The sequence below is a fragment of the Neovison vison genome, chromosome 8 (genome assembly GCF_020171115.1).
Source record: "Neovison vison isolate M4711 chromosome 8, ASM_NN_V1, whole genome shotgun sequence".
Lineage (NCBI taxonomy): Eukaryota > Metazoa > Chordata > Mammalia > Carnivora > Mustelidae > Neogale > Neogale vison.
Genome location: NC_058098.1, coordinates 2,639,103 through 2,709,973, shown reverse-complemented (window position 1 = coordinate 2,709,973; position 70,871 = coordinate 2,639,103).

Genomic DNA, 70,871 nt, shown 5'->3' with positions numbered 1-70,871 from the left:
CAGATGAAACGCTGCTGTTGGCATTGAAGCGCGCAGATTTATTTGGTCATCGTATTTGTCCGGTTGCTGCGGAAAAATGATCCCTCCTGATCAGCACAGCAACACATGAATCGTTTCCGGAGCTCCTGCCGCACCAGCTGTCCAGCTGCTGGTCACGTCACCCAGAAGACAACGAGGGAAAAGATCACAAGCCTGTCTGTCTCCACCCGGCGACATCTCCGCCACCCCTGCCCGTCAGCCCTGCTGTTCTTGAGCAGGAGGGGCAGGTGTTGGGCAGGTGTCGCGGAGAACGGGCCGGGCTGGAGGCAGTGGCTTGGTTTCTTTGATGACACACGTTCTCGGCTGGGTTGTGGGGCTCAGGCTGGAGTAGGAGTGGACTTACGGGACCTTTCTGTCTTGAGGACAGAACAGAAGCACTGACTGCCCAGGAACAGCGTCAGGGTGTCCAGCTCCGAGAGCGGCCCCCGTTTCCCTCTTCCAGTGCACAGAAGCCAAGTGCTCCCGTGGCCCACGAGGGGCACCTGACAGGCATCAGACACAAGCCTCCTGGGGGGACTTTGCCCCGCAGATGCCGCCCGTCGGGGCTGGAGCGGCTCCCGGGCTGAGCAGGCCGGTCCCTGGGGCAGCCGTGTTTCCACGTGTGCCTCACAGTGTGGTCCTGCTTGCCACGGCCTTGGGCGGGGGTCCTTAACCTGCGGGCCCCCCCCCGCCGGTCCCTCAGCTCCAGCTCACGGCCCCGGCACACACGCCCCCTGCAGTCTTCAGTCAAGTCTGAAGAAAATCTCAGACCACGCAGCACCGCCGTCTGCCCCGCCCCCACCTGCCCCGAGCGTCGCCCTTTGCTAACCTGTCGCCGCGCTGGTTCCCATCCCCAGACGCACCCACGGCTGTGTCTTCAGCAGCAGCTCCCGAGGCTGCAGCCCCGTCAGCCTCTCTCGGCGTCGGTCACCGTGCAGTGTCCCTGGGGCGACCAGCAAAGCACCCGGGGAATTTGGCACCTACACCCGACGAGTCAGAAAACCCCGGTGGCAGCTTCCAAGTGACAGTGGCCTGCCTCTTCCGGTTCCCTGTGTACATGGCCTGTTCCCCGTCAGAAGACAAGCGATACGTGGTTTCGTGATTCCTTGCAGACTCCAGCAGGCCGCGTGCCCGCTCCCTTTCTGCTGCTCCTTCAACCTCCGGTGCCCACCGCGGTGGCTGGTACACAGCGGCCGGCCGGTAATCGGTCACGTAGCATCGGAGTGAATGAGCAGATACAAGAACAGAGGCACTTTGGAATGGACCCTGTGTTTTACGGTCCGCGTCTGATCGTTTGTCGGTCCTTGCCACCGATGGACGGCTTCGGAACCATCCCGACCCGGTTCAGACCCGGATCCGTCGGCCCTGCCCCCAGACCACCGTGCTTGCTGTGTGTGGTTTAAGCGTGTCTCCGTGGACGATATTTTCCTGCAGGTGTCAGCTCTGGCCACGCACTGGTGTCGGCTGGGAAGCTCCTTGGGAGCCTTGTGTATGTCAGTTGTGTTGCAGATGGTGAATCCCGTACCCAAAGACTCAAATGCCACAGGTCCAAGTCAGCTCAGCGGAGTGTGGCTGCGAAACCCCCTGCCCCCTGCGCCGGGGCGACTCTGGCCTCGAGCCAAGCTGGGCCCCAGTGGCATTCAGGCCAGGACGCTGGGACAGATGAACATCTGGGGACCCCCGGGGGTCCCGGGCCTGCGATGGGGAACGTTGATTATTCTGTTTGTGGGGCGTGGGCTGCCCAGGCACCCACATCAGGTGCCACACGTCATCCTCCGTGTCTTAACCCCGTGGTTCCCAAACCTGACCGATCACCTAACAAAACGCAGAGGCTGTATGAGGGTCAGCTTTCCTCGGCCCTCGCCGTCCGCCTCCTGAATCGCTAGCCCCGAGTCGGGCATTAGAGAGCCGGATCTTTAAGAGCCTCAGACCGAGGACCTCGGCCACTATCTGAATGATTCCTATTAAAAACCGGTCAGGAGCCCAAGACGCGAGCGAACCAGCAGGTCCTGCCAGAGGGTCACGTGTGTCACATTGCGAGACTTGCTTGAGCTCAAAGTCGCAAAGCTGTTAAAAGGAGTGACAGTGTAGCTAAGGGCAGCGTGACACCCCACACGAGACACCAACCGGCGCGTGAAGCCGGCCGGCCAGGAAGGTGTGTCCTCGTGGTCCAGTGACGGAGCCGACCCTCCTCGGACGGCCGTCCGCTCGCCCGTCTAGGTGCTGCGTCCCACGCTTGTGTGAGGCCCTTGGGGTCCCAATTACACGTTCTCCCTGCCACCACCTCAGTCTCTCGGCTGCTGCCCTCCCGTCCAGCTCGTAAACACGCCCTCCCATCTGTATAAACAGAGCCCGACCCCGTTCCGCCACATCCCTCCCCGCACCAGCCACGCCCCCCCTCCCGCCCCCCTCGTGCCTCCAAGCCTGGGCGGCCTTCACTCGCTGCCGACCAGGACGTGCCCGGCCGCCACGGTCCGCCTGCGTCCCACGCCCCCTCCCCACCCAGCACCGACCCGGGCTTGCCTGCCTCCTCCTTGCCCACCTGGCTTATTCCAATGGGGACGTCCTCAAGGCTCTGTCCTTACTCTCTCTCCTTTATTTGTCTTTCTTTTATCTGTCTGACCCCTACTCTTTCTTCTTCCCTAGAGGGTCTCAACCCCTTCAGTGTTTCAAATCGCTGTTGACAGACCAAAGACTCCCAGGTGGTCCCAGCCCAGCGCTCCGTTCAGACTCTCCGTAACCCGGCTGAGCCCCGGTCTGCGCCGCCAGACCTCCGTCCGTGGTCCCGTCTGTGCCCAGCGCCGTGTCCCACCCGGACCGCCAACGCGAGCCCCCGCTGCCACAGATCTCCTTGTACCGTTTAATCTCTGCAACACCCCATGACCCCATGATTCCAAATTGTTCTTTTAAAATGCGAGACGCGATCACCTGGTCCTCCTGAGGAAAATCCATAAACGATCCTCTGTGGTCCGGGAGATAAGGAACGCAGCAGCCTCCCGGAGAGTCCTACCCTGTCTCCCCACCGCCAGCCAGCAGCCCTCCTGGCCGCGCTGGGCAGCACTTCTGGGGAGGGCGGAGAGCGCTGACTTTCCTCGGCACGTTATCACAGGTGCTGCCCTCTTACAGGCTCTGAAAACAGCCGCCGGCCACAATGAGCGCTGAATTACTGCCGTGTACAGACCAGGGTCGCTGAGAGCGGCTGACGGGGTGACGTCATGAAGATGCCACGTGGGAACCCTCGGCCCGGTGTCCGGGTCGCCGTGAGGGCAGCCGGCTGAGGACAGCAGTGAGGATGATGATGGCACCGTGTGGGGCTCGTAGTAGGCCTTGGACAAAACCCGGCTGATACTGGACGATCAGGTCATTGCCCCGAAGCCGGATCTTCCAGGGTTGGTGGCTTGGACCCTCTTCTGGCTTCCATTTCTTCTAACATGAAATGGGCAGATTCCCTGACTCTCCCCGCAAGAACCTGGGATGTGGTCGCTGAGCCCCACTGGGGCTGGCGAGGTTCGCGGCCGGGCAGTCAGGGCCTGTCAGCGCTAACTGGTTCGGAGATGCTTCTGTGCTGCGGTGTCTACTTGAAGCTCTGGAACAAAAGGCTGGTGCCTAAAAACCCGACAGGGCCACCTAAGCTGTAGGATTTGGGGGTGGGGGTGGGGCAAGATGTTTGTTTCCGTCGGAATTCTGTGCTGCGAGCAACAGAAGATCCGCCCCAAACTGGCCTCATTGTGGAAAAGATACTCACGGTTGTGGCAGTACCCGGACCCGGTCCCCGTTCTCAGCCTTTTCCTGAGCCCAGGTGCCTCCCCTCAGTGTGGAGCTTGCTGAGTGACATCCCAGGCTCAGACCTGCCCCCTAGTGAAGGCTGTGTGTCTCCTCAGGGCTCCCCTGCAGAAGGGGTGTCTCACCGCCATCCCTGGGCCAGAGCTGAGGTCCACTCTGACCGGGGGATCTCGCCCTTGGGAGTACCAGGTGATGAGTAGATCAGCCGGGGTTCTGCACCCCACATCAAGGTGGGGGACAGAACCTCCTGGGGGTGTGTGGGGTGGGGGCAGGAGAGGGCACGGCTCCTCGGAGAGAAGTCGCACGAGGATTGCCAGGAGGGTAAAGAAATGCGAGGAAGACCTGAAGGTCAACCGTTCGGGAGCTCGGGCCCTTCTAAATCCTCGGAAGAGTCTAAATTCACTCGGGCGACTCGGGCGGAAATTGCTGTTTCAGCTGCAGCTGCCAAATAAAACTTCTTCCTGACCCGCGCACGCCTCCGGACGATCTCTTGGACTCAAGAATTTAGACTCCAGGCCCGCGGCCCTTGGAAACAGCCAGCCAGCCTTCTCTTAGCTGCGGCGCGGCGAGCGGACCGCCGGAGAGGAACAAAGCCGCTGGAGCGGGGGCAGTCGGCGGGAGCCGGGGCAGTCGGCGGGAGCCGGGGGAGTCGGCGGGATTCCGGCCGTCTGGTCCTCCCTCCCCGCGGCTCGCGGCCGCTCCGCTGCTCTCGGTCTCGCAGATCTTGACAAGCGCCTTCCCCATTCAAGCAGCTCCCTCGCCGGTACGTACTTGCTGACCTAGAATATTGGGCTTTTGTGTGCCACTATATCAAACGCTTCCTTCAAGTCCGAGTAAATTATAGCCAGGCTTTCTCCTGTTGACTCTTTGTGCTGTTTCCTCAAAAAACTCTATCAGATCGGCCAAGCGTGGTTTGGCTTTGGTGAGTCCACACCGACTGCCTGCGGTTGAGCCAAGGGGAGCGCGCGCGGCCCCTGCCTGATGTGTGGGGCTGCGTGCTGCTCCGGCTCCGGCTGAAGACAAGCTGAGTCCCGAATCACCCGGAGACGCTTGTGGATCCTTCTCCAGCATCCGTCCAGGGCTCCGGGTCCTCGTCCACGCGGACGTTTCCATCAAGCCTCAACAGGAGCAGCCCCGGGACGGGGTGGGGGGGCGCTTTCCAGTGAGGAGGCGGCGGCGGCAGGTGGATTTCTGAAGTCCGGATCCAGCTCTGCCTTTGGTGGCTTTGACCTCCTGGGTGAGTCCTGGATGGTTCTCAGCCTTAGTTTCCTTATCTGTCAAGGGCAACGGCGGGGGCCCCAGGCTGCAGGGTTGTTAGCAGAGTAAATGAATCCGGGAAGTCATGGGAAGCGTCTGCCGGATGGCTCCTTCTGCAGAGTGCCTGCCTGACGGCCCGTGAGGAGTCTGGTGTCCACCCCGTGTGTGGGCAGGGGGGCCCTCCTGGCCTGGCTCTCTTCGCCTTTCCTGCTGTAAGTGTGTGCCTGTGTGCGGCTTTAAACACACCACCCACCCTCTTTAAAAAATCCCGCTTCATAGAATACGTATTCTGAGTCTTGATTCCTCCCCGGAAAGAACTCCTGAGACCGTCTGGTTTCGGGCACCAGCGTGTGTCCTCGGGGGAGCAAGGGGAAGAATCTGAGCGCTCGGCCTCGCCCCCTCTCCGTGGGGAACTTGGCTCCCTCCCGGCAGCAAGAGGGTTCCAGCCCATTCTGTTGGCTCTCAGCGTCTGCCGTGGGATCTGCCACGGGTCCCCCCCGCACCTTCACCGGAACCTAAAATTGTCTCTCCCTTGGAAGGGGGCGCGACGCTGTCCAGCAGAGCCTGGGGCCGGTTGGGCACATCCACTGCTCGGCCTTTGTGAGGACGGGGCCCGCTCCCCCTCGCCAGCCGCCGGCTCCTGCGCAGGTCTCGGCTGGTTCAGGACTCGGGGAGGAAGAGAGAGCTCACAGAGCTCCTACCCGCCGGGAACTCGCCCAGGACCCCATCTTCGCCTGCGCCCCTCAGTCAGACTCTGTGGACTCTCACCCATGACATCATCCTGAACTCGGGTGTGACACCCGCCCCCTCCGAAACCCTGAGGGGCCTCCTCCGGATGTCGCCATGACATTTGTCCACGTCTCCCGGCGCAGAGATGCGCATCCGAGTCCGCGCTCCGTCTCCGCACAGTCTAGCCCCACGCGAGCTTTGCTGGCGGGAGGCGCTGAGCGAGAATTTTTAAAATCCGTGTGGGGTTGAGGAAGTGAGCCAGCTGGCCCGGTGACGGGGAGTCGAGGTCACAGAGGCTCGCACGGCGGCGGTGTCCGGCCCCGGGCCCCGGGCCCAGGCTTCACTGGGGTCCGTTCGTGCTTCCAATCACGCCTCCTCATAGAAACGCAGTTTGTAAAAACAAATAGCTCAGACGGGGAACGGGCGTCTAGACGGGCGATTGTGGAAAATGCTGTGAGCCAGCGAAGACTTTTCCGTGGCAAGTGACGGTAACTCCGCTCCAGGCAGCTCTCTGAGCGGGAGCACGGGCTGGTTCGCGGGACGACGGGGCAGGGGGAGGAGGGAGACGCTGCATTTCAGCAGCGGGTGCAGCTGAAGAGCCAGGGGCCGACACCCTCGCCCGCATGGTTTCCCTCGGCTCCCGCTGCGTTCTTCCTCCCCGCAGACTGGCTCTTCCCAGGCGGGAGGGAACATGGCCACCAGCTGGTCTCAGAGGCCACTGTGCCGGACGTGGAGTCCCAGGAGAGAGATGACCTCTTCTCTGGTTCACGAGCCCCAGGAAGGACGCTGGCTGTCTCAGCTGCTGTCCGACACCCACTCCTCAACCAAGCACCCCTGGCCATGGGTGGGAGCTGGGGAGGAAGGGAGTGCGGGAGGGGCCAGAGAGACAGGAGCGGGTGGGTGTAGAGGAGCAGCTCCGGGGAGGGAGGCGCTGGGGGCGGGGGCGAGGGCGCCCCCACAGATGCCTTCAGTGAGAGCATTCCCTTGTCCTCGTGGCTTGTTGTTGGATGCTGGGGCGCAGGAGGCGAGGACGGCTGGGATGGAGGGACGTCAAGCTAACGAAAGACGAGCCGCTGCCCTTCGGGGGTCATGAGACCCGAGAGCATCTTAGGAATGACAGGGTACGGAGGACCGCCGACACAGCCCCCCGCTGGTGCACACGGCGCAGTCCTTACTCACTTGAGCTGCGAGCCGCCGGGGGCACGAGGCACTGACCCTACACGACGTTCCTCAGACTCTCTGGTCACTCTCTGCCCCACGTGGGCTAATACACCAGTCGCCCTTCCAGGTTCCCTGCTCTCCAGCCTCAGTTTCCCTAACACTGAAGAGGAGTGACGTCATCTGATGAGCAGGAGCTCGTGATGGTTAGAGGGGGCGGGTGTCAGGTGCCCGGGTCGCTCAGACTCCAGGAGGGGAGGCTGCCGTCCTAAGGGATGGAGACGGGTCAGGAGGCGGGTCCCACTGACACCTGTCGCTTCCACGTCACTGTCGCTGCATGATGCTGTGCTCCTTGCAAGTGGTGACAGCTTTGTGGTGGGGACTTTGTTCTGGAATGTTCTGCCTGACTGTGCACCCCTGAAAACTCCTGACCCTCCTTTCTCAACGCCTGCTGAGGTGCAGCACACTCTGAGGCTCACCTCCAAGGCTGAGGGCATGGCTCATCTCTCTCCCTGCAGATGGTCTGGGGTGCTCCCCTCCCCCCGTGCACGTGCAGCCTGTCCAAGCATCGACGAGCCCGGACGTGAGACAGCCCGGGCGTGCAGAGAACCAGCTTATCCCGATGTCGGCACGGAGTCTCTGGGTGTTGCTGGGGTCGAAGCCAACTCCTGCTCTTCCCTGGGCTTGGAGGAGCATGTGGACCTAAAGAAAGAGAAGGTACCAGAAGGTGCCAGCTTAACCCTTCTCTTGAGAGAATAAATCCTTGAGACGTTTCACTAAGTGTGAGGAGTGAAGGTGCCCAAAGGGAATGGGCCGAGCAGGGAGGAGAGCGTGGAGGCAGGAACAGGAAGGCGGCCATGAGGGCTCTGAACAGCCTGGGGCGCCCTCTGGGGCGGGCACCGAAGGAAGGGAGGCTGGGGTTGAGCTACGGCATCTCCCAGCCCCGGCCCGGACATGACACAGAGACCTGCCGCCCTGAGCTCTAGACGCCTGTTGCTCGAGACCCCCGGCCGGGTGGTAGCACAGTCCCCCCCCGCGGCCCTTCGCGGCCCTTCGCTGAATCCCGACACCAGCTTTGGAGGGAAGTTACCATCCTCGAGCCTCTGTTTCATAGATCACCCAACTTGGACTCGGCCAAGGGAGGATCTGAACCCTGACGTTCCTCTCAAGCGGCTGTGTCTTATCCTCGCCGCCTTGCATGCGGAACCTTGAGTCCCGGGGACAACGAGCATATGGACGGCGAGAACGCAGGACCCGTCCGTGCTTCGGGGCTGCCGGTGGGGTAGGCAATGGGGAGCCCTGTGACAACCAAGCCGCGTGGTGACTGCCGGGGGGAGGCGGCCAGGGCAGCATGGCAGCAATGGATGTCAGTATGAAACCAGCGGGTTTGCCTCTCCTGCATGCCTGGGCTCCTGGGCGAAGGCTCTTCCTTGCCACATGTGGCTTCTCCTGTCCATCGTTTTCCACGTGTGGCTCCCACGGCGACTAGCCCACCACTGCCATGCCCATCCGGGATGCACTTTTGTACCCCGTGGTACAGGTTGTGGTCTCCACAACCCTGAAAACACTGGTCAATAGACTCTCTAGCCAAAAGGCATTTAAAATGGGCCACACTGTGGCAAGAAAATATTTGTAAGTCATCTCCACAGTGATCGTTTTGGAAAGCGATCAATACAGCTGTTACAGAAATGCCCCCCTCGTAACACATAAAATGTGAGTTCGGCAACACACTTTGGAGGGTGCTTGATGAAGACACGTGCGGGATGAACAGAATGAGAAGCAGAGGCCTGGATCCTGTTACCGCGCTCCTCACCGGGACCACACGCACCGGGACCTTCGCATGTCCGTGTTCTTCAAATCTAGTGGAAGTCTTCATTATGTTTTACGTAACGGATTCACCCCCGAAGCAGGAGAGGCGGGTGTCCCATAAAGAAACATACGTGCTCCTTTGAAGCAGAAGGCATCTCTCTACTCAGTGTAAACAGCCCAGGAGGGAAAGGGGGGAAAGAAATGCCTCACTGTCGTTGGCGCTCAGAACACTCAGGGAAATCGGAGTCTTGTGCATGTCGTCTCCCCATTGCCGTGTGACTCGGCTGCCAGCCCTGCAACAAGGGCAGAAACAGATGATGTGTAGACGGCTGCCACCTTCACTGTCAGGAGGGAGTCCTCCTGCGTGGGGGATTAGGGCACTTCTTGTTGATTAAAGGTCCAAGACATCACCTCGGAATCATAATGGCATCAGTCAGGCTGAGCTGAACGCGTAGAGAAATTCACTTGCCATCAGGTCTGCCGCTGCAAATATTTTAAGAAAGAGCCGAATGAAGCGAACGGCACCATTTTTCATTATCTGTGCGAACTGACATGCCCTGAGCCACAGAACAAAGTCTGTGATGAGAGGATTCTCGACGAGGCACGTGGAAAGCGGCTCCTGCGTTCTCCCCAAACGTGGCTCGTGTGCCGTCCCCGCGCGGCGTTCCACGACACACAGGAGCTCGGTGTGGGGCCACGTCATCTGACCGCCGTCATCGAAACCTACAGCATGACGGATTCCGCCAGCCTAGGCCAAGGGCTCTCAACCTGGACCCCAGCGCCACTTCAGGTCAGGAAGCCTGTGTCGCAGGGACTGTCCTCAGCTCTGGAGGACGCTTTCATCATCCCTGGCCACGGCCCACTCCTGCCTGGCAGAGGAGACCACCAAAATGCCCCAGACGTGGCCGGAGAGGGTCCCTGGGGAGCAGAGTCATCTCCAGCTGGGAAGAAGTGGGCTGACCCCAGGTCCTTTCCTGTCCTGTCCTGGTGTCTTGGGGTGGCAGGTCTCGCACTGGCTGTCCCCAAGTCCACACAGAGCGAGCTCGGAGAGTAGCCGGCATGAACGCACCTCCGCTCACCGCGTGGGGACTTCTGCTTCCAAGCTGCGGGTCCTACTCAAACGAAAAGGAGCGTGGAGGCATCTGTAGGTCACGGAGGCACCTGCCCCTTCTCCCCTTGCCGCCCGGCTCTGGACGTGCTCTTCCTGCCAACAGTCTCTTGTCAGGTTGCAGGTCACACAGACTGAAGTTTTAGTAGTCATGCTGGACGGGGTCCCTCACTGTGTACCCCAGCACCAGGCGCAGAGGACACCTGGGGAAGTCCCGCTGCATCCGTGCGGTTCCCGCAGGCGGTCAGGGGCACGCGGGCTCTCCCTCCAGCTCTCCCTCCCCTGGGCCATCGGACAAGTGTTCGATTCCACTCTAAACTAGAAATCCTGAATGGAGAGACACTCACACATGTTAGGGTGCTATATTATAGGAACTATGTATCTGTGTGTAATTCAAATGATTCTAATGGAAGAAATCAAATGAAATACACATATGTTCATTACATTAGTTATGTTCCATTAGATTATAACATTGTTATTTATTATTATTTGTGAAATATTTTAATATTTTATATTAAATTATACGCATATAATTTAATGGGATGAAAGGAACACACACACACACACACACACACACACACTCACAAACATACATGAGAACCGCTGTCCCCTTCTGTGGTTTATCTCTGGGGATTTTTTTTCCATTCAAAATAGTTCTCTACCCACTTGCCTCCTCTGCCATGGTTTCTGCTCATTTCCGACTTGAGTATAGGATCTGGAGAGGATATTCAGGGAGGAAATCGAATGCTCAGTAAATGGGAAAAGATGGTTGATCCCCCATGGATGGCGCCGGGGACTTGAAGATCCAAACGGCAAGTTGGGCTCCTCATGGGGCAAATACAGAACAAAGATTGAAACCGCCTGGCGCTGGCAGAAGTCTGAGGGAAAGGCAGAACCTTCGTAAGAAGTTAAGTTGGTGGGCACTTGGGGGACAACTTGCTGACGTGCCCCAGAGCGCTCAGTGCGTGCCCACCTGAACCTGGCCACCTGACCCCGAAGGGCCTCCCGCAGGGCGCACCCGAGTGTTCTCATCGCTGTCGTCTCCTGGGAGTGGAAAGCGGATGAGAGCAGAAGCCGAAGAGCGGACGCATCTCATTCTCTGCATTTCCTCTTGTCTGGCTCTTCCACGCTGAGCATCACGTATTATTATATGAACCGAACAACAGATGAACTCACAGAGCTGGTCGATGGGCGGTTCCTGATAATTCAGAGGAAGCGCCCGTGTGCTTCTTAAGCGTACAAAATAATCTGCAACATCCCTCGTGAAAAGTGTATAAAATATTATAAACCAACATGTTTATAACACATTTATAAAATATCATTGTCTTAAATAAAAATAAGATTAGGACAGTATTATTGTCTTCAATAAAATATTATCACACCAAAAATAAGGAATAATTTTAAGGAAGTTGGCATCATTAGAGGCACCCTTAGCATTATTTATAAAAATTAAATTGGTACAATATGCCCACTGAGGCCCTTAGAAATACAAATTTAAGGGGCGCCTGGGTTAAGCCTCTGCCTTTGGCTCAGGTCATGATCTCAGGGTCCTGGGATGGAGCCCCGCATCGGGCTCTCTGCTCAGCAGAGAGCCCGCTTCTCCCTCTCCTTCTCCTGCTCTGCCTCCTTGTGCTCTCTCTGTCAAATAAATAAATAAAATGTTAAAAAAAAAAAAGGAAATACAAATTAAAATCTTTGGAAATCATGGAAAATATCGTTGTCTTTCAGCCCAGAAATTTGACTTCTAGAATTAGACACTGAACAATAATTATAGGATTATATGTACAAATACTTATATTTAAAGATGTTCCCTGCATCGTTATTTATGATCTAAGCACATGGAGACAGCGTGAGTGCTCAGGAGTGAGTGGACGGCATCGGGTTCTGGACTCCAGTACATCCTACAGCTCAGGAGAAGGCATGGCAAAGACCAAAGTATTACACTGAACACGCACACGGCATCTTGTCGGAAGGAAAAGATTACGGAGCCCTAAGTACAGGATGGTCCACGCTAGCCCAAAGGCCCCTAGGAATCTGCAGAAGATGAGATTGTCTGTGGTTTTTATTTTACTTTTTGGTGTCTGTGTGTCTAAATATTCTGTATTTCTCGGGGGGGAGTGGGGGCTCAAAACAAACCTGGAGGCGTCAGCATCAGGCACGAATCCACCTTCTCCCTCATCAAACGGCTCCCCCGGGAGGTGACACTTCTGGCTTCTCTTGCCTGTTTACCCAGGAGCCGAGCTGTGGGGCGGGACGGGGGAGGCCCCACGACAGGGTGACTCAGCCTCTGAGTCAGCCGGAGCTGGCTGCGTCCTCCTCTGCAGCGCGAATGTGGGTGTTGTTTGGGGGTGAGAACCACGGGCAGATTCAAAGTCTGACGTGTTTCAAAGTTGGATGGGCTAAAAGCAGGTCAATGAATTAGTTAAGGGGGCTGGAGAGGAAGAAAGTCAGGACTCACAGCCTCTGGGGTTTCCTGGATGCCCAGACATAAAAAGAAGGGGTCGGGCAACAAGGCGGACCAAGGGTTTGTCAAAGGACTCAGGGTCCACCGTCCTCAAGATGGTGCCCGGCAGTTGGGTTTTCGTGCCTGGAGACCCTTGGCCAGTTCCCTCCAGCCCCGCAGCTTCTCCCCGGCTTTCTGGTCTCCAGGGGGTGCTGTTCCCTTATCAGGAAGAGCAAGAGCCCAGATCTCAGCCTCTGAGGCGGGTGAGGGCACACAGGAGACCCGGGGCTGCGCCCGGCCAACCCCGCTCGGCCCCCAACTGCACAGACTCCGTCCTTCTATGTCCCCGACAGCATCGCTGGTCCTCCCCGGTGACCGCCTTCTCTCTCCGCGGCTCTTCTCCGCATCTCTCCGGCCCGGTTGGTCGCAGTCTTCTCTGCACCAGGCGTGGTGGGGCAGAAGGGAAGGCTCCGCCTCTGCCAGGCCCCCCAGCCCCAGCCCCAGCCCCAGCCCCAGCCCCGGGGTGTTAGCAAGTCAGCGAACGTCTCCTCGCCCAGAAGGTGCCGGTGCGATGGCTGCTGCGCAGGCCTGGGTTAGGAGCTAGAAACCAAGCGCCACCAGCCTAGTGGTGGGGCCAAAAGCGTCCAGTAAACGGCCCTTCGTGTCAGCGTTATTTCCAGATGCGTGTCCAGTGGGCGGCTTCACACCTGGCGAGGACAGGACAGGTCTAAGCGTTTCAGCTGCTTCAAGGCAGCGTCTCCCCGACGCGATTCCTGGAACGTGACTTTAGCTCTGGAGCCGGGGAAGGTCCTACTTCTTCTGTTTAACTTCCTGTTTAAATTCCAGTTAGCCGACACCCAAGTGACCTTAGCGTGTGTGCGAGGTAGAGACTCAGCAGGTGCGTCCGCCGCCCAGAGCCCCTCCGGACCGTGCGCTCGCTCCCAGCCCGTTTCCCCCGCCCCCAGCCCCCTCGGCGACCAGCGTGCCCGGTTCCCGGTTTGCCTCCCTCCCTCTTTTCTTTCCCTTTACTTGGTTGTTTTGTTGTGAGTGAGAGCGGATGGCGTTCCTCTTTCTCGGCCGACTTCACTCAGCTTCACACTCTCGAGTGCCACCTGCATCCCAGCAAATGGCAGGATTTCGTTCTTTCGTGGAGCTGAGTCCAGATCCGGGTGGACGCGGAGCACATCTCCTTCGCCCGGCCATCGGTTGGTGGGCACTTGGCTGCTTCTGTAATTTGGCTGTTGTCTCTACTATAAACATCGGGGAGTGAGGGGCATCTCTCCCTTTAAACTGGTGCTTTTGTATCCTTTGAGTAAATACCCAGTAGGTGCTGGGTGGGTGGTAGGATACTTCTATTTTTAACTTTTTAAAGAAGGGACAGTCATACTCTAACATTTATTTATTTATTTATTTGTTAACATATAATGTATTATTTGTCTCAGGGATACAGGTCTGTGATTCATCAGGCTTATACAATTCACAGCACATGCCCTCCCCAGTGCCCCTCACCGCACCACCCCATCCCTCCCACCCCCTCCCTTCCAGCAACCCCCAGTTTGTTTCCTGGGACCAAAAGTCTCTTAAGGTTTGTCTCACTCTCTGGTTTGTCTTGTTTCATTTTCCCCCTCCCTTCCCCTACGAGCCTCTGTCTTGTTTCTCAAATTCCTCAAATCAGTGAGGTCATACAATAATTGTCCCTCTCTGATTGAGTTATTTTGCTTAGCGTAATGCCCTCTCGTTCTAGCCATATTGTTGCAAATGGCAAGAATTCAGGGTTTTTTGATGGCTGCATAGTATTCCAACATACACACATATATAAAAATATATGGGGAGGTTTTGATGTCTGCATAATACTCCATTTTGGGTTTGTTTGTTTGTTTTTGGATGGATGGCTGCATCCATCCAAATGTGTGTGTGTGTGTGTGTGTGTGTGTGTGTGTGTACACCACATCTTCTTTATCCATTCATCTGTTGATGGACATTGGGCTCTTTCCATACTTTGGCTACTGTGGACATTGCAGCTGTGAATGTTGGGGCGCACGTGCCCTTCAGATCACTACATTTGTATCTTTGGAATAAATACCCAGTAGTGTGATTGCTGGGTCATAGAGTAGCTCTATTTTCAGCTTCTTGAGGAACCTCCATGTTGTTTTCCAGAGTGGCTGCACCAGCTTGCATTCCCACCAACAGTGTAGGAGGGTTCCCCTTTCTCCGCATCCTTGCCAACATCTGTCATTTCCTGACTTGTTAATTTTAGCCGTTCTGACTGGCTGAGGTGGTATCTCACTGTGGTTTTGATTTGGATTTCCCCGATGGTGAGTGATGTTGAGCAGTTTCTCATGTGTCTGTTGGCCCTCTGGATGTCTTCTTTGTAGAAGTGTCTGTTCATGTCTTTTGCCCATTTCTTGACTGGATATTTTGTTCTCTAATCTTCATTTTTAAGCATGCATTCTGTAGACATCTGTGTAAAGACAGCAACATCATTATCCCTATGACTCCATCATGATCTATCTTAGAAAGATAACCTAATGCTCACATCCAGGCCAGGTACTCCTCTAATGCTTCCGACATTTCCCCTTTATGTAAATCCTTCAGGACCATTGTTCCCATTTTACAGACACAGCAGCTGAGGTACAGAGATGGGCCTGGCACCCAGCTGCCAGGCTGCTGAGCTGCGATGCAGACCCAGGCGTTCTGGCTGTGAGCTGCCCCACAGCACGTGCCCAAGGCCGAGTGCTTGCCGGGGGCCCTTTGGCAGATGCTGTCTGCTGGTGGACCACTGCTCTGTGTTCCGCCTGAATATTTCCACATATATCCATGGCATTATTCAACATTTATGGTGTCTGAAATATTTATACTGCACAAATTGGTTCCCCACAGACCTATGGCTGGAGGGAGGCAGTTTTATCAAAACAAGCATGACGACAACCAGCCCAGAGACTCGTGAGGTTGTTGAACTGTAGGGAACTTTACAGCCGAGAGCTCCTAAGTGAAGCATACCCTGACCCGGTTTCTAAAATGCCAAGAGCAGATCAAAGAATAAACAAAATCCAAGGGGTGTGGGTTTTGGAGGGGCCTGATCCAAGCGCCCCCAACCGTGGGGGGAGCATAGTTTACTCTTTGTGAAAAGTGCACGCACGTCATGCACAGAGAAGCATGAACGTTCATACCCCGCTAATTAAACGAAGCACAGAACGAGATCCAGTCCTGTACCTCTTCTGGGGATGAGACCCTGCAGCACTGGTCCTGATTTTAAGCAGCTCCGTGTTGTGGAAACAGCCACTCCCCATCACGATTCTTGATATCAGGTTTTCATAACAAAAATGCACAGTGTAAAAAAAGTACATTATGTTCCTATATTTTATTCTCATTAACTTACACATAAGCAGATTTCTCTAATTTGTGTTTTGTTCTCTACTAAAGCCAAGTGACTATGAATCAAATTTTTATCACTTCTTTAAGCTATTAATTCACCTGTGAGAACTTTTTTGATGCTGTCTGCTTTAATCTAAGCCTGCATTTATATTTCATAAACTCCTCTTGGTGTCCCATCAATATATTATAATTTAAAAATGTTTCACGGTCAAGTAAGTTTAGAAAATGCTGATCTAGAACTATCTAAAAATGTTTTCTTGTCATGTAGAAAAGAGATAACATTTGTGTGTGTGTGTGTGTGGCTGGGAAGATTCCGCCATCTATTTTGATAATCTCTGATTAGCAATGGCACGAAATGGGCTATAGATACAAAGATGGTTAAGAAAAAGTCACCAAAGAGGAAATGGTGCCCTTGGGTTTTGCCCTTGGTGAGATCAGAAGCCACAGGAGCTTTTCAGCACGGGGTAGATAAGAACTAACTCACATTTTGAAAGGACTGTTCCGGCCAAGTTGAAAGAGAAAGAAGAAGGAGAGACTGGCGGCAGGAGGAAGCTTGCTGTAAGAATCAGAGATGGCTTGGCCCACGGTGGCGGTAAGGATGGTGGGAGGTGGTCAGACCCTGGACATACTCTGAAGTGTAGGACTTGCTACCGACTGGGGGACATCTCCACATCTTCGGCCCGAGAACCTAGAAAGATGGATTTTCTCTCTGCTAAGATGAAGAGGTCCATCATGGAATTTTGGGTGCTGGAACAAAAATTCAGCTGAAACATTTTAAGTGTGAGCTGCTTCTCTTTGCAGACGCTGAGGAGGAGTCTGGATCATAAGGGAGAGGGGCTCGCTAGGACTCCAGAACCAGGACTATTAGCATACAGACGGTTTGGCCATAAACAGGATGAGATCCCTTAGGAAAGGAGTTTTCAACCTTGACTGCACCTAGCAACCACCTGGGAAGCTTTGAGAACATACTGATGCCTCTGTCCCACCCAAGAGGCTCCAGTGGAATGGATCCAGGATGCAGGGAGAGTTTTCAGAACTCCCTGGGTGACTCCAACGTGCACCCAAGGTTGAGAACCACGACCTGTGGGACCTGGGGGAGGTCAGGAAGTGAACAGAATGGAGCCCCGGGCCCTAGGCAGTCCAATGCTTTGAGGGGAAAGATAGGAGGAGTCACCAGGATGGGAGAAGAGATGGGAAAGCGCAGGACCAAGAAAGCCCTTTGGCCCAGAGGCCAGGTGAAGAAGGAGAGTGTGAGACGCTGTGCTTCGGCTGCAGACACGCGGAGCGAGGGCTGAGTGACAGCCCGGGCCCCTGCGGGAGGTGGTGCGGGTCCTTCACAGAGTCGGACCCGGAGTCGAAGGGGCACAAGCTTGCTGGCCGAGATTCAGCACAAAAGGGCAAGGGAGGAACTTGGTGCAAGTGTGGACGCCTCTGCAGAGAAAACGAGTATACAGGGGCCAACGAAAGGCAGGCTGGAGGGGACACAAGATCCAGAGAGTCGGCGTGTTGGTCTGTGTCTTGGGTTTGGGCAGGAATCCTACACAAAGAGATTTCACATTATAAACACGATCCAAAGACGCGAGGGGCATGGGTGGACGACCCACAGCCGTGTCCTGGAGCGTTTCAGAGGAGAAAGGGCCAGGGCCAGGCCAGAGGGCACGACCTTGGAGGAGGGCGTGGGCACCCCACACAACCCCGGGGAGGGCAGAAGCCGTGGGGCCAGCTGCACACAGGCGGGGGCGATGGTGGCAGAGGCGGAGTCCTTCTCCGACCGTTCTCGGCCCTCGCGGAGGAGGAAGCCAGGCCTTGGGCTGCGAGTGGGGCCGGAGGAAGAGGTATCACCGTTTTGAAGAGTAGAAGGAAGCTGTAGAGTTTGGGAAGGAGGGGCGGGGAGGATGAGCCCCGAGCTCGCGCGCACCTCACGTTACAGCGGGCCGCGAGTCTCAACCCCAGTGTCTGATTTGGTGGGTGATGCGGTCGCCGCTGGCCAGGGACCCTGCTGTGGGACCCGCCGGACAAGGCAGCTGTGGCGACCTGAGGCGCTGCACCAGGCGCCCCCCTGAGGTGCTTTCCTCCAGCCGCTCTCAGCCGTCGGGGTGCGGGGGAGGCCAGCTGGCCCTGACCAGAAGGGACGTGGCCAGGTGAGCACGAGGAAGAAAGAAACACGTTCTGTCCTGGAAAGCTGCTTAGGGAGCTTGCTTTTACCGCTAATGAAAGAACTCGCTGCTGGGAAGAACGTCATCCAGGGGGGCCCAGGGACGGGCGTGCCTGCAGAGAGATGACGCGGGCCTGTGGGGGGGCGTCTGCAGGCTCCGCAGCTCTCCTTGTCCCCAGAGTCGTGCACGAGTCACATACACCCTCCAACCGACCTTCCCGAGCTTCATTTTCACGTTGATAAGGGCCCACGTTGTCCTCTTCAATGGGTTGTAACAATTTCAGATCACGAACTTTTGTTTGTGCAAGTGCATAGCGAAGTACGGGGGAGGAAGTCAGTGTGTCCTCGGGCCTTTACGTTCTCTGGTTTTGATTACGTTGTTCTCCTACCGCTTCCGTGCCTTGGGGTCTTGGCGTCCTTGCCTAGTGTATCAGAAGCGGGGAAAGTCTCCAAGGGTGTGACCCGCTCCCGTCTCTCTCGCTCAAGAAGCAGGTGGATTCTCCCAGTAAAACGGCAGGTGGGGAAGACCAGAGATTAAAAAGTGTCTGTGTGTGCACGTGTGTGTGTGCACACACACATGCATGTGTACAGGTGTAAAACCAATAAGCGGTGTCCAGCTTCTCACTGGTCACAGCATCTCCCCAGTTTCAGATGAAAAAGTGGAATCAGATTCTACCCCAAGCGTGCAGCCTCGGGAAGCAAGGAGCCTTCAAGTTAGTCCGGCTGGCGAGCCTTCGGTGGTTCCCGTATAACGTCATTAATTTTTAGACAGTATGAGCGCGAGCTGCCGCCCGACTCCTTAATGGGCCTCGCATAAGCCCGGGCTCCTCGGCTGAGGTCAGGTTGATGGCCACTAGAATGAATATCAATGCCTCCCGGAGCTCGGCACGGAACTCGATTAAGCCTACCAAATGGCCTCTTCTATATCACGCTTTCAGAAAACGGGTGCTTCAAGCCCTCATCACGGCTAACTTGAAAATCAGAGATTGTTATTACGTTCATTGTCAGTGAATCAAGGCCTGCGATCCTTGAAGATGCACTTGAGACATGGGAGAACCAATTCTTGATTATTTGTTGCTTTGAATTTACACTTTCGGGGGAAATTATTTCTCCCAAAGTCACCTCTTCAGGGGCTGTTGGTCTTGGATCTGCAGTGTTCCAGCTTGAAATACGCGGTGGCCTCCTCTCCAGCGCCCCTCAAGCTGTTTGTCCTCAAGGACTGAATGCAGGGAGCTCGCATTTTTGGACTCTGTGCGGATGGAGGGTCTTGGCTTAGTAGGGGTGTGGTTTGTACGTAGGCATTGAGAGAGCTGGGAATTCTGTGCACAAGTGATCAGAACCTTCGATACTTGGGAATTACTCTCCATTTGAGTTTTCTTTAGTTGGACAAAATGGGTCGAGGAAACAGCTGTTGAGTCAAGGAGCACATAGGGCTCCCCGTAGTCCCTCCCTGCAGAGGCGAGAGCCGCCACCCCTCCTCACGAGGCCGCCTTGTCTGATCTTCCCTAGCATTCCGTCTCAGCGACACGAGCTCATGCAAGCTCCTTGAGAAATCTGTCCTAAAGTGTGTGTCTTCTCTAGCGATGGGGTAGCCATGTCCACACAGAAGGGAAGTGTCCGTTTTATGCCAACTGTAAGTCCTACTAATAAGACTTAAGGGAAGGAGGACTGACTTAAATAAAAGTAGAGAGAGTTACCAAGATCTGATTGCACAGCCTCGGCCGCAGAGACAGGCGCTGTCGTGTGTGAACGTGGCATCACGGTTGCTGTGGGGGTTGGTGTGGTCTGTCCAGTTACTCGCTGCCCCTTCTCCCCCGTAATGTGAGTCCACTGCCCTGCCCCCCTAACACCGGGCTTGGTCACAACCTGCTCCAGCCAATAAAACGTGCTTGCGAACGGTGAATTCCATCCTCCTAACCAGGGAGGAGAGTCCCCAGTGATGCCCAGGTCCCACGTGAGGCTCCGGGACCCCCATGCTGGCCCCACCACTAACCGAGGACAGACTCCTCTAGACTCCTCCAGAGTCTGTCACCACAGAGGAAAGGAAAGAAAACTGATTAGAACATAAAAATAAACGTCCCCGCATCAGGTCTTGTTTTAAGTGCTTGTTCAGTCCTGACGGCAGCTCTGCCTTTCTCCCTGTCGTAGTGATGATGTGGCCAGGGCCGGGGAGTCTGTCGCCCCCAGTGACCAGCAATGGCACCATCACCCTGACACAGGCAGGCTCTCAGCCGCCAGCCCATCCGCTGAAGCTTCTGGAACAAACTGGATTCTCCCAGCTCGGTCCCTCCCTGTTGGAACACAAGGGATGGTCGTCTCTGAGGAGGGAACTCACCCTACTAGGGGAAGAAATGGGAAGCCCCGGGGCCCAGAGATGGCATCAGATTTGGGAATCATCTTAGAGTCTTCCTACTCATCCAGTGAGTCACAGAAAAAAAGTTAAAACTGGGAACTGTCGTGGGTTCCTTCCAACTCCCCAAACTGATGTATGAAGAACACTGCATTTCAGAATAAAATCCAACTGACGTGGGTGACCAAGAGAGTTCCCACATTATAGCTGGGTGTTTTGTTTTTTTTTCTTTTACTGATTAACTAGTTTGTAATGAAATTTTTCTTCCCAATAAAAAGAGTTCTGTTCTTTTTTTTAAAATAACCGTCTCCACAAGTAAGCAAAACCACATGATAATTGACTCTCTCTGCTTACTTATTTCACTCAGCAGAATCCCCTACGGGCCTGTCCATGTTGCTTACTTGTGGAGCATAAGGAATAACACAGAGGACATGGGGAGATGGAGAGGAGAAGGGAGTTGGGGAAATCAGAGGGGGAGACAAAGCATGAGAGACTGTGGACTCTGAGAAACAAACTGAGGCTTTTGGAGGAGAGGGAGTGGGGGATGGGTGAGCCTGGCGGTGGGTATTAAGGAGGGCACGGATCGCATGGAGCACTGGGTGGTGCATACACAGTGAATTCTGGAACACTGAAAAGAAATAAAAAATAATAATAATAACCATTTCAGGGGCACCTGGGTAGCTCAGTTGACTAGTGTCTGACTTGTGACCTCAGCTCAGGTCTTGATCTCAAGGTCATGAGTTAAGGCCCGTGTTGGGCTCTGCACTCAGCGTGGAGTCTGCTGGACGTTGCCTCTCCTTCTCCCCCTGCCCCGGGGACCTCTGTGAGTTCTACGTGTTTGCATCTGTGAGTCTGCATGTATTTGATGTCACATATACGTGAGATCATGTAGTGCTTATCTTTTGCAATTGGTTTATTTCACTTTGCATAATGCCCTCAAGGTCCATCCAGGTTGCTGCAAATGCTGGGATTTCCTTCTTTTTAAAGGCCGCATCATAAACCCCTGCGTGTATCCATTCGCCTCTCCTTTCCCGGCGCAGCCTGAGTGGATGCTTACACTGTTGCCGCGTCTTCACTGTTGTAAACAGCGCAGCGGTGACGGTGATGTGGGGGCGCAGCGGCCCCTCTGAGATCCCGGTTTCATTTCTCTCAGCTAAGTACCCAGAAGTGGGGCTGCTGGATTCCATGGTAGACGGAGATTTCATTTCCTGAGGACCCTTCCTCCTGTTCCTCCTAAGGGCTGTACCAGAGGCCATTCCCACCGCCGGTGCCGCGGGGCTCCCGGTCTCCACATCCCCAGCAGCTCTGCATCTTGTTTCTCTTAAGAACAGCGCTCCGCACCCATGGGAGGCCGAATCTCATTGTGGTTTTGCTTTGCGTCCCCCTGGCGATCGGGGACGTTGAGGACCAGTTACTGTACCTGCCGCCGTCCGTGTGTCTCTGGTGAAATGTCACGCAGGCCGTTTGCCCGCGCTCGCGCGGCGGGAGCCTGAGCCACGGCAGACGCTCACTCCCTCCCTCCCCCGCGGCTGACCGCTGGGGCCGGAGCCCTGCCACGGCCGGCGCTGTGCGGGCTCGGAGGAAAGGTGGCCCGGGTGGGGGGACGCTGGCCCTCACCCCCCTCAATGTGCCTTTCCTCATTTCTGTTCTCCACGCGGGCGCTGCGGTCTCTCACGTGGGACCCAGAGCTTTCATAAAGGTGTTTTCCTGTGGGGCTGTTGTTGACGTTGGTTTTTCCGTGAGGGGACGCAGGCTGTTCCGACAGCAGGCTGGTTTCCTCTTGATTGACTTTTTTCCGTAGCCATGAAACCACTCATGCGCCATCTGTGGAAAGCCCTCCCGGAGGCAAAGGCTTAGGTGCTTCCGTGCCTTCTGGATTTCTCGGCCCGAGCAGTAGCTTGGACCCCTGTTTAGGCAGAAATGGTACGTGGCGAGTCAAGGCCCATCAGCTGCAACGTCAACCCGCCCGACGTGCTTCTCGGCGAGCACAGTACGGGGGGTGCTGGCTGTGGCCCTCAAGTGCCTGCCCTAGAAGCCCTTCTTGTCTACCAGGCGGCTGCGGACCCTGGGCGAGCTGATGCGCTCTGGCCCGAGTGGGAAGTGCCGCCTCGAGAAGCGCGCACAGTTCCCAGCTTGCAGACCGCCGCGCTGACCAGATGGCCGACGCACAGGCCAGGGCTCCCACTCCGGGACCCAGAGCGGGAAGGTCGTTATTCCACTCCCCGCAGCGTCAAGACCGGAGCGGGGAGCCCGCCGGGGCTGCAGGTCCACGCAGCGTTCGGCAGTCCCTGAAGGACACCACAGGGTGGCGGATGGGACGGGCGAGGTCGGGGGCCGTGAGGCGGCCCCCGCGCAGCTCGGTGGGTGAGGGCGGTCGGGCCGGTAGAGGGAGGCCGCTGTATGAGGAGCTTTGGATGCGGATGAAGTGCGAGGCCTTCGTCTTCGAGCCCGGGGCACAGGGCAGGCAGGAGTCAGAGAGACTGGGTAGGAGGCTGTGAAGGCAAATATGGCCAGAGGCTCTAGGCTGGCCCAGGGCAGCGAGCTGGGCGCGGGAGAAACAGGGCAGAGCCAGCACGGGTTAGAAGAGGAAGAAGGGGTCTCGACTGCGGGAGATGGACGGTGACCGAGGACACATTTTTGCATGTGTGTTTTGTCCCAGTAGCAAACACACACACGAATACTCGCCTTTCACATAGCAGGTTGTCACCAGAGATCGTCGGTGTCTCTGTGGAACGGTCGGAGGAAACCCACCGGGGGCCACCTCGCTGGGAACCTCGCAGTGGTGAAGCTCTTGAACCTCGGAGAGGTTCCGTGGGGTGAGGTTCGGAGCCGACGGCTAAGAAAGAATTCTTAAGACGTCTTTGGTGCAAAAAGGTGGTTTGTTAGAGCACGGGGACAGGACCCGTGGGCAGACGGAGATGCTGCGCTGGGCATGTGAGGAGGGGCTGGTTATACGCACAGGAGTTGGGTAGGTGAGGACAAAGGGGTGTTCAGAAGGGCTATTGGGGTAAAGAAGACTATCAGGATATTGGAGGCCTGGTTCTATCAAGCCAAGGCCGCTTTCTCTCTAACGAGGCACTAACATAAAGACAGTTGGGAGTCTCCTGGTGGAATGTCACATTCCTGCTATCAAACGTCCTTGTTAGTGAGATTTGGGTTTAGAAGAAATTTAACTTTATTTACTTTTCCTTCTACCTCAGCCTCCTTCAGTTTTTATGGAGGGGAGGGTGACATTAGGGCTTGAGGAACTGAGTTATGTGTCTTTGGAAATTGGGCTACTGATAAGGTAACTTCTTTGTTGTAAATCTCAAGGATATTTGTAAACCAAGGGAGGGAGACTCCTGCCTTGCAGGATTGTGATCTCTGCAAGTTAACTATTTGTTTTTCTTTCAGGGCAGTCACGGGTGCCTGAGGAATGTCACAGTATTACCGAGGGGAGGGGAGCGGGTGGAGAGGGGGCGCAGGGGGCCAGCTTGTGCTCCATCCTCAGCAGCCTCCTGCTCCCTCATCAGCAGCACACACGCGGGGCCGGTCCTCCAAATCACAGTCAAAATGAAATTATGGAAGATTTAATTCTCCATTTGTTTTTTAAATGCATTTGATCTCAGAAGTCAGAAAAGGTTCAAATAATTTAAAATAGGAAGTCATTTTTCGTCCATTAATCCCTTCCAGAGAGTCTGGTTTGTGTAAGGATTTCAAAGGCTCATAAAGATAGAGGGTCCGGCTTTTAAAAAATGTAGGAAGAGAAGGACCCTCTCCCAGCCATCTTGAGCTAAATACCAGTATTATCGTATCTGAGAGCACGGAGGTACCAGAGGCTGCTCCAAGCGTCCAGCAATTTTGAGGCAAAATCCCTTTCTGTACTGATGAGCTCTCTCGACTGACAATATAGAAACGGTTTCTTTGTCTCTCTCTCTCTCTTTTTTAAAGTGAACACCTTGCACTAGTGTCTTGAAATCGTTAGGAGAAATGGGATAAAAATGCTCATTAAAGGTGATGAGGAAATTCAGATGAGACTTAAAACAGCCCCGATGAGAAAGCACGAAATCAAAGAGATCAGAGGTAGGGCAGGCCTCTCTGCGCAGTGATCCAGCTGGAGGAGGCCCGTTCAGGTAAGGGCTTAATTAGGGCTGTCAGTCACACTAATTGCCTGTAATTAAATGGCATGAGTCAGCAGGGCTGTGCGTGTGCCCAGTGACAAGCCAGGCCCCGTCGACGGAACGCAGACTCGGGGATCCGAGCCTTACCCGTGAGGGGCAAGCGGTTCTTGATGTCCATTCCCAGCTCCCTCTCTCCCGTCAGCCCCCACGCCGATCACCTGCCTTCCCAGACAGCAAGCGCCTGGTTTTTATCTTCCTCTCGTCATGTGCTGGGAGAAGCTCCCGATGGCCTTTCTTGGATCCCCTGCTTCCAAGGTGTGGCTAAGGACTGCGCTTCTTGATGAGCACCAACGCCCGAGGCGGACTGGGAACGGTCAGCCGCCTTCTACTGCTAAGAGCTGTTTCTCTCCGGGAGGTGCTCAGTGTCCTGTCTCTCGGCACCCCGGGCGGCTCCTCCGTTTCCCAGTTGCGGTCTGTGGGGAGCTACGTCTGTCTGTCTGAGCTCCCCGCTCCACCCGATTCCCCCTCCCAGACCACAGTCCGCACCTGCTGGAGGAATCCGTTCTCAACACCCCTTCTCTCATCTCCACCGCGCCCTCCTCGTTTCCAAATCTAGCCCGAGCTCCAGGGGCCTCTCCCCCTGCCCCTCCTGGTCCAGCCCCCCCGGGGGAGACGCCAGCCTGCTCTGTGCATTTCTTTCTGTCTGCGGCACTAACGCGCTGTGCCCAGGGACGTCAGAATCCCGCTGAGCGATGAGTTCCTCGAAGGCAGTTATCTCTGCCTCTCCGTGGGTGCCACGCTGTTTTCTGAAGCACTCTGTGTTCTCGAAAATATTTTAAACACAGAGTAGATGCTCGAGAAATGTTAATTGGGTCATATATTGTGGGACAGAGCCTCCAGTCCTGGGGAGGGGTCTGCGAGGGTCCCCGAATGTCTGTTTTCATCTGGTTGGCTTTGATAGGAGACCAAAGAAAGCAATAAAAATGTTCACCTCGCGAGCCCCGCCTCCTGCCTCACAGAGCCCCCAAGGGTATGACAGCAATAAAGTAGGTGGAGAAGTTAGAGGGGAAAACATAAATTAGGTCGTGAGAGGATAAAGAGACGGATTTTCAATAGGCTTCAACCTTCCGAGCTGGGAGGGTCTAAATTAAATGGATCCTACGGAATTCAATAAACAGGGATTGCAGATGGCGGATGATTTATCCCATTATAATTTGAATTAAACCCAAGCATCAATAACACCCCTGACCCAAAGGTTATTAAGAGACAGCTAATAACACGGACTGCTCCTGCACGTGGGGCACACGACTGCGGAGGATTTAGGGCTGGGGGACGACGGATTGCAGGAGAGACCCACTCCACCCTTGTGCCACAGAGCCGACCGCAGAGGGGAGACAGCGAGCAGAGTCCCCAGGCCCCCGTCTGCAACCCAGAGCCCACTCCCCTGTGGGCAAGGCAGCCAGGACATTGCCCTCAGCAAGGCAAGACGGTAGACACGTTCTTCCTGCCTGTAGGTTTCTAGCTTTCTTGTTCTTCCAGCATTTACTTTAGGAAACTCGCAATTATAAATGCTTCCTCTGCCCCTTTGAAATGTGTGCAAATTTCCTCCCAGCCTCTTGCTGTTTTACAACCCAGGAATTATCTTTCCCGAGAACCCGGGATTTACCTCTTTGAAAGGAAGTAATGCGGAGACCGTAGCCTTGTCTCCCAACCTCTGGGCGAAGGGGAGCCTCAGCTTCCTCCCAGGTGCCGATTAGCGAACACACACGGAGATCCCGTCCCGCTCCCCACGCCGCTGCTCTTCTCCTGCGGATCTGGTCTCCTAGGTGTCTCCGGGAGGTCACCCCACGCTTACACACTCTCGGGACCTGGGCCCCCCTTGCACGGGTCCAAGTAGAGTCTTGGCTCCGGCAGCTTTGCTGCACTTTGCCCTGACACCTGCCCGCGGACGGGAGAGGAGCGGCTGGCTCCCCGCCCGGATCTCAGCGCTAGAAGCACTGGGCTGTGCCGTGTGCACACGCGCGTGCCAGCCGGTGAGGCTGGGCCTGTGGTTTCCATTTGTACCAGACGATTCCGATTGTGTTCAAGCCTGAAGAACATTCCAGATCCATCACACACCTGGGCCTCGCACATCTCCAGAGAACCGGCTCGAGGACCGTTTACCTCCCAGATCGCTCCCTTCCCACACCTCTAATTCCAGCTCCGCGGCACCTGGCTGCTGTGTGTCACCTTCGTCCTTTCGTTTGATGGGATTTCTGCTTTTTGACACCATGGAGGCTTCCCATGGGCGGAGTCTGCTTACATCGTGAAGCAGGAACTCGCCAGAGGGCTTGCCTCCCTCTCCACGGCCTTGCTCCTTTCATCTCCCAGGCCCCTGGGGAATCCATTTCCCCAATGAGGAAGCCAGGCTCAGAACGACTGCGGTCTCGCCCCAGATCACCTGCATGGACACTGCCAGAGCTGCCCTCACCCCCGTCTCCGTGATGTCACGGTGGCATGTAGCAAGGATTTCCTTTGAGGAAGTAGGGGTCCCAGAGTGAGCCTAAACATGGGAGGGTACCTAGAGAGCCGGCAGGGCGCCTGGGTCAGAAACCCACTTCCTGATGGACCAGAGGGGGCTCCTGCTGGAGAGAGAGTCCTGCTGGCTGAAGCAGTGGACGGAGGGGCCGGCACAGCGTGGCCGGGGGGAGCAGGTGTTGACTGGAGGGCCGGCCGTGGATTGTGAGAGCAGGGTACTGATCCTACAAGCCGGCAGGACCCCTCTGCTGTGCCACACCAGGGGCACGGAGCCATGCACCTTCTCAGAACAGGACAGCAGTGATCCCTGGAATGGCGAAGTTACCAATGCCCCAGCAGTGGGGAGAGAAGCCGGCCACGCAAACACAGCAGTGCCCTGTGCTGTCTCTGTGGGGGCCAGTGTGAACCAGCACCGAATTGGGGGCCGGGGTGACCACCCACACACTGGACACACCTGGGTCTTCTTGGAGATGGGCTTTCCAGAGGGCCAAGGGGCTCGGAGGTCCATGAGAGCTCCTGGCTCATTGTCACTGTCTGTCCTGTTGTGTCCGCCAGCCAGAGAGGGCTGGGGAAGCATCTCTGGGCTCTCTTTATCAGCAGTTTCTCCCACTGACCACGAGTGGGATCCGCCTCCATGAATCCCAGCTGTGCCTCCTGTGGGCGAAACACACACAATTATGTCCCCTGCCACCTTCCCTGGGCACCACCTTGGTGGCACGGGGTCTGCTGATGGGAGTTGAAATCTGCCGGGAGAATTGTATGTCAGTCAGAGAAACTATTACCTGTTCATTTGCTAAGAGAAAATTAAATTATTCAGCTCCTAATAACACAAGCGCCATCCCAGCCATAATAAGGAGTAATTGTTTTACAATTAAGGCGTGCCCAGAATGTACATTACCGAGTCATTTTAATAACGTGTGCGCTGAGTCCCTTATTTTTTTTTCCAAAGAGAGGCAATTCAAATAAGTAATTTAGTGGTAGAAATAAACTATGAATTTAATTTATATGTTCATTAATTGTACAATTAAACAGAATACTAATTGACTGTAGAATTATAGCTAAATGGAACACTGCACCGGGGTAATTAGTTCTTGTTCTGTTTTTCATTGTGAACATAATTTTTGGTGGTCTCATCCTACCCAATTAGGTTTTGTTTGGCTTTATTGGAGCATAAATCATTCTTCTAGCCGAAAGATTTAATCCCGCGCAGTACAGCTGGCGTGTTAGTCCCTTGTCGCACAAGGTTGTCTCCTTAAAGGAGAGGACGATGGGGTGGAGAGGGGACAGCTGGCTGTGCCCAGCCCCTTGTCTTCAACACGGTGTTTCTGCAGGACCTGTTTGCTCCAGTCATTCGACATCGACAGGGGTGTGTCCCCAACACCCTGGGAATAGAGCAGCCAACAAGAGAGACCAGGTCCCTGCCCATGCAGCCCATGGCCATCCGCTCGGACCGTGGGCTGGAGCAAGCGTGGCCCGGGGTGAGTCCGCTCTGCCGGCCCGACTCGGCTGGAGGGGAATCCAGGAGGAGCTCCCCTCCTGCTGTCCCATGGCTGCTGCTGCGACGAGCAGCCCCCACATAGTCGGGACAACACAAACCTTACGGTTCTGGGGGTCGCGTCTCCGGCCGTCTCCTGGGGCGGGATCGAGGTGTTGGCTGGGCTGGTTCCTTCCGGAGGCTCCTAGGGAGAATCTGTTTCCGGGCCTCTCTAGCTCCTAGTGGCACCCCTGCTCCTCAGCTTGGGGGTCCTTCCTTTTCCACAACCACCGAGGGCGGCCCTCCCAACCCGGCACTGGGCCTCCAGCCCCCGCTCTCACTGAGGGACCTCATGATGAGCCTGGACCCCCCTGGGCTTCCGGGACACATCCATCTCAGGATACTGGACTTGATCGTGTCCTCAGAGCACGCGTTCCCTGCTAGCTGAGCTGCTGCTGGGATTCAGATGTGGACATTTTCTGGGGCATATTTCTTCCTACCCCCTTCCCATAGGGACCAGGAGCACAGGATTGATGCGTCTCTGACTCTGGGATAAACAGGTATTGCTTCTGGAAGGCTTGAAACCGACTTGCTGTTCACTGTCTGCTTAACCTTCCGGCCGGCTCGGGGTGGGCACTAAGTCACAACCACGAGGCTCAGGCCCGGCAAGATCGCCCCAGGGCAGCCATCCCTCCTGCTGCCTGGCGAGAGGATCGGAGTGGACACTGGGCCTCCTTTCTGTTGTATCATTCAGTCCCCGGAGGGGAGTTGACCGTGTGTGGGAGTCAGGAAACCGGCCTATGGGTGAACGTGCCACCCGGAGATGGAGCCGTGTTCCTTTGCCCTCCAGGTGTCCCTGACGCGGGCCCTTGAGCTAGAAAGTTTCTTCGGGGGCTCATTGGCATGAAGCCTGTCATTTGTGCATAAACCTTAGTCCGACAGGTGGTCGGTGTTAGTCCCCAAGTGTCAAGAACCAAACATGGAACACAGAAGAACACAGCTGTACACACGGAAACCTCTGGAATGCACACGCCCCTGAGCGCCCTCGTTACTTTCTCTCTTTATTTTGTTCCGAAGTACGTTGAACCATTTGATACGTTGCTTAGTCATTTTGCTTGTCTGCTGTCTCCCCCAGGAGATCAGGGGTCTGGGTTTTGTTCTCCATCCCAAGAACCAGAAAAATGTATCTGGTATGTCAAGGCAATTGGTAAATATTTACAGACTGACTAAGTGATTTATGTCACGTGATTGGGTATTTATTGAGCATAAGGGAAACAACCTCTCTATTATGATATCAAACCTGGGTTTTTATTACCATTTGGTGGGTAAGATTTTTTTTAATTAAGTCAAGTTGGGATACTTTAGGACTCTCCTGGGTTCCTGAACCAGGCCATGCAGTAGGGGTTTTAAATGGTGGCGGGTCAGCGTCTTTCCTTAAACTGGGTTCTCCCAAGGTCCCGTTAAGTTATTCACAAAGGCACAGAAAATCTGAGAATTTTAGATGCTCTCATAGGATGCTGGTGGGAAAGCTGAGGAGATAGGGCAAATTGGTTAATTATAGGTAAGAAACCAACAGTAAGAAGTACAGACATTTCCAAGGAAAATACCAGAATTACCAAAACAAAATTAATCATCAATGACTAACTAGAGAAAAATTGCTACAAATGTAATAAAGATATCTGAATATAGGCGACAAATGTGCCCCGTATTCCAAGGAAAATCAGTTAAAATTGGCCAAATTGAGACACATTTTAGCAAGCATTTAAAATGATAAACTAAAGATAAATGCAAAGACTATTTTTGGAAGGAGAAAATATGGTCGCCTAAAAACAAACGCAAATCTGTGTGGTCTCAGATTGGTCCCCTGCCACACTCCTGCCAGAAGGAGAGAGCACCCAGCAGCTGCCCTTAGGAAGGGGAGGGGGGAGTCCCCTTCACGAGGGGTCTCCCTGCATCTGGCGGGGGGGGGGGTTGCTCAGTCTCTAACATCCAAGAGCTCCTGAAATGTACCACCCAGCTGCGTGTTCTTGCCAGTGTTACAAAATGTCCACTTCAGCCTCCGTAAGAGATACATTTACCCATGCAAGATACCATCAGAGACTTGAAAATTGTCATTCTGTCGACACCCAACACCCAGCTGGATGCCCAGCAGCGTGCTGTGGGGGGTGGGGTGCGTTCTCAACGCCGAGGTCATCTGGGGCTTGCCCACCCCCAGAGACCAGCCAGGCCAAGAGAACAACGCCAATGGCCAAGGAACAGTTGCGAAAATCAAATAATTCAGTCATAAATTGCTCTCTCTCATCCAAAGGGAACAAAATGCCCCAGAATGTGAAGTCGGCGGCATCCCCCTTATAGAAAGCATTCCATTCTTTCTTCTCTTTTGCATTTTCCAGGTTTTTAAAAGAAAAAGTCTTTTCTGTGAAAACAACAAGAAAAGCTTCACACTGAGAGAAGAGCCAAGTTTTATGGGTCACAGTGACCTGATACCAATTCATTCTAACATTCAGTTCTAATTGGAACAGAAAACCCTGTATTTTTATCGTGCTCTTCCAAACTTCTTCAAATGAGAACTTCTAAATCCTCTCAAACTTTTCTTCTATGTCACACTTGGTCAAAGTCTTCAATAAAATGACCAAAAGTAATTATTTTGTTGTTGTTGTTGTTGTCTAAGAGACTCCTAGAAACTTTGGCAGTTAATTTGTCACTAAAACACCAACCAGAGAAACGAACTCACATTGCAGGTTTGCACCGGCTTAGCTCCGGGCCTCTCTGGTTCGGCTGCCGACTCACCTGGAGGTTCAGGGACAGGCTTCAAAGGACCCTTAGCCCCAGGTCCCTCATATTTGAAATGGAGCTGGTAATACCTACTTATTGGAGACGGATGTCAAGTAATTGGAGGACAGTCAGAGACGCTCCTTCTTGCAGTGCAGACAATGGGCAGGTATTGGTCGTAGGACAGAGATGCCTGAGAGAGCACAGTCTGTACTTTGACATCTGTGGCAGAGATGGTTCCAGAATCGTTCTGCCGTGAAGCAGGACTGCCTGTATTTTGTTCAGCTCATGTCCCAACAAACCATCAAACCAGTAACTCCGTCAGGTGACCCCCACAACATCAACAATGAAGACCATCGGCAGAATGGTAGGAGGGATTCCAGGGCTCTGGAGGACCGCTGGCTTTGGAAACAATTGCTAACGTTTCTCAGGGGGCTTTTGTATCTTAATCCAGCCAGGGCACAGTTAAAGTCTCCAACGGTCAAATCCGCTAAGTGCTGAGACTCGACACCCCAGGCTTTCCAGAACTGATGGTATAGACCAGGGTCAGCACACTGTAGCTGCTGGAAGTATTTTTGGCTTTGTGGGTCACACTGCTCAGAGCCCCTGAGGAAGGGAAGAAGCTGTTGACGGCAGGTGCACACACAGGCGTGGCCGGGTCCCAGGAAAACTTTGTAGATGCTGCATTTGGAATTTCACGTAGTTTTTTACACCTCACAAAGCATTACGTTCCTTTTGGTTTCCTGAATTAGTGAAGCACAGGGACGTGGGGGGCTGTGAAACCCTCCGTACGAAGCCATGAGGTTGGTCCATGCCAGGTGTTGGTCCAAACTACTACAACACAGAGTGTTAGGCAAGTGTGACGCTTAGGCAAGCAGGGAGTCAAGCTCACGGCTTCGTGAATATGGCTGGGGAATGGGGCAGATGTGTGGTTGGAGGCACGGTGGGCCGTGGGGCTAGGCGAGCGGAGGTATGCTGGGGACCCAGGGGGAGGTTCTGGGCATGGGAGACCCAGGCAGGAGCTTTAGGAAGAGCGAGATCTCTCTTCTTCGTGCTGTTTGTTCCAGACCTAATTTAGAAATACAAAAACAACTCAGACTTATAAAAAAGCTGAGAGCCTGGTTTCCATCACGCTGGGAGAAGCCGCTGATCAAACTTGCTGTTGGTTTAAATAGCCATATTATTCACAGTGAAAACTTGGAAAACCAGGCCTAAAGGGAGACAGAAATTTCTTCAGATACGGTTGCTACCTTTAATAAGCTGCTCACCCCCCCTTGCTTCCCGAAGACGGACCGATCAATAAAGCGTCCCTTTGAACGGGATAATAAGCACAATCCGTGCTGGCAAACACGGCCTGAGCGCCCACTGTGTGCTCCTGCCCTCCGCCGCGGCGAGAGCGTGTGGTGTGTGTGAGCCAGTGTCCGAAGCGGCCGACGGGACCTTCAAGGGAGAGAAAGAACAAGCGGCTTCATACTGACCGCCCGCGATGTTTGCTAATAGATCCTGACGCAGCCGGCGTTCTCCCCGAGGGGCCGCCCAGGGCCCGGTGGACGGCGGTCTGCAGCGGCTTCCTCGCCAGGCGGCGTGCATCCAGGGGTGAGCCGCCCTCCGCAGCACCCACTTGCCTAGATTTCCACTTCCTGCTTCCAGGATCCTCATTACGTCCGCCCTGGGCTTGCCCCGGTTCCCTAGAGACAGCCGTGACGCCGGCCGCCCACGGGACAGGTGAGAACAGAAGCCCTCGGACACCCCCCGAGGACACAGTCAGCAGGAACCGGGTCACAGCCCGAAACCCCGCTCTTGCCATCTGCATGATTGTGTCCCCTCGGGATCCAGAAGGATCGGAAACTTAATTAGTATTTCTACCCCTCCTCGTGCATTTTCTCCAAATACGTGGTCAGAACCTCACGGTGTGTGTGTTTGTACACTTCGTGGGGAATGCCCATTTCTCGCCATCTTCCAGGCAGCAGGAGTTATATTTGGTCCCATGGAGGCCTCTCCCCCGGCACCAGCCCCCACCTGCTAGCTCAGTGCTCCTCTGTGCAAATCCTTCCTTCAGAGGAAGGACAGACCCGCCTCCGAGGATGGCTGAGGGTGCGGAGCCCGGGGAGACCGTGGCATTCCACCACGCGTCCCCAGCTCTGTGATCTCAGATGTGACACTGCTAACTCCCTTGTGCCTCAGTCTCCCTGTCTGCAAAGACATTGATCTGTAAAGTATTTAGACAATGCCTGACTCCCAATGTCCCGTCAAGGAATAATCCACAGGGCGATCAGAGCTGGGAAGGCTGTTCATCTCTAGAGCTCCTTGGGGAGAGGAAAGTGGAGGAAAGAGGAAGGCAGCCAGTTCAGGCACCAAGTTCCAACGGATCTCGTTGTGGCGAACTCCAGCTGGATATCTTGGCCTCGCTGGCCATCCCTGCAGGTGCCCGAAATCACACTGCCTCCTTGTTCTGGACCTCCCCATCCCATGGCTGCTCACTGCCCTCCTGAGCACAAGGAACCTCCCCACCGAGGGGCTGGGTCTGCTTCTCACATCCCAGGGACACCCACTCATGAAAAGCCACAGCAGCTGGACACCCTAGTGGCTTGGAGCCCAAGGGCAGGTGGGAGATTCCTATAGCTGGAGGGATTTTTCGCTCCAGATCATCTGAATGTCCCAGCCTGTAGACCTGTTCCCACCCCACGGACTGGACACCAGCCCAGGGCCGCTGAGCACCCACGGTCGACAACCCTCCATCTCTCCAGCCCTCGTTCTGGTCCCAGGGGCGCTGGGTAACCTCGCCGCCCCCTGTCCCCTGAGCGTGGCACGTGCCCCTCAGCCTGCCTGCCCCCGCCGCCCCTTCTTCACCTGTGCTGTGTGCCCCCCGCTACTTCAGTGCTTGGCCCTTCCGTGACTCCAGAGTGCTCCCCACGCTGACATCAAAGGCATCTTCCCACCGTACCCGGTGGGGCGGGCAAGGGTTCCCGTGCGGCGTGGGGAGGAGACAGGCAAAGGTCACCAAGCCGGCTAATGAAGTGAACTGCCGGTGGGCTCCGAGCGGCTCCTCTCCGAGGGTCAGTGTGAGAAGCCTCCATTTGATGCTTATAACCAACGCGGCCAACGTGTTGCTACACACGTTTGCGTCCTAAGTGAGGATGGGCTCGGGGCCGCACTTCTGCGCTGCAGAGCGTCTCATGTGGTCTCCGGGAAAGCGCGCGTACGTGAGGGTCAGGGGACCTTCTCTGCGCCTCGTCTCCGCTCCTGCCGGCAATCCCAGCTTAACCTGCCGCTGTGCGGAAGGCTAAAAAAGAAGAGAGAAAGTATGGGGTTGGCTCCGCTCTTTGAACACATCACAGAGTCAAAGGAAATGTTTCCAGGCTGAACTACACACCCTGAGTGGCACGAGCGATAGGAAAACACATCAAGACCATCGGCTGCGCGTTTGAAAAGCAAATGGGACAGACGGAGTGAGCGGTGTCAGCGAGCCCCTGCCACGGAGAACGAGTCCCCTTTTAACTAAAGGTCTAGCGGAGGTCAGGCGTGGGGAGATCTTGGAGAAGGGGTATCTTCAGGTGGGAAAAAAAAAAAAAAAAAGGCAGAAGAATAATGGTTTGAATCCTGAGGCTGAATTCCGCGCAGCGGACCCGCCGGCAGACGCGGCGCAGCAGCGGGCTCGTCCTGCTTCTCCATCGGCAGCGGGAATTCTGGCTCAGACACCCCGGCTGACCGTCTGGGATGGTTCGATGAGGCGTCAGAAGGCGGCGATGCCGGGGAACTGAGAACGGAGGCCGGGGACGGATGACGTCCCGTGCAGTCCCGTCACCAGCAGGAACGACTGCCGTGGGCACGGTGACGACACGGAATCGTGTGGCACACGCCATCCCCAGCAGCTCGCTGTCGGCCATCGTGAACCTGTCTCCACGCTCTTGGTGACGGGAGGGTCGGGGTTGCCGGGTGCGTCTGAAGGGAAGGAGGAGGAACAGGCTCCGTGATAATCCTAATGACAGAAGGGCAAGACGGCGGCGGTCCGACGGTGGGGCGGGGGGGGGTCTCGGTCCTCCCACCCTGGGACCCGCTGTGCGTAGACACAGGCCTCCCTTGGATAGGATCCGGTCTTGACAAAGCCCTCGGACACTTCTGCCAGGACCTGAGTCCTCCGCGTGCTGCTTTCCCACGCGATTACTGGAGCATCAGTGGCCATAAGCCCCAGACAGGGTCACACGGACTTCACGGGCACGTTGGCTCATAGCAGGTGCTTTGTGAGAAAGTCTGGGTGAAGAGGAATAGTAAGTAAGCCGTCGGTGAAGCACGTTCTTGGGACACTGGCTGTAAATCTGCCCTCTTCTTTTATAATCAATAAATCAAGTAGAAGAAGTTGGTGACGACCTTGACTGACCTCTAACTTCTGTCCTTCCTGGGGTCCGCTGTAGTGTTTCTACCTTGTGAGTGGTTCCGACCTTTCATGAGAAGCCTCACGAAACGTGTGACCAACCCGCAGATGAACACTTGTGATCCCAGATAAGCCCTTCCTGTGCGAGATTCCGTGTCTCCGGACTCGTCGTACGGAGCTTTCCTCCCGGAAGGGTGGCCCCCAGACGGGCGGCGGGGCAGCAGCCCCCAGCATCCCAGAGAGCTTGTCAGGCATGCGGACGCGTGGGCCCTCCCACACCCCACAACCTCCCTGCATCTCCTCGGGGTCCTGGGGTGAGTCCCTGGGTCCCCCAACACGCTGACATCGTGCTCTGCTCCCCGATGTGCCCCTGGCTGGCCGGCCGTGGCGGAGGCCCTGCAGTCTTCATTCTTCCCATTCGCCGGCTCCGGGCGCGGAGCGACTTAGGGACGGGCGGGCGTTAACATTTTCATATCAAACACGCAGCTGTTTGCTTTGTGCTCCTGGTGTGTTACCCACAGACAAAAAAAGAGCAAGAGTGAGCAAGAGACAGATCTTTTTGAAAAAGGAACTCGCACTTTTATTCTTTATTGAAACGTGTAATCAAGTTCTTTAACAGCCGGAGAAACCTGTTCGTTTGTGCGGAACGGTCGCTGCGATGTTCTGCCTCTGGACGACAGAACGCTTTTCCGCCGATGGCCGGTTGCTGAACACTCGGATGCATCCGTTTCTGAAAAAGATGATCGACAGCGAGCAACAGGATTCGGGCTGCTTTGAACTGGTTCACCTGGCGGGTATTTGAGCTTTGCCTTGCGGTGCCGACGGCCACGAGGAGGGCGGCATGCCTGTCCGTTACCGGTTCGAAGAGGCAGACGTTGCGGGCTCGGTGGTAACGCCGCGGCTTCGATGTGAATTAACTTTAACGTTCCAAGATGACGGCTCGTGATTTATTTTCAAAATAGTGTATCTGTGAAAAATTAAGAGCCACAAGGATCCAATTATCTCAATGGCAGTCTAATTTATGTGGCATGAAGCACTTTAAAAAACCAGGAGGGGTGTTTCGTGAGGCTAAATCGGTGTTGCCTTGCTGGGTCACAGCTTGAAGTCGATCTGAGCGGCATGGATCGCATTAACTAGTGCCCGCTTAAACCCGCTCCGGTGGTGAGGAAGACGGTGAAGATCAGCCCGGTGGAAGCTGCTTTGTTTTAACGGCGCCTCCTCTGGGGTGTCTGACATCCACGGGCGCACGGGGTCCTGGAAGGTGAGCCGCGAAGGCGGGCGGGGCGGGGGCGTCTTTCTGCCCAGACGCCCAGGTCCCCGGCGGCTCAGCCATCGGAGGGAGGTTCAGACCATCACCGTCCGCATCCCAAAGCCTGAAGGCCTGGCCGCAGGCTCGTATTGATTTGGGGAGGAAGCTCTGAGCTCGATCGATATCTGTTGGCAGCTGAAACCTTCAGATATTTGTTAAAGAACCAGATAGTCATGTTTCTCTGGGCAGAGAGGGTGGCCGGTGCTCAGAGGTGCCTGATTAAATCAGGCCTCGTTGAGCCGTTGTTGGTCTGTGACAGGTCGGCACAGGAGCGGTGTTTACTGGGTCAAACAGGAGCACACGCGGACCTGCTCCTCCCGCACCAGCCTCAGGGGAGGAAGCCTGTCACTTGCTGGTTGGGCAGCGGTTCCTCCCTTCCGCCGCGCGCTGCAGACAGAGGGGCTCCCGAGGAACCCTGACGCAGCCGCCCCGAAGTCCCAAGCCGTTGAGGCAGGGGAGGACCCTGCCGGCGTGGGCACAGTGACTCTTCTCCAGCGTTCTCTCCACGCTCAGAAGGATGCAAGAATGAAAATGCCAAGTCATTAGGCAGCCGTGGGGCGGTCATGGCCCCGCATCCCGCAGACGCCCAGAGACTGTTCTCTCCCCCTCAGCCCGGGTTCCGGGGTGCACACGACTTCACATGTACCCCGCCAGCCTCCACCGAGTGCCACGAGGGATGCAGAGTTCACAGCGGGTGTCAACAGTATTTCCCTGGCCAGAAAGAATTCCGAAACAAGCCGCCTTGAGCTGTTTCTGTTCCGTGGACCGTCCTCGGAGACGCGCTGACATGTGTACCCCGTACGTGACCATCTCCCTGCTTGTCAGCTTGTCACCCCACTCTGGAGTGATGGGCTGCTGGCGGCCTTGCCGTCCCTGCGGTGGGGACCTGACGTAAGATTCTCTGAACACGACGAGGTCAGATTAGGAGGTGACCAAGCCAAGGTATGAAAATGTTAAGGTTCCAGAGACTCAAGATAAGACCCCCCCACCGATATCTGTGGCCGTTACCAGAATACTTAGACTTTCTGTGTAGTTTTCCCATTATTTGTTAAGCTTCTGGGTATTCTGAAACAGACGAATGAAGAGAGGAGTGTTTGGATTCTCTCCCGGGTTTGAATCACTCCCGGCCTCTTCTTGGGTAGTAAAAAGCGTGGTGTTGGACGGTGAGATTCCTGATCTGCAGAAGAACCCGAGTGCGCCCGGCTCCCAGGGCTCCCGTGCAGAGCAGATGAGAGATGGAGGCGGCGTGTAGCTAGCAGGTGCTGCTTGCCCCGGGTGGGAGACGGTGCCGTCTTCCCCTGACCGGGGTGTGTCTGTCTGTCCGTCCGCGCCCTCCCAGAACCTTGGCACTGAATGAGGTCCTGTCAGACCTGAGAACTTCTCTTCCTTCTGGTCGGGCGCTGGCTTCCTCGGCCCGAGGTCCCGTGTGGTCTTCAGCAACTCTTGGGCATCAGCTCTCAACACCAGGAGGCCCCTGATCGGGGGAAGGTGTGCGGCTCTCCCGAGAGCCCCATGAACACACCCAGCTGGTCATTCTCGCGCAGTCCAACCTGCGAGGCTGCAGGCTCTCCCCGGCCCTGGCGTCCTCCTACAAGCTCAGAGCAGACCACCAAAGTCGAGCGCAACAATTTATAAAGGCCTTCCGCGTGGGTTACTCAGCTCAGTTGCGTTTTTCCTGGGGGGCGGGGGGCGTGTCAACGACCGGCAAAGCTCACCTTTAGGACCGGCAAAAAGTCTTCCCTGTCTTCTACACCAAGGACCAAAAGTCACACGGGTCAGATGTTAAGTTCTCCGCAGGCAGCTGGGAGGAACGGCTTCCTTCGTGGAGGACGTGGGAGGCAGCGACAGGGCGCTGGGAGAGAAACAGAACCTCAAGGCATCCGCACAAGGTCGGGCTCCTTTTCCCAAGGGTTCAGCACAGCCTCCGATGGCCCCGACATCCTACAGGGGCTCCTGCATACGGTGGAGAAGAGCCATTACCATCAGGGGTGGGGGCAAATTTGGGCACCAGGAAAAACATCCGCTTATGGCATACGCGGCCTTCATCCTTAAAAAAGCCTTTCAAAGCCATGTGTATCTCGTTGGCGTAAAGAACTCGGTTTCCTTTCCTCGGACAGGCCAGGTCCCATTGCTGTCCGCTGGGCATCTAGGATGCCGAGCAGCATCTCCGGGCTCTCTTGTCAGATGACAGCAGCCCCTCCCCTGAGCTGGGACAACCAGAAACGCCCACAGATGTCGCCCAGCGAGGCTCATTTCAGATTATCTCCAGGTTCCCCAGCATAACCCACTAGCAGTGGCGCAAAGAGCCCAAACAGTGCATTTAGCGTGGCCTCGGGCCCCGTGGGACAGCTCTTCCCGCGGGCTGACTCCTGTGGGGAACGTTAGACCGGGTAGGAGATGTCTTCTCCCTCTCAAAGCTCCCAGCGTCTCAATCTATCGGTTTTCTCTTCTGGATTCGTGAACAAGAGGAGTCTTCCGGAGCGCCTCATCCTGTCCAGAGGAGGATCTCGTGAGTACAGTCTGCTGCAGACCCCACAGGTCAGGCCCAGGTCCAGCCTGGATGCAAGGAAGGGACCCGCCTGGGACATGTGACAGAAGACACGTGGCATGATCCCACATGTCCCACCGGACGGAAGAGACGGCTCAGTGGCTTGCTAGGGTGGTCTGTACAACTGTGGGGGCCACGGGGCCCTGGGAATTCACTGAACACCTTTGAACCACGCAGCTGAAACGGGCAAGTGCAAGTCAGTAAGTAACAGGTCGTGTTCGAAAGGATGCGTTCCTGAGAGCCACTCGCTTCTCACATTGTGGTTGTGTTCTGGTAAAACCCTGGATGAATGTGTCACAGGAAAAAAAAAAAAAAAAGAGCAAAATTTATTTTTACAAGAAAAGTTTCTGTTGCTTAGAACTTGGAGCTTCAGGCCCAGATGGATCCAGGCGCTCAGTGATGACATAAGGGCTTCCCTCTCCCCATTGTGCATCTTGGCTTCTGTCTATGTTGGTCTCATCCTATCCGACCTCAGGTGGCCAGGGGAGTGGGGCCCTGTCTCAGGTGGTGGTTTCCCAGCTTGGCAGCCTCCACAGAAAGAGCCAATGTCCTCAGTGACCTTGAGAGGAAGTCAGTTTGTCTGGATTCAACATGTACCCTCCTCTGAAGCCCCATGAAGGGTCGGGGAAAGGGTCCCCCACCAGCTTGCGCACAGTCAAAAGACCCCTCGGTGGCCGGGCCCGGGGATCGCACCTGACGGAGGAAGGTCCGTAGGACTTGGGGACAGGCTGGGCTCGTTCCGGAGAGCCGGGACCGTGTGGCTCCGCCAGGCCAACAGCAGAGAGGACGGAATAGTGAAAAAGCAGACGTATCACCAGTGGTCTGCGTGGCGGCTCCCGCCCACCGGTCCACGGTCCTGGAAGAACGGCGCACACGCGTCGGACTTGGACCGAGCTCCCAGGCTGGACCGGAACCCAGTCTAGACGAGCCGAGCTGCAGAGGACCTGCGTTCACATGCGTGAGGCGTGCGGGCTGCTTGTCTGAGCCCTCCAGGTTCGGGGTGCCTAGTTACACAGCACTGTCCTCGTCACATCGCAACAGCTGACCCACACACTCCCTTTGTTTGTGGAGCAAGGGATCCGTGGTTTCTCGTCAGCAGGGAGCTGCCCACAGGGAAAAGTAGCATTCGGTCCTTCACACGGTACCTGGCCGCACCGCGAACCCCAGCCCACTCGTGGGGCCATGTCCCGACGTTTCAGGCCCAGCCCCGTGGGAAGCGTAGCAAGGACAGCAGGTGCACGCTTTTGTGTCTGCACAACGGGATTCTGAGCTCACTTGAACAGACTGCCTCCCGTGCTGTCCTTCCCCAGGGTGGTGAGCGTCTGTCCTCCCCATTCCGAGGGACAGCCTCAGTGACCTGCCTGGGCCTCCAATCTTCAGTCATGCAGACCCTTGCTGCACCAAGGGCGCAGCTCCGCACGGACCACGAACGAGACGCGGAGCTCCCGGAACCACGGGAAGGCGAACCGGTCCTCCTGCGTCATTGATGTGGTTATCTGTAGATGAGATTTCAGCCGTGCCTGTGCCGTATGTCCTGGGGCACACTGACGACTTCATCACACACGAGTAAAATGGGAATAAGGAATCAAAGAGAAAGGTCAGGGGTCTGTGCGTGGAAGATACACGCTCTCGGAAATGATGTCGGGAACGCCTTGGAGCGGATTCTTTTCCCAAAGGGTGGCGAGTTTCATTTTGAGAGAATTTTAGACCTTTGGAAAAGTTGCAGAATGCATACAGAGAGTACCCTGCCTCCTTCAGGCAGCCCCCCTCATGTTCGTAACCCGCATAAGTCTTTATCAAAACCAAGAAAGTATTCTTGGCTACAATGCATGGAACTGATTTGAGTTTTGCGTCTTTCCATCAGTCCTTGTTCTGTTCTGGTCCCGTCCAGGATCCCACGTCACACTTGGCCATCACGCCTTCTTCGTCTCTTCCAGTCTGGGCACGACCTTTGTGACTGGACACTTCGGAGGGCCCTGGTCAGTTAGACCTCAGCTTGTCTGTTTGTGACGACACTGAGGTTGTGAGTTATTGGGAGGTGTACCTCAGAAGCGGTGAACCCCTCCCACTCGTCTTTTGCGGGTGCCGGGTGTTTGTTATATGACCTAAGGCCAACGTGTGTGTGCTGGGATGCACTCCTGGGAAGTTACTGTTTTTTTTCCTTTGCAAAGATTAAATATTTGGGAGAGCAAGGCAAATACCAGTTCCTGCGCTCCGGCTTGGAGTGGAGTGCAAGTAAGTGAAAGCGTTCCCATCTGTGAACTCGGGTGTCGTTCTAAGCCACAGACACCCCTTCTGCCCACTCGTCCCGCCCTTTGCTTGCTAGTGCTCTGCTTCTCGCTCCCAGCCCCCACTCCACCCGACCCCAGGCCAACACTTCCCTTTCTGTTCCCAGAAGCATGATGTGGTGTCGGTACCGCGGGGGTGAGGGGCTGGGCCTGGGCAAGCACAGGACACGGGTCCTTCAGTAGAGAAGCCCGTACTACAGTCGGGGGAGGCAACCACCAGAAGAACCAGGGTGGGCACCGTGACCTCCTGGCTTTCCAGCCTCCTTGCCCGACACCCTTAGGTGCCCAGTCTTTCACGCCCGGTCGTGGCTCCCTGGCCGGGGCCGGGAGTGGGCGGCGGGGGGAGCCTTGGTCGTGTGGCTTCCTGGCCAGGACACCCTCACCTTCCTTCTGCTGGAAGGTCATCCCATCCCTGCGGGAAGGGGGCATGAGCTTGCAGGAGGGGCATGGACTGAGAGGACCTCTGGGGCCCTGGGCTCCCTTGTGAATGTCCCAGTGCACGCGTGGGTTCCCTTGGCCAATCTGCTGTGACAGTCATGGTCCTTCTTTTCTTCCCTCCTTCTCTCTTCTTTCTTTCCTTCCTTCCTTCCTCTTTCTCTCTCCCTCTTTCCCACGGAGCATAAGTTAATGTTTCCAAACAGAGACATTGATTCAGGATTCCATTTCCTTCCTCTGCTGTTTCTGCTTTATGAGGACCCAAGTGGTTACAGTGGAAGCTTCTGACAGACCCAGCAGTCAGGCAAATTAAATCTTCCGGCCTGAGCAAATCCTGACCTGGGCCCTTTGCACCATCTGCCTGCTTTTCGGTAGGTTTGCCTGTCTGCTCCCTGATAGGGCCTCAGCTTCCCTCCCCACAGGCGCAGGTTAAATAATAAAAAGTCCAAAAACAAAACAAGCTTCTATCCCAGGAAGCCCACTGCTGCTGCTGCATTTCCACTGCAGATGAAAGAAGAGGGTCCCCGAGAAGAAAAGTCTGGGGGTGGGTGTGTGTGGAGCATAGTGGGGATGGGGAGGGACACGGGGTCTCAGGCTGGCAGCTCCGAGCCCCCCGCCAGGGCCGAGATGTGCTGTCCATGTTGCATTATGAACGGGAGAACTGGCGGGGTAGAGAGTGAGTCTCCCCTGACCCCACTGCACACTCGAACCTTCCCGGCTCCGGGCTCGCCGTGTGCTCTCTGCTCAGCCCGCAGAGCACCTCTGCGCCGCCCGCCCTCCGAAGAGAGATGGAGCAGCCACGGAAAACCAGGCTGCCCACCCTGGCCTTCTGGTGGAAGTCAAGGACCCCTTTCTACTCCTTGGCCGGGGTTGGGAGGGACCACGGCCCCTTGTAGGACCTGACACAAGAAGGTGAGAGCCAGTGTCACTGAGGGCCAGTCTGGGCTAACAGAAGCCCATCAGTTTGATTTCTCTGGTTCACGTGATGCCAGACTGTGTTTTTTTTTCTTTTTTTAATTTGTTTGAAATACTACCAAAAAAATAGGATATTTCACATGAAGCTTGGATTTCTCGTTTACCTGGGGAGACAAGCAGCCGTAGCGTCCCTGCGTGTCCGTCCCACTTGGAAGCGAAGAGCCGAGACGCGTCCGTGCCTCCTTTGACTCCGCCGGCTGCCCTCCCCACACCAAGCTCCCATGAGAGTGGCTTCTGGGCCTCTTACAGGTGTCGGCTCTGTTCCTGACTTCGCTGCCTGGTGCCCACAGACATTCGCCCCACAAACCCCCAGTGGAGAGGGCCAGGCAGGGGCTGGGCGGGGAGGGAGAGGCAGAGAGCCGTGCAGGGGGCCCCCGCCTGGTACTGCTGAGCACAAAGCAGTAAAGATGTAGTCAGTTGAAAGATGTCCTCGGGGAGAGCTGGGGGCTCTGGGCCAGACACCCGCTGCTTCTTGGGATCTGACCTCTCCGTTTACCACCTATAAACGAGGGATGGACGGAATCCGCCCCAGACTGGAGCTGGCCTCAGCTGTGTTACTCTCCTGCGGCTCTGAGACGCTTCAGGGAAGAGAGAAAGGAACGGACGGCCACAAGCCCATAGGGCATTCGTCCTCATCAGAGCTGCTGGGGAGCGAGGGACGTCCAGCCGCCATCGGTGTGTGTCTGCTTCCTAAGAAATGGGGAGCAGGAGGCTGGGGACAGCTCAGGGGTGTGCTGACTTCAGCTGGACAGCTGCCAGTGGAGAGGGCTCCATGGCGGGGACCAAGCAGGCCCTGCTTGTTCAGACCCCGAGCTTTGCCTCCCTGAATGGTCAGCAGCTCCCGGTCCTGTCTCTGCTCAAAGAGTTGTTGCCTGTGGGACGTCCCCGGGGAACTGGTCCTGCCATCCCTGGGCAGCCCTGCTTTCTATGCCTCCAGGCACACCGTTTCCCAGCAGGACACACAACACACATCACCCGATGTCACGGGATGTCTTCCCTGCTGGCCTGTGAGTCCCAAGAGACTGAGGCCATGTCTATGTCCACACTCCAAGACATGGCTGTGTCCACACTCCATGACAGGGGTGAACCCAGAGCCAAGCACAGGTCAGACACTGCAGGACTGTCCACCAAATGAGCAAACTGGGCACCCCACCAGGGACAGGCAGGTGTCCTCTGTGGGCCACTGAGCCCAGGGCATGCTGGGAGCGCCTTCATGTTATCCGAACGGACTGTCAGTGGGGACCTGAGCTCTGCTGAGCAGTCCGCACGTAGCGAGTGCCCCTCGTGACATGGGAAGACTGTCAGGTGCACAGGTCTGCGGGTCAGCGGGTCAGCGGGTCTGCATCCTGGCCGGGGGTGGGCACGTGGCTGCTATCTGTCCCATCTGTTCACTCGGCTGCAACGTGTTGGGGCTGCGTGCCACGTTCACGTCTCTGACTTGAACCTGAGCGAAGGAGTACCCGTGTTCTCTCCTGGTCCCTCACAACTCCCACGGAGTGAGACAGAGAAGGACACTCAGGGACCCTCCGGGGCGCCAGGGTCCGGCTGCTGGCAATCCCTAGATCTGAGCAAAACGCACACTCTTCCAACTTTCTGGGCCACGTCCAATCTCCCTGCCTTTCCTGTGAAAGGATACGGAGCCAGGGCTGGGAGAGTACAGCAGACGGCCCGGAAGGTGACCTATGGTGAGTCACACCCTTGGACAAACCCTTCCCATCCAATGCCAGCAGACCGGTGACTTGTTTCTGACCGGCAGAATAGGGCAAATGGGATGGGAAGTCACTGTCATGATCCCGTTATATCCTATGACAACAGTGAAGGGATTTGGGGATGCAGTTAAGGCCTCTGTTTAGTTGACTATAAAGAGAGATCAACCTGGGTGGGCCTGGCCTAACCCGGTGATGGAAAGCCCCCTTTATAAGAGGATCTCATCATCCCCTGACCTTAGAGACTCCGTGCAACAATGTGCTTGTGCCGCCTGTGGAAAGCGAACAGCCAGGCTGTGAATGGCCCATGGGGAGGGCCAGTTTCCTGGAGCAGGGGCAGCAGTCACACAGCCACAAGCCAGTAAACACACCTGGAAGGGCCCCATGGGGGGAGGGCGGCCCACGCTGCCATGAGAAACCCTGAGCAGAGGATGCAGAAAGGCCAGGCCAGGACCCTGATACACAGGTACATACGGTAATCAGTGGGTCACGCTCCAAAGTGCCGTGTTGACGAGAATCTGTTGGATGAACGTCAGGAGGAAACCCATCGAGTGTGGGGACGGATTTCAGGGGCTGGGAGGCTCCTCGACCATCCTAAATGAAAAGCCTTCTACTGTGCTGTTCACACCCTGGGCTCTGGGGCCAGGAGACCGTCAGCAGAGGGGCGAGCCCCGTGCTGACCGCCAAGGAAGGCACTTGGAATGCTGAAGAACATTCTACCCTCGCCCATTGCATTCCTGCCCAGAACCCCCGCCAGGAGGTCCCACACTTGTGCCGTCAGTCCCTGCCTCTGCCTCAAAGCTATCAAACGTGTCTCATTTCTGCTCTTTGTTCCCAAGACTCACTGTGCCTCTGTTTCCCCACTGGGCTCTCAGGGACCCCTCAGCCTTGGCTCCGCACAGACCCCCACTGCCCCGAGAACGTGCCGTCAGACAGAGGAGCCGACGAAACATCCACATTCCCTCGCTCAATTGTATTAAATTATGCATTCCCACAAAAATTTCTCCCATTGCTGCATTATTTAAGGAGAAAGAGCTAAATAAAGAAGTCCTCTATTTTTCATTCCTGATTCTCAGATAATTATAAATATACTGACTTTTTTTTTCTTAATCAGGGATTAGCTTTGACAGAGACAGTTGGTTTCCTTCTTATGGAGACGCGGTTTTGACGGAGCCCAGACCTCGCAGTCAAGGTCACGACTAGTAGGACTCCCGTTGTGACCTCGGGGCAGGCGACTCAGCCTCCCTTGTGCCTCAGTTTCCCCTTTTCCGACGGAGATGCTGACCGTGTGTGGCCCATCAGGCTGTCAGGAGGCTCAGGAGTTGATGGGTTTAGAGCCTGAGACGGCAGCTCGGCTGGGATACAGTGTTGCGTGTCCTTGTTTTGCTACTGTTACCATCGGGTTTATTTCCCTATAGTGGATTTCACCGGAATGATCACACGGCGGGGGGGTGGGGGGGTGGGGGGGGGTGGGGGGGTACTGATTCCCTCGCCCCCTCGTCCCCCACCCCTCATTCATCTGCGCTCCCGGGTGGGGAAGCTAGGCGGGGCTGGGGTCTGCAGACATTCTCTGTAGCCCTTTCCCCCTCGTGGGCAGCAGCTCAGAGCACCTCGTCTGGGCTGCGCGGACTCCCTCCTGCTGCCCACGAGCCTGTCCCTCGTGCCCTCAGAGAGACTGGAGACGCCGGTGGACTGCCGCGGGCTCTGGGTGCCCCCACGGAGAGGACGTCTCCCGGACGAGGCCGGTGGGGGAGCGCGAGCCAGACGCGCCGGTGCGGGCGTTGTGCGGACCCGGCGCGCTCCCGTCCCCGGCTCTCCGGCTGCTTCGGAAGCTCAGCAGGTCCTGGGTTTGGGGCAGTGGGGGAGCGGCTGGTTCGGGCTTAGTGCTCCCTTCTGTGCGCGGACTCAGTGTCCTCCTCCGTGCTCCCTTCTGTGCGCGGACTCAGGTGTCCGCCGAGCAGACATGTTTTCAGTGACCGACACGCATGGTCAGTTCATCCCAGGGCTACTCCAGGGGGGCCGAGACGATGGTCCCCAGAGCCCCAGGGCCGGGTGGGTCACCACCAGTGTCCATCTGAGAAAACACTGCAGCGAGAGAAAGACATGCGCAGTCCCCTGTCCCGGCCACACCCCCGATTCCCAAAACGTGACTTGGCTTCAGCCCAATATTCGTCCCTCTCCTTCCCAACTGTGGCCAAGCCTCCGTCGGAGAGAAGACACACCCGTGGAGCCCCCTCCCCGTGCGGATAATCGAATTACAGGTTTTCTTTCTTCTTTAGATTTAATCAGGGGCAACGTCTGTCTCCCCGAGATGCGGCAGACCGGCTTAGCGCTCCTCTTTAAGCGAAGGTGTCCTCTCCGGCTCGCAAAGGACGCCAGGATCACAATTAATGACCCCATCCATCCTCACCAGGCGCCCGTGGGGGTCAGAGGAGCCACAGTCGAAGGAGATAAATTAAATGGGAGGAAAGCAGAAATTTTTAAGAAGTAATTTTTAGACATTTTGATAACATCTCTTTATTGAGATAAGAATTTTTAATTAAAAACGAAACGAACCAAAACCTATCCTGGCGTTCATGCTTCTCTCCATCTAGGTTTAGTCGATGCACGCAGGTCTGAATCAGCGGGAATTTAACCCCCCCACCCCAGGAGCGTCTGACGATGCTTGGAGACATTTTTGGTTGTTGGTGTTGGCATTAGCGGGTGGAGGCCAGGGACGCTGCTCTGTGCGCCTGCACCCCGGACAGCCCCCTCGGGAGAGACCCTCTGCCCAGCGTCAGCAGGGCAAGGTTGAGCGTCCCTGTCACGAGGGGCTGGGGGGGTGTCCAGCAAGTACGTTGCTGTACAGCGGGAGAGAGCCGCTGGGAGGCTAAGTCGACACGCCGGTCCAGCCCCCCGAGGGCCACGGCACGTGTGTAAGTACGACTGTCCGCACCGTCCCACTCAAATCACTGAATGTTTTCCTTTAAGCTGTAAAGCTCCCCGAAGTCACGCAGTGATTATCCTTATTGCAAATAGAAAAGATGAAGTATCTGTTGAAGGCGGTCATCCTCGCTGCGAGGGGAGCGCGCAAGGATGGCAGACCGCACCGCAGACAGACGAGGGCAGGTGCTTTGGGCCCCCTCCTGCTGCCAGACGGCTCATCGCAGGGGTGGGGAAGCTGACGGGCTGGGTAATGGGACTCACGGAGGCCGACCAGGGGGCTGGTCGGGAGGCTGAGGCAGGAGCATGCTTCCTGCCCCTGATCGCTGACCCACCGAGAAAACACTTGTCAGAGCAGCCGGCCGCCACAGCCCGTCCCCTGCGGGCCTCTGAGCCTCGTGTCTGCGCTGACGTGCATGTGGTTCTTAGGCCACTGGAATGTCAGATCAGGCTCAGCCAAAGGCAAACTCCTTTTTGGCTGTAAGACCCCGGGGGCCACGGAGATGGGGCTGCAGTCCTGCTGTGTGGAGACCCAGTCCTCCCTCACGCCCTTGAAGATCTCATTTTGAAAGTCCCCATGACATCGTGCCTGTCCTCGGGGGACTCAGGAAAGGCAGAGAAGCGGAGCAGCAGGAAGGTGGCCTGTGCCCCTTGGTCACCCATGGCCAACCTCAGGCTCCTGCTCACCTGAGTTTCTGAATCCTGCTCTTTTCAGCCATCAGATCCCGTGGCAAGGACTCCCCATGTCTTGGGCGCCTGGGTGGCTCGGTGGGTGAAGCCTCTGCCTTCGGCTTGGGTCATGGTCTCAGGGTCCTGGGATCGAGCCCCGCGTCGGGCTCTCTGCTCAGCGGGGAGCCTGCCTCCCCCCACCCCCGCCTGCCTCTCTGCCTACTGGTGATCTCCTGCTCTCTGTCAAATAAATAAATAAAATCTTTGGAAAAAAAAAAAAAAAGAACTCCCTATTTCTTCCTGATCTCCTGACAGGGCCAGCAGACCCAGGAAGGAGGGGCTGCAGAGAAGGGAAGGGACCCCTCAGGGTCCACACACTCACGCTGTCTCTGGTCCCGGCAGCAGGTCCACAAGGTCAAGGGTGTGACCCACCCTTGGGCAAGAAAAATGAGGCCCAGAGAGGCCAAGCGGGCAATCAGGGACCTCTGACCGGCTCGTGGAGAAACAAGGCTGTGTCCCCGCCTGCCCAGCGGCAGAGCTCCATACCCCTGGGCAGCAGGTGTCCTGGAGGAAGGCCGCCACCTCAGCCACTTGCCAGTGCAAGGAGAAGGTGGAGGGCCCCTTGTGTCTCTGGGCCCACGCTCACCCCTCTTCAATTTGGAGATGACGGTCGCATGTGAGGGTGACCTGTGTCCGCCCAGAGCCTGGCACACAGCACGTGCACAGGAAGGACAGTCCCATCCATGCTTTCTGGTCCACGTGTCCTAGCCACTGGCCACGCAGAACCTCCAGGTGTAGAGAACCAAACATCCATCTGGGTGAAATCCATCTGGGCGTGCACCAAAATGGGCCGAATTCAGCAGTTTGACAGAGCAGCTGATTGGATGTAAACCTCACAGTCAGCTCGGACCCCTGGGCGACCTGCTCAGACTTTCTTCTTGGGAATGTCATCCCACTTCAGCCAGACGGCACAGACATGCTCCCAGCCGCCGCCCTCATGCCTGGATGTGGTTTTCCCGGCGATGGTTTAAAGAGCATGACGTCTGTGTCACACTTGAAGTGCAATTCTGCAACCTTTCAGTTTGACGTTGGGAAGGTTGGGGCAGGCTCTCTGGCCGCCGAGAGAAGGAGCCCCAGCAGCCCTTCTCTGCGCGAGGTGAGGTCCGTACGAAGGCGGGGACTGCTTTTACCGTTCCCGTTACCCAGCATGTAGGGCTTCACCTGATGCACCAGAACGCACGCAGTCGCGGCAGCTTCCGGAGGCTGTTGACGACAGTCCCAGGGGCTTGGGGCTGACAGGAGAGCCGCAGGCTGTCCTGTCTGGTTTTCAGGCCAGAAACAGACTCTGGCTGCACCACAGGACCAAACACAGAGCAAGAAAAACATGCCAACAGGGGCCAGGGCCAACGGGCTTGGGGCAGTCCCCTCTCTCTTGGAAAGAGGGTCAATTTTTCCCTTGAGGATTTTCCCCTTGAGGACACTTGACTCCTGCATGTTAGATAAAGACTTGAGGTTCAGTTCCAAGGTACCGACAGCAATTTCAGCCCAGGAGCCTGGGTCCACCAAGAGAATAGTGACCGTTCACGCCAAACAGACCTTCTATATCCCGATGGCCGCGGAAGCAGCTCCACAACTCCACGCAGGCTGTGGACAGGCGACAGTCTCCCTTCCTCTGGGTGCCGGGCATGGCTGCAGCTTCTGGACTCATGGGGCCTTTTGGTCACCGCTGCATTAAAGGGTCCCTTGCCCCCCATTTCATGATCCCCACTCTCCAGAATTCCACTTTTCTCCCTTAATTTAAAAAACATAGACATATTTCCTTTAAAGGGCAGTGGAATAAGGAAACCAGGTTCAGGGACGCCTGGGTGGCTCCATTGGTGAAGCGTCTGCCTTCGCCTCCCGTCATGGTCTCAGGGTCCTGGCATCGAGCCCCATGTCAGGCTCCCCTGCTTGGTGGGGAGTCTGCTTCTCCCTCTCCCTCTTCTCCTGCCCCTGCTGTGCTCTCACTCTATCTCTCTTTCTGACAAGTAAATGAATAAAATCTAAAAGATCACATCTTCCTTATCCATTCGTCCGTTGAAGGGCATCTTGGTTCTTGCCACAGTTTGGTGACCGTGGCCATTGCTGCTATAAACATTGGGGTACAGATGGCCCTTCTTTTCACGACATCTGTGTCTTTGGGGTCAATACCCAGGAGTGCAATTGCAGGATCATAGGGAAGCTCTAGTTTTAATTTCTTGAGGAATCTCCACATTGTTCTCCAAAGTGGCTGCACCAGCTTGCATTCCCACCAACAGTGTAAGAGGGTTCCCCTTTCTCCACATCCTCTCCAACACATGTTGTTTACTGTCTTGCTAATTTTGGCCATTCCAACTGGTGTTAAGTTGGTATCTCAATGTGGTTTTAATTTGAATCTTCCTGATGGCTAGTGATGATGAACATTTTTTCATGTGTCTGATAGCCATTTGTATGTCTTCATTGGAGAAGTGTCTGTTCATATCTTCTGCCCATTTTTTGATATGATTGTCTGTTTTGTGTGTGTTGAGTTTCGGGAGTTCTTTATAGATCCTGGATATCAACCTTTTGTCTGTACTGTCATTTGCAAATATCTTCTCCCATTCCGTGTGTTGCCTCTTTGTCTTGTTGACTGTTTCCTTCGCTGTGCAGAAGCTTTTGATCTTGATGAAGTCCCAAAAGTTCATTTTCGCTTTTGTTTCCTTTGCCTTTGGAGACTTATCTTGAAAGAAGTTGCTGTGGCTGATATCGAAGAGATTACTGCCTATGTTCTCCTCTAGGAGTCTGATGGATTCCTGTCTCACGTTGAGGTCTTTTATCCATTTCGAGTTTATCTTTGTGTGCGGTGTAAGAGAATGGTCGAGTTTCATTCTTCTACATATAGTTGCCCAGTTTTCCCAGCACCATTTATTGAAGAGACTGTCTTTTTTCCACTGTATATTTTTTCCTGTTTTGTCGAAGATTATTTGACCATAGAGTTGAGGGTCCATATCTGGGCTCTCTACTATCAGTTTTCACTTTTAATAATAGATACTAACACCCTTGTATATATAGCCTATGTTCAAAGTGCATTTCATATTATTTCTTTGGAATAAACCTCCAGTTGTGAAGTTATTTGGAGATAGAGAATGTGTAAGAATGTAAAACTCGTTCCAAAAACTGTACTCAAAATACATTTATATCCTTGTCACATTGTCACAGTTTGGGTTCTCTGGAAGAAGATGCTAAAGTTGAGTTGGGGGCACAAGATATTTCCTCGGAATTAATAGTTGTAAAAGGAAGTGGGGGCCGCAGGAATGAACAGAGGAGGTGGATCCGCAGTGTAGGTCCAACATTTTTTTTTCCTTTTCTTTTCTCAGTGCCTATTCATGTTCTTTGCCTTTCTTTCTTTTGATGTGTTCATCTTATTTTTTTTTAGGAGGAGTTTATCATGTATTAAAGATATTAAACTTTTTCTCATTGTATTTTGCAAATAATTATCCAGGCCCACTTATATTGTTAATAGTACAATCTCTTTTAGGCAATATTAACCTATCTTTAACACCAATTTTATATGCTATTATAAAGATTTGTTTATCTTATTTTCAAACTTGCTATTTCTTGGAGATGAGTATTAATAATTTTTGTATGCTTTAACTTGCTACTTTACTGTAATTTCTTATCGCCTCAAAGAATTTCTGAATGAATTCTCATGATTTCTATGTCTGTAAACTTAGTATGTATAAACTTTACCTCTTCTTAAAAAAAATCTGAAAGAAATAAAGAAAAGGAAAGGAAAGGAAAGAAAGGAAAGGAAAAGAAAAGAAAAGAAAAGAAAAGAAAAGAAAAGAAAAGAAAAGCAAACCAAGGGCCAGCTGTTACCATTTGGTTTCTGGGGCTCAGGGGCTGATGACCAGGGAGGTGGCTGTGCCAGGAGCACGGCTGTGAGCCCCTCCACGTCTGTACGTCTGCCGGCGGGACACTGAGTTTGAACTCTGGGGCGGGCGGGGCTTAGACCCTGAGCTCCCGTCCGGGCCATCACCGGCATCTCCCCCACCCCACCTGCTGGTTCTCCGTGTGGTGTCCGCATGGCCATCACTCCGAAGCCATCAGTCACAAGGAGGACCCCATGAGGCCCCAGGGTCTGAGAACTGATTCAAAGCCATTGCCGCCCTCCCCATTCCCCACTCAGAGCCTTGACTCTTGGCTGGGGGAAGAGGAGAGAACGAGACCGTGCATTTGTTTGTTCTGAACACGGAGTAAGGCGAGGTCTGGCGAGGGTCTGGCATTCCTGGGTTTCCGCTTGTGTCATTGTAAGCAGAGCCGTCTTCAAGGCTTTGCTTGTGAAAGCTACCATCCAGCAGAAGCCAAAACTATGGGTAAAAGTGAAACCAGAGCTAGGTAGTCTGAAACAGCGATGTCTGGAGGGATCTGGGGACTTCACGAAGTCTCAGTGTAATGAAACCGATGTCTGTGGTACGAGCATCCTTGGTGATAAAGAGAACGGCATTTCCCGCTGAAAAGCACGTGGTACAAACTTCCATGAAAATATGTGTCCAGGGTGCAGTGAGCCCTTTGGTTCCGGGGAGAAGCCACAGCTTGCTTGCAGTGTCACAGGCCACGGAGCTGGACAGACCTGTGGGTTCGAGTCTGAGCAGGGTCCTTACCCTAAGCTGTGGCTTCCTCATCTAGGTAATGGGGACGGGGAGGTCTACCCTTCAGTGCCATGGAGAATGACTGAGCCAAGACTCCAGAACATTCCCACACTTGCCTGCTCAAGGGTCTCTTTGCCTCTCTGTTGCCTGGAAAATGTCCCTTTGACGTCTGGGGGACAAGGAAGTAGGCAGAAATCCTACTGGTTCAGTGCACTGTCCACCCTCCTCAATTTCCGATTTCCCTTTGCGGATAAGGCTTTAAAGAAGAATTTTCCCCTTAAGACGGTGAATGCCCATTCTCATTGTCACTCCACTGTTTTTCCCTATTTACCATTTAAAACATTAATTCTCGCTCTTACCAAGAAGCAAGACTATTCCAGCCTCAGTGATTTAAATGTGACTCCCAGTTTGCGCTTTGCCTGCTTTCTTGATTACGCTGTGTGCTTTCCTGGGTTTTGTGTGAGTGATGGAACCATTCACGGGGTCTGGTTCCAGCCGTGGGCAGCTCGGTGAGCGAGTCTGCCTGCTCAGATTTCCACCGCTCTGTAACGGCAACAGGTGGGTTGGAAGAACGGCCAAGGAAAAACAAATATGGGTAAATTAAGGTGGAATAAAAGTACCCAAGAGAGAATGTAAGTTATTTATGTTGTACTTTTTTATTTCAACATGCCATAAGAAGAAAAAAAGGCTGCACTTAGGAAAAAAATGGATTTGAAGGCTCACACACCTGCGGCTAGCCGGCAAGTATAGGAAATACTCGTCCCGGGAGTGTGCCGCCCTTCCCAGTGTGTGTGATGCTCTCAAGTGTGAGCTCATCCTTCCTCTGAACGATTCCATCTGTTCGGTGTCATTAACTCTTTCTTGGACGGCAAACCTGAAACCGAAAGGGATCCAGGCAATAGGACTGGCTGGCAGCCGGATGTCCAGTGTCCTTTTTAAGACCCGTGGCTGCATCCCAAATGCCAGGCCAGTCACCCTTACCCTGCCAGATTTTAACCTTACGCTGTACGCGGGGTTGGGGGGTGGGGGGACTGTCTCCAAGGGCAGAAAGGAAGGAAAGGGAAGGGAGCACATAATTTCTCTAGAATTATATTTCTCGGCATCTCTGAAAACCTAATCAGGTCAGCCATTTCTTATTCCAGGGATGCTCAACCTGGACACTATTCTCAGTCGGCGGACTTGGGGCTGGACTCCTGTCGGCTGTGTGCAGCTTCTTGGGGTAGGTGGAGGTGTAGCAGCCACCGGGTCCAGCCCAGGGATGCCCCTGACCCCAGCCTACCACGACCAAAAAGGTCCCCATGTCCTGTATATGATGAGATCATCCCTGGTTTGCAAGCCTTTGCCTTTTCTCCATGTAGAATACAACTTATGAATACATTATTATTTTCACCGCTTAATTATTTGCTTTATTGTTTAATGGAAAATTCTGTTGGAGAACTTCTTTGCCATCTCTGAAGTCTTCAGCACACATTACAAGGGAAAAGAAAAACAGGAAACTCTTCTGAAACTGGCATGCCAAAAGCAAATAACCATGGTACCATATGGGTTTGCGTCTGGGCGCAGAATTCTTACAAATGTACTTTGGATTCAAATGTCCAAAAATATCTGCCTAATGATATGTAGTTTCAGAGTAAACACTCCATTTTTCTTCTAAATGAGCATTCAGTTTATGGAAAATGAAAACCTAATGTATTTTTCTGCTGCCAGAAACGATCTCCATGGTATTCTGAGACCTTTGTTGATTACTTTTTAGCGACATGATGTTTACATTATTCAAACCAAAAATACCGAAATGATGGGTACAAGGATCATCTTGGATGTGTTTCCTCGTCTGGCTTTAAAATCCAGTTACGTGTCTAATCACAAAATAGGAGAGACGTCTTGATGAAATAGAGATCGGATCTAGAGATTTTGCCTCACTCACCAAATTCCTACCGAAAGCAGCAAAGACACTAAATGCAGGAAAACCTACAACAGCATCAAACAAGAAAAGTGTCTCCACATGCACAGAATTGAGAGCTTTCTGCTGGATACGTTCCACACGGGACCACTTCAAAGGGACACTGAGGGCCAGGCCGCAGCCCCCTGTGGCCCAGAGCTCCGGGGAGTGGGGAGGGGAGCTCCGATGAAGTCACCTGAGGTCCAGGCATTTGGTGGTGTTTGTGCGGACGCGCAGAAGTGCCCAAGAGAGACGGGCCACTCTGGTACGGGGGCGCTTCTGTGGTGCCTGTCAATTCCAGGGGAGCTGCCTCGGGGGCTGGAGCTCAGCCTCCAAATCCAAGGAGGGAAGAGCACGTTCCACACCTGACTCCATAGGTGCTGCTCCAAGAAGGAGGCTGAACGTACACCCAGGGACGGGGCGTGAAGACCTTCCCGACAGGAAGGGGGACAGGACAAGCCAACTCTAGAACATCGCCAGAAAACCCAGAGGAACCGTTGCCCCCAGTTGCGTTGTTGTGCTGCCTCCCAGCCTCAGGGTCACTGTGGTCTGTGGTCAGGAAGGAGAGCGCTCACACAGTCCACGAAGGCAGTGAGAAAACTGCGAGTCATGGAAATTTCAAGACCTAAAATCCACCGTTCTGTATACTGTTTCCGAAAAGCGTGTGGACATCAGGACTCCTGAGCTCTGGTCCCCTCTCTTCCGTCTTCCGTGGTTTTGGTATTGGTGTTTAATTTCCATTTTCCTGATAAACCACCCAAATTAGAGAGTTCCGCAGAAGACACCACAGGTATTTATAGAAATGGAAAATAGGAGGCAGGAGTTGAGCTCAGAAGGGTAAGATGAGTAAGTTCAGAAATACAGCTTGTCAGATATTCAGGTATGACAATAAAGAGAATGTAGGGGAAGCGACCGTCAGAGAGAGAATGCCTCAGGAACTTCCAGAGTCGGAGAACGAGAATCTGCACCCTTAACAAGTACCACGAGCCCTGAGCAGCATCAATAATACAGACCCCGGCTCTTCCCGCGCCGAAGCAGGAGGATAAGGAAGAAACCGAGGGGATCTCAAGAACAATCATGGGGTTTGGAAATTATTTCCCAGTAAATAATAATTAGTTACCAGATTTTATTCTCATCGAGCACAAAAGCAGCTAGAATAAAAAGGAAGGAAAACCTCTAGATGTAAGTTTTCACAACGGAGACCCACCTGTGCTGCCGTCCGAGAGCCAGGCTGGGTAAAGGGTCTTCCCGACATGAGGCACGAGGAGTTTTCCGTGGACAGGTGGTCCCTGGAGGAGTGACTAAGGGGACTAAGCGATACCATCTCCGTATCGCCGCGGCGACACGCTACCTCCGACCCCGCCGTGGACGGAGAAGCGAGCACACAAACGTCCCTTCTCCTCGCCCCCGTGTGCTGGCTGGTATAAAACCAAGAATATCTGTATTTTTCTGCACGTGAAGTCTACTATGCAGTGGGGTTGGTCTCAGCGCTCGGAGGAAGAACTCCCAACTTCTCGCTTCTAGGTGTATGCCCTAAAAATTCTCACACATGCACAAGGACACAGCGTGCACTTGTGCTTATGACTGCGTTTTTATAACTGAAAGTAGAGAGTGACTAAGAAATGAGGAAATGGATACAGATTATGGTATATGGTGGAATATTGCAAAAGTGAGGTCAGCAACCTCTCCACGGCAGGGAGCGTAAAGGCTTTCCTCCAGGTCCCTCAGGAGAAAGTTTGACCACACCTGCTTCCGACCACCTAGAGCGCATCAGTGCCAAGACATCTGAAAAAACACCCACATTGTAACGTGGCGTGGGAGAAAAAGCAGCTTCAAGCGATCTCTGCAATCGGTTATGCTAATTTAATTATGGGGAAAACACACAAAATGATCCTGTGAAGAAAAGGGAACACAAAATGATCACGTGAAGGAAGAGAACAGGAGGCACAAAAGGGAAAGCGTCTACACCTGTCAGAGGTCTGGTTGCCTCTGCAGAGAGGAGGGGACGACTCCGTGCTGCGGGGGGGGCCCTGGTAACTCATTCGCCGACATCCGTTGTCCTCCCCGATCTCAACGAGGACCTTTGTTAAAGCTCGGCGTCTTTGTCCACGGGAGCTGGGTTATAATTTAGAATGACAAGATTACAACATGGAAATGCCCCCGTAAGAAAGCAGGCTCAAGATGTGAGCAAAACCTGCCCATGCAGGAGAAAAGGACATCCCGAATAATAATGGAGGACAAATTCGTGTTTAAGAGGCGTAATTTTCCCGCATGGATTAAATTCGTGTTTAAGAGGCATAATTTTCCCGCATGGATTAAATTCGTGTTTAAGAGGCATAATTTTCCCGCATGGATTAAATTCGTGTTTAAGAGGCGTAATTTTCCCGCATGGATTGCTATTACGTGTCAAGGCGGAGGGACCGGGAGCCCGGGTTAGGTCTCACGGGTCACGCCGTGTGTCGCAAGAGTCACCTCCACGTGGCCTCACTCCCATGCACACCAAACTGGAAGCTCTTTGTGGCCAAGATCCCTGTCATTTTCTACCCCTGTGCCTCCAGCACGTGCCACGGGGACACCTTGGCTATTTATCGTACCTGTGGTTGAAGTCAAGTCAAGATTCTGCATTCTCTTTGTTGGGCTTAAAACATTGATTTTGAAAATGTCCGCTGTGCAGAAAAAAATATATATACACACCATCTGGTGCTTTTCATCCCCCAAGTTTAGAACTCTGGTGAACTCTCAAAGCAGACAGACGCGAGCAGAAGAATAGAAATAAGATCTTCATTTCCCAATCTGGGAGCAAAGTGTTAGGAGACATTTTAATGCCAAACGGGTCAATCAGGGTATAATTGCCTCTGATAGACACTCTAGAAATCAGAAACATTCTTTACCTAGGGCTGAGTGCCACTCGAAAGGATGACAGTCTTTCCTGCCTTTAAAAACATCAAAGACAATCAAAGCATCAGCTTCCAACCTGATCCTCTGCATCGAACCCCCGGCACACGAGGCTCGAATGACAAGGACTCTCCAGCGGAGAGACCGCGCCGCAGCCTTCGGGGTGAGCCGCGGAGGGGACAGGCGCCACCGTCTCCCAGCAAGACCGTCAGGTGGTGAGCCTCTCGTCCAACCTGGGGGGGCCGTGCCCGGCACCGGATTCAGACAGGCCGGCACGGATGGGGTCGGCAGCCGTGACAGTCACCGGCGCGGGGTGGAGAGGCACGGAAAAGGAGATGCTTCCACCTGCTTTGGTTCCACTAGGAGTTTCTCTGGCTTCCCTTTAAACTTCACAATGAAATGCAAATGGTACCTGGGAGAGGTAACACTTTATTTTGGATCAAACATTAACCCCCAGTTTGAATTAGTTCCTTGGCCTGGAGCAGAGTTAAGAAGCTGTGGGACTATCCAGATGGAATTTCCTGCCTCTGGTTAGAACTCGCTACTAGGTTTAAGGACATGCTTTCCAAGGCTCTGCTAGAGACAGATGTCGATGTCGCTCCTTAAAGACTAACTTTGACTTCGTTCTGCAGCTTGCCTTGCCAATTGTTGTCTGGTCGCAAAATTTGCTATTTCCCTTTAGAAAACGGTTTGTCAGTGTATTTTTAAATTGATTGTTGGGGGCTGATTGTGAATCCATGTACGGTTGTAAGGAATAATGCAGGCATATCCTACGTACTCCTGTGTCCAGTTTCCTCCCATGGTGATGTAGTAGGGCAAAGCTCCTTTTCCGCCACCTGCCTCGGGTCCCTCGGCTGGCGAAGGAGACACGAGAGACAGATTGCCAGGAGGGAAACTAGCAGAGACTGGCCAACCTTCCCTCACCCTGCCAGGGAGGCCTAGAGACTCACAGTGTGGTTAGACCGTGGGCTTCTTCTCGAACGTCTTAACACAAGCACCCAACACCCTGTAAAGAGGTAACAAGTCGGCAGGAGGGGAATCGAGATGCTGGGGCAGGACGCTGCGCGGAAGTACGGGGAGGGGCTCCTGAGGGAGGAGAAGGGCGACGCGGTCCGATCTGTCGTGTCGCGTCCTCTGGCGACGCTCTGGGTCCTCAGGCTCTAGACTCGCGCCTCTGGCATCTTCCATCCTTCCTGGCAGAGGGCGAGAGGGGGACCAGCTTGTGTCCTGTTTTCGGCAAATAGGGGAGGGCCCAGCGTCATCGTTGCTCCTTCTTCTCAGTTGCCTTCGGTTCAAAACAAGCCTTAGCCAAGGGGCAGGTTCGGAGGCGGCCGCTGTGCTGCCCTACGGGAAGAGCTTGTGGGGCCAGAGCTCAGAGCGGCCGGCGGCGCAGCGGCGTCGAGCACCCACGTGGCCTTTCCCCCGGCTCGCGACCCCTCGGTGCTGCCGGCACAGCCTCGCCCTCCTGCTGCCCCAGCCCCCGCCCCAGGAACCGCCCATCCCTCGGTTTCCACGTGGCGTCCTTTCAAGAACATCAGGTGAATATGGAGATGCAGAGTCGTGTCTTGGGGTCGGCTCCCCCCACCTGCACACAAAGCCCACAAGCGACATCCGCGCCCGCGTCCGTGTTCCCGCTGGGGGGACCCGTGGAACCACTCGTCCACGGAGAATCATCTGGATCGTTTCCTCTGTCTGGCTGTTAGAAATAAGGCTGTTAGGAAGGCGGATGTACAGGATTTGGTGTGAGTATTTATGTTCATTTCCCTGGGCTGAGCGAGTGTCTCAGAGGGCCGTGGCTGGGGTATTTGGTGGGAGCACCTGCTTCTGCTTCAAGGCAAATTACCAAATATTTCCCAGAGTGACGTTATCACTTTACATCCCTACAAACAACGTTTTATGTCACTGTACTTTAAAGGGTTTTAAGGCTTCATGTCCTTTAGCCTGGGGAATCTGGCCTTAGGGGACAGCTCAAAATATGGGGAAAAAAATATATATAGAGAGAGAGAGTCTACTGTTTTGACTCTGGAAATGCATAGGGCAAGTTAGATGGTTTTTTGTAATTAAGCCTAGGAGAAAACGAAGCTCAAGTATTTATGGAAAAGCATAATTGAGTGGAAAAACACATTGGCCTATGTTTCTCGGGCAACAATGCTTCAAATTAGCTATTTGTTTTGAACATATGGTCATATCATTAGTACCACTGTGCACACATGCTCTCTAGGGAGAAAAATAAATCTGGAATATTGGGTGAGAAAATCTTAACTCATAAAAGGTTAATTGAGTGGTGAGAAGTTGGAGACCATGAAGGCCTTGAAAATTCCGGAGACTTGGAGACCGGGGCTGGGGTCTCCACGAGGCCTCTGCCTGCCTCATCCCTGGGGGGCGGGCAGGAGGGGGTGGGAGGGGGAAGGAGGCGAGGGGCGGGGGGCGGCGACCTTTCATCCACCCAGACTCACGTGGGAACCGTGGTTAGGAATTAGCACGACTGTGTTCCTCAAGGCAAAAACTAAGCCAAAGCAAAAACCTTTCTCAGAAATTACATTTAAAAAAAAATTTGAGATTGTAATAGATGAATTTGTTTGTTTGTTTGTTTTTTCCAAGAGAGAAAGAGGAGGAACCTAACGAGCTAGCATCAAGGGGGAAAGACATTAATAACGTTTCCTGGATCTGCAGGGTCCTTGGGGTTTGTTGCTGCGAAGGCTTCGAGAGATCGGCCCAGCACATACGTGGGTCTCGCGTGAAGGGTCTGGGAACCATATTGCAAAACCGTCAGTCAAATGACATCACACAGAGTTTCGTCTGCTTTTGAAAAGTCACCGCTGAGAGATGATCCCTTTATTAAATCCGTTTCCCCCGTACACAAGCAGGGTTTCCACCTCGCAGCGCCGTTCCCACTGCCGTACCTTCCCTGGACATGCTGGCGGGGGCGTCTCGGGGGACTCCGGGGCACGTGTCCCCAGAACCTCAGAGCAGCTGGGACTTTGTGACCTTTTCGCAGGAAGGAGTGGAGACACAAAAGCAACCGGAACCTTGGAAAATTATTGCAGAAATCATGAGACGCTCTCAAACCTGCCTAATGTCCTCCCTCCCCAGGTGGAGAAGGCAGAGCCTGGGGTGGCCGGGGCGGGGGGGGTCACACGTTGGAGGTAAACAGACTCTGATCCAAGTCCACTTTCTGCCGCAGGCTCTGCGGTCTTGCCGCGTCCTGAGCGAGTCCCACAGCCCTGACGAGCTTCTGCAGCCTCAGCTGGAAACTGGGGTGCCGGCCCTTGCTCCCAGGGCTGTCCTGAGGACGATGCGCAGCCGCAGGTGTGAATCTGCTCGAGGCACACCTTCCACTTGCTGCCGCGTGCTGCTGTGTGTGGCTCACCGTGTCCCTCTCGTCGCTGGGATCTGCACGTGGCTCCTTGGGCTCGCAAACCCTGTTTTCTTTACGATTCGATTATGGGCTCCCCAAGTGTGTGTTGAAAGCCGGGGGGGCACCAGGCACTGCTCTGAGGGCTGCAGACAGAGCGGCGGGTGCCAGGAGAGCCGGGTCTCCGGGGTCTTGCGTTCCGGAGGAGGCACCGGGATCCTGAGCAAGGACCGGTGACAGGCGCGAGGGAGAGATGCCCCACCCCCACTCAGGGGCTTGCAGGAGATCACGCTGGGCTGAGGCCACGTTTAGGCAGAGACCTGAAAAGAAGTGAGGTCAGGAGGGGAGGGTTTGGGGCTGTCATGTGAGCCAACACCGACCGCACGGCTTCCTGGCCCCAGCTCTTGGCCGTTCCCACAAAGTCTGATCTGGGGAGTTCACTTGGCTTCTGGGGTTGCTCCGTGGTTTCCCTCGGGGTACGGAGGAAGCGTCACACTCACCTTCCCCGTGCGTTTGGACTTGTCCCTCGCACTGGCTCCCACGCGGGGGAGACCCTGTCCCCGCGGCGCAAGCGGCCCCCAGAGGGGTCTCCACCGGAGCGCGGCCTGAAGCGCGGAGCTGCCCTGCCATTCCCCTTCCGCCGGGGACCAGTGTGGCATTTACTGTAGGTGGACCCCTTTCCAACCAAAGTTACGGGGTCACTGAGAGGAAAAGGAGAAACGAAGCGGGTTTGATTTTACAAGTTCACTCCCGAGCAGCCCGTCTGCAGATTCTTCTGAGATTGTTGGTTCGGTCAAGACAGAAGCCGGTGGCCGCTGGTTCGGGAAGACGGGGAGGGTGGTCTGAGGGTCAGAGAAGGGCTGCAGCCAGAGCCCACGGAGGGTCCGGATGGAAGGTCCAGGAGTCAGACTGTCACACTCTGTCCACGCCCCTTCTCAGGATTTTCACCCCCGGCACGAATTCCCCTCGGTGCTGACGGCCCGCGTGCGGGGGCTCTGGCTCCCCAGGGCAGTGACTCGAGCTGTGAAGCTGCTGACCACCGTCTTCGAGACCCTGGTCTCCACTTTCTAGTTTCCGTTTCCATGACCTAGGTGTGGGGTGGCTCCGGCTGGGTCTGGGGTCAGCCCTGGGTCTCTCAGCTGTGGACACGGGCTGGGGTCTCCAGCGCCCGGATTTGTCCTGACCCCCTTGCTAGGATCTGTCATGGGCTTCGTCTCCCAGCGAGTTCCAGGGGACAGCAGTCCTGACCTTCAACGCTCTGGCATCCACAGTGCCTCTCCGAGCACCTAGAGCCAAAAGGCTCAATCTCCATTAGCCTGGACTTAATGCTGAATGTGCGGGAAACTCCCATGAGCACGAGCCGTACCATCGCCTTTATGAGAAATTTCAAGTTTACCTTTGTTCTCCTGACTGAGGCCAGGTTGCTCTTACCTAGCCCTCGCCTGGCTGGACCCTTCTTCCCTCCATACGTCTCCAGAATATTTAACTCCAGTCGGATACATCGGTACCGGCCGCATCAGTCCTAGTGAGGGCCAGAAGCAGTGACATTCTCAACGTTCTGTAGGTGAAAGACAGCGTATGTGATCCCCACGCCCTGAGACGGAGCTCATTCATGCCTGGGTCCATCTCTGAGTTTACGTTTCTTGTTTGTTCAATGGAGGTGATGATACGAATAATAATTCACAATGACGATGACGATGACAGGGCTCCATACGGCTCTTGTGAGGGTCCAGGAGCGAGGGGAGCCCCGTGACCAGCGTGGTGCCTTGGGAAAAAAAGAAAATCCAGCCCTGACCGCACGGTGGTTGGTGTGCAAGTGTCCTGTCCCCATCGCTGCGCCCCGCGGTGGGCTCAGAGGATGCGGGCGAGACCACCGGGTGGGATTTTCCAGTGGAGACAAGAGACTCCGCACGCTCTGCCGGGGGTCTGAGAGCCCCGAGGAGGACGGGACAAGGGAAGGACACGTGATCTGGGGAGAATTCTGATTTACGCTCCCAGGGACGTGCGGCCGGCTTTCGGCCCACGCTCATTAGCTTGCGGAAGCTCCCGCGTTCCCCTGCCCCCGGGACGCGGTTCTGACCCCCACGACGGCCGCGGCTCTCCGCGGAGAGGAAGTGCGGTGCACGGTCGGGACGGAAGACGGCGTTTGAGAAGCACGGCGTGGAGGTCGTCCACCATCTGGCCGTCTTCCCTCTGTGTGACTGGGGGAGCCGAGCCCCACTTACGAACGACAATGGAATCGTTTCCAACAAGCATTTTCTGAGTGTTGGTTTATCGGGGGCGGAACACGGTCGTGGTACCCCGCCGGATGGCTGCGGCGCCCGTGGGATGGTAAGGTCGTCTTTCTGCTGAACGTGTCACAGTGAGGTTTTTAAATAGAATCCTGGAGCGGCTTTCATAATCGCGAGGTCAAAGATAAGGAGGAAGAAGGTACTTAACATTGGAAGTGAAGCAAAAATATTGCTGTTTAAAGTGGATTTGGGGAGTAGATTGTGTCAGTGGAAAATATTACCTTGTATACTGAGAATATTTTATAATTGCTTTGCTCGTAATTACTAACAGAGGGTTCCTCTCTCTAGGCTGATGATCTCTGCTCTGACTTTCCTGCTGAGCCTAGGGCTGCGGTGGGGAGAGGGAGCCGGAAGCGTGGGAAGCCTTGCAAAGTGCTCAAAACGAAACCCACACAGCCCGGCCCGCACCGGGCATTTCTTGGGGTGACCTTCCAGACTCTCCTCTTGAACAGAACCCCCGAACCAAAGTCTCCAGTGGTCGGAGATGTGCTGTGAGCAGAGCATAGTCACCGTTGGAGATCAGAGTTGGAAACCTGGGCCTGGGGCGGGTCCTCTGTCCCGAGAATTTGTGCTGAGGGAGAGAGGGACTGGGCCTGGAACGGGGGCGGCGCCGTCTGCTTCCGCACGCAGTGTCCAGCCGCTCAGCCTTACGCGGATTCTGTGGGCACTTGGGTAACTGTCCAGCACACCACCTCTTCCCTAAAGTGAGGGCGTTACTTAAGATGCTCTATCATCAGAGGAACAATCAATAGGGAGGTTCGGTTCTCCTACTTAGGATGGATGGAAGTGGGGTCTCGAGCTGGCCGGGAGCTCTGTGCAGTTGTCAGTTCCTGTCGTCTTCCGTTCGATGTCACAAGAGGGCTGCGGGAGCTCCAAAATCACGCCCAGAGTTTAGCGGAGGAGCCAGGGAGAAAATGTTTCTTTCTTCTGTGTTCCCCAGGGGTGCCGGCAGTGTTCCTCCTTGGCCAGTTCTGAATCCTCCAGCCTTTAGCTGCAAAGGAGGCTGGGGAAGCTTCTTCAGTCTCCCTAATGGAAGGCGTGCAAGGAGAGAGGGTTGGCAGTGGGTCCTGGCTCAGCCCTTGCCCCTGGTGACTTTATGTCCGCAAGCAGAGCGCAGCTGCTCCGCTGCACGCGGAACGATGGGGTCCTTCCGATTCTCGGCCCACGTTCTAATACTCCCTCTCCTTAAGCCCACAAGAGGGAGGAATTCGGGATTTGCCCCATCTCTGCCTTCTCTGTCAGAGCACACAGGCAGCCCCTCAGCTGGGCACGAACCCTCCCCCCGCCCCGCACAACCATGCTCGCCCACCCACTACCCCAGATGACTTCATTTCTTCCCCACTCGGCGCCTCTATCCCAGCCTCCCTCTGCCTCGCCCTCCCGTCCTCCCTCCCTGACCCCAGAGGTCACGGCCGTCAGAGGTCAGACCATCACGCCCAGTCCTGGTGTTCCATCAACACGCACGTCCATAGCAGTGACAGCATCGCCTTTTACTCAGCTCTGAACGGTGCACACGGGCTGTCCTATTGCTCGTAGGACCCAGCCCCTCTCTCTTCGCTTCACTCGGCGTTTTTCGGATGCACGTTCGCGCCGGCACGTGTGCCTTCAGTTCACGGGACCACTGCGCTCTCCTCTGCTGTGTCATTGATTTCCTCTCTGCCCCCGGCCGCTAGGTCGTTGCCGCCTGATTGCCATCACAGGGAACGCCGTGTCTCCTGAGCCTTAGGAGCAGACGCTCTTCCAGACACGTGCCGGGGCCGGGGGTAAAGAGAGGACCTACGCTGGGGTGCGCCGCTTCGACCAGACACGGCCGAACCTCACCACCCTGGCGCGGCCGCCGACAGGGCGCGGGGCTACGTTTCCAGCGTTCAGCCCTGCCGGCACCCAGCCGCGGGACGTTGTGTCACTGCCCGACGGATGAGGAAGGCCGTCCGTCTGTGACTTTGTGACCTTGACCTGTGCTTCCTTGGTTGGCAGTGAGCTTGAACGTCCTGCTGGATGTCCGAAGCTCAGCGGGTCGCCGTGTCTGAGGACTGTCTGTCCGTGCCTCCCCTTGGCCTCCTATCCCTTGTTCATTTTGTTCTTCTGAGGACTTCACAGGACCTTGCTCGATATGGCCCAGACACCCCCTCCCCGGCACGCAGACGGCCGGTACACAATGCCAGAATGCCTGCCGTTGCCTTTGCTCAAGGGATCTTGTGCTTTGTGGGTGTCTCGAAGGTCCTTGTGATGAACTGTGGTGTCTGTCATTCCCTTTGTGGTTTGTACCGTTTTGGGTCGCATTCAAGAAACTTGTCTCCATTCAAAATCAGAAAGCCCTATCATCATCTGCTTTAAGAGGTTTTTTCTGTTCTGTTGGAATTCATTTCATATTTTTCATTATTTCAGTTTGTAGCCAACTCTGGATTTCCTCTGGGATGTGATGAAAAGTACGAACATTAAGGATACAGCCTTCAGCGAGGTGCTCGTCTGACTGTAGAAGGCCCGTCCCTTCCCGCTTGCCTCGCAGGGCACCCTGTCCCCCTCCAGAGCCCCATATTCCCAGGATCTCTTTGGGCTCCCTGCTTTGTTCCAGGGGCAGTTTGTTTGTGCCTGAGCTAATTCTCTCTGGTTTTATTTGTACATGATAAATAATCAGCAGAACATTGTGTGTAGACGTTGACTGTAACCATATCAAAACTAAGTCTGACAGTTGCTTGGGGAAGTTCCCTTTTATTCCTAATTTGCCAGAAGGTTTTTTCTTTTAATCATAACTGAATGTTGAATTTTATAACATGGTTTTGTTCATCTATTAATTTGACTGTTCTTTAATTTGTTAGTAAGTTTAATTGCGTTCAGAGATTGCTTGTTAATAAATTAACGAATGGTAAGTGAATGTCTGTCTTATGGTTTCATTACGAGTGTGTGTGTGTGTGTGTGCGTGTGCCCAGGCATTCGGCTTGCGGGTATCTCATTAGGATGCTAGGTCTATGCTCAGAAGCAAGAGAATGTTCCTCTGGCCGTGCTCTAAGTAATCTCGTCTTTTACCCCCCATACCTCTGTGTTGTGAGGTCGACGGAGGTTAGGTAACACATCCACTCAGGAAATTCCCTTGGAAGAGGCTATGCTCGTTAGTAGAAACACGTGAGGCTTTCCCAGGACTTAGGTCCCTGGTTTTACTTCGCAGGCTGAGTGGGTGGGCTCGCCTTTGTGCAGAAGAGAATCTTCGCCTGGCGCCTCTCCTGCTGGGAATGTTCCGGTGCATTCCGGCAATGCTTGGCAGCCACTGCGACTCACCCGACTGCCCCGAGGGAGGCAGACGGCCTTCCGGAAGCTCTCGATGACATGTACAGAACCCACACCAAGCCACGCTATGTGCATTGCCGACCCACACCTCGAGGCAGAGTTTCCGACGTCACACAAAGGGGAAAAGTAACAACCCCCCGGTGAATCCTGTGAAGAGATCTTCAGAAAACACAGCGAAAATCAAGTCAAAAGACATAAAAGAACAAGACGGTCCCAGCGGCTCGGTCTCAGCACAGCTGGCCTTGCGGACACGGACATCCGCCATGTCCTTACCGCTCGCTTAGCCTCTGTCGTTTGGCGGAAGGAAGGTCATCTTGCCGACACATTGCCAGCAACGCATTCGCTTTATTGAAACTCCCATCCTGGGGCTCCTGGGGGGCTCATTCGGTTCTGTGTCTGCCTTCAGCCCAGGTCATGGCCCCAGGGTCCTGGGATCGAGCCCCACATCGGGCTCTCTGCTCAGCAGGGAGCCTGGTTCTCCCTCTCTCTCTGCCTGCCTCTCTGCCTGCTTGTGGTCTCTGTCTGTCAAATAAATAAATAAAATCTTTAAAAAAAAAAAAAAGAAAGAAAGAAACTCCCACCCCGGGGTACGCTGAGAGACACAGCGAAGGTAGAAGCTGACAGAAGCGCAGAGTCTGAATACTTTGAAGATAAGGCGTGACTCTGAAGTAATGACTCTGATCTTTCCAGTGTCGTCCATACGGTGGCTCGAAGGACAGACGTAATCTGGAATGGTTGGGAAACGTTCCGAGCTGACATCTCTCAGGCCAATGTCCCTGGTTCTTGTGTGCGTTTTGGCAGGAACTTTCTAAAGAAGAAAACGTTCGTTCTGTTTCTTCATAATTACATCCTGATTGGAAGCAACTAAGAAAGCCACCCGAGGGCTGTTAAAACATTCCAGGAAAAGTCAAATGTCGCCGAAACCTCAGGTGCCGCACTCATCCGCGGCAGCCTCTCCGTCCGTGCGGTAAGGATGCCGTCTTCTCGGGCCCCGTGGCGTGGTGGGTGATGGCCCCAAAGAGACAGACCTGCGGGGCGCAGTCACGTAGTTGCGCGAGGCCTGGGTGTCCCAGGAACGCGGGGCTGGGGTGGACACCGGGGGGAGACATCTCAGACCTGCAATTAGGCACGTCCCGCCCGGACCACCACGGGGAATTCCTCACAGAAGCCACGGGCGGTGTCCGCGCAGGAGCGGCAAAAGCACAATCAGCCTTACGGTGTGGACGGTCCGCTCCCTTCCCTGCCGTGGGCTTTCTTAGGGGACGCTAGGTTACAGGACAAAAGACCCTCACGCAGGCACAGCAGCACAGGGAGACGCCTTCCTCCCATGGCCTGTGCCGGGGGCGTCCAACGCCCGTCCTGGCAGCACGTCCCCGGAAGCCACATCAAACCGGGCAGAGCCAACATGGCGGACGCCGTGGCAGGAACCTCTGACCAGGTTGGAGGAAAAGGTGCGAAACCCCACTTTCTGCCCCAAGGGAGGAAAATTCCGGCCCTAGGTAACAACTAAAAGCCCTGCGAACGATTCTGTCCGGCCACGTGAGCCTCTCTCTCCCGCTGTCCACTCACCCCTCTTGCGAGTCTGCTCACGCCTGGGCCTGCTCACGCCTGGGCCTGCTCACGGCTGCCGTCCTCTTGCTGGCCTCTGCCCTGCGAGAAGACGAAGCACCGAGGCAGCGCGGCTCCAGGTGGTGTCAGACCCACCCCGTACCCCCCTCCGGCATCCGTGAATGTTGCGTCAGTTGGAGACACAGTCTTCGGGCGCGTAACTGAGGGTCTCAAGATGAGATCGTCCCAGGCTTCCTGGCTGGGCCTGAAGTCACAGGACGGGGGTCTTATTAACAGATGAACCAGACGGAGTCACGGGCACAGGGAGAAGAGGAGAAGCCACGTGAAGATGACGGCGAAGGCCGGAGCGACCTGCGGGACGTGGCGAGGACGGGTCCCCCTGCCGAGCTCCAGAAGGAAGCAGCCGTGCAGCGAGCGGAGGAGTCTCGTTGTTGAGAGCCTCCAGGCATGTCGTGACATGTTCCGGTGGCCACGGGAGCACAGGTCCCACTGCGTCCCGTCCTGTCGTCTCGGGAGGTGCAAAGCCAGGAAGGGAAATGGCAGCTTCTGTTCAGGAACAGCTTCAGTCGGGAACCACCACAGCGAAACACCCACAGCGATAACCCCAGGTGCCGGGATGGCCTGAACACGTACCTTCGGCAACTGCGAGGCCAAGGCAACACAGTCTTGTGAAAGGAGCACCACGTGGGTGCAAGGGGCCCCGAGGGCTTTCATATTAGTGCGGCTTCTGGAGCAAAGGACCCCTCTGATGCTCTGACCCCACATGAGGTCCCCGTTCGGTCTTCATGGACACTCTTCAGAACGGACACAGGGGTGGGGGCTGGTGAGGGGCAGGACAGGAAAATGGCGCCCGTTCTGCTGAAGGAAGGTGATAGCCCACAGTGAGAAATCCCCACTGAGATCCAGAAGGCCTGGGACACAGGCCCTAGTCTCATCTGAGAGCCGCCAGCGGGGCCTCCCGAAGCGGGCAGGTGGTCCCAGGGTTTCAGGTCAAGGTGGGTCCGGATGCCAGGCAACCTGGCGGAACCAGATGATGCTTCCCGCAGTTGGCCTTGAGGAAGGGGACGGATGCCCGTTGGCAGGGCAGGCTGAGAGGAATCTGCCTCACAGAGCGGGGGGCCGTAGTGTCAGACTCCTGGGGGTCTCCCGGGGGGGAGCCCCTTTCCTCACTTTTATTGGCAGCACAGCACTGGACACTCACTTCCGTGTGGTAAATGGAATCTTCTCTGTGGTTTAGTGTTCGTTTTCCATCCGTGGCCGCTGTTGCAGGCTGCCAGGAAGAAGCGGATGTTTTTAGGCCCGAAGGAGTGGAGATGTCCCAGGGACCGGCCTCAGAGTTTCGACTGGGAAATGCTACATCCTTGGTGTGATTTAAGGAAGGATTTTTAAAATTGTGTGACAGGCATTCACTTGGGATGTAGCTTCTGTCCCAACGTTACTCATCCACTTATCATTTATTTAGCACGTGCTCACCGTGTCCCAGGCACCGTGCGGGGCACAGCGGCAGCAGCTTCTCACTCCCCACCACCCGCATCCCCACGCACCATCTCCCCTCCCACTGAGCACCCATGACACCCCAACTTGATATGCTCTCATCTCCCTTTTGTGGGGGGGGCGTGAAACTGAGGCAATGAAACTATTTGACACAGTATTAGCATTGATTTGACATGAAGCAACCCAAAGTCACAGGAAGAAATGAACACTTGGGACTTCCCTCCAGGTGCTTGCACGGGACCTTCACGGAATGATCCGGTACAGGCTGTGGGGTCCCAACCACGGGCACACGCTCCTGGAGGTACAGTGTCGGGCAAGGCTCCCCCAAACCGCTCCCCGTGTCACTTACAGCCTGGTGAGAGGGTCTCTCACCAAATCACGCACAAGCAAGTGTGTGATTTTAGCGGCCGTGACTCTTGGACGGTGAGCGTCCAGAAGCTGGGAGGTGAGGGCTGGAGGGATTTGCTCTGGTTGGACGTCTGGGAAGCCTCGTCTCAGGGAGCAGCTCTGAGAGCTGATTCCCAAAGGATCGTGGGGCACGTTCTAGTGAAGGGAGCCCTAGACACAAGCAGTAATCTAGGTCTCGCATAAGGTCCAGTATTTCCCGAACGGATCCATTTGTAGATCCATGGACTCAAAACATGGTTTTGACATCAGTGACTCAGCATCCCCTAGAAGCTTGTTAGAAATGCAGGTTCTTGCCCTCCGCCCCCCCCCCACCCCGTAGCTACCGGTGGGAAATCCTGGAGGTGGGGCCCAGCAGTGTTCTAAGAAGCCCTCCAGGTGGTTCTTGGGCTGACTTGGGTTCGGGGACAGCTGCTACAGAAGACGCAGCAGGTGCCCACCCAGATCCCTCCCCAGCAGGTGCACCCTTCCCGCAGCGGCTGCCGGGAGCAGGCCTCAGAGCGGAGAGCTTGCAGAAGGAGAGGTTCCTTACTCGAGGGGGCCCTTCACTCTAGGAGGCTGAGCTGCCTGCAGCCCACGCTCCGACCCACTGCCAGACCGGGAGACAGGAGATTCTCCGATAATCTGGCGTGACGCTCCTTGCCTCAAGGTGAGAACTCTGTTTTGGTGGGACTCTGGGGAGCTCGCATTCTGCATTCCGGCCGAGCTGTTTCTTTG